Source organism: Columba livia, chromosome 2 (genome assembly GCF_036013475.1).
Source record: "Columba livia isolate bColLiv1 breed racing homer chromosome 2, bColLiv1.pat.W.v2, whole genome shotgun sequence".
In the NCBI taxonomy this organism is placed as follows: Eukaryota; Metazoa; Chordata; class Aves; order Columbiformes; family Columbidae; genus Columba; species Columba livia.
Window position 1 is genome coordinate 84550780 of NC_088603.1, and position 51570 is coordinate 84602349.

Consider the following 51570-nt stretch of genomic DNA (forward strand, 5'->3'; position numbering starts at 1 on the left):
ATACTTTTATTCATAGCAACCAAAACAACAATTATGAATGCATATAAAAGATATGGAAAGTACACAGTCTACCTGCAAGGTAAGTTCAAGAGGTCTCCATTTTCTTCATTCAGCTGGCTTACTGTGTCAGTTCCATAAAGGGGGAACTCAGTGTAACCAGCTTTTCTTATATCTTCTGCCTCATATCACATCTGCTTGGAAGGCATTAGCAGACAAGTCACCCATGGAAAAGGACATGTATTAGAGAGATTCCAACAGACAACCTTTTTGTGCAGCCCCTTGCAGATTTTTATCTCACATTCTTCCTACATCATTGGTGACAACATTAACCCTTGTAGCTGATCTCCCCTTCAGAATCCTGCAGGGCTTCAAGACAGGTTTTTATATTGAATGGTGCAGTTCAAGTTTTTGAACTTTCTGGTTTAAATTACAAGATAAATTTGGAGTATCTTAAGCTTTTTGTCTTCTCTCAGTCGCTTTTAATTTTTTTTTGCTCAATGATAACTGAAAAATATGTGAGAATTTTTATCTTTTAATACCACTTTGAGAATTTTTTATTTATGTGGTGTACTGCATTTCAGTTACAGGACCAGTTTGGCCTCTGGTGGAAGGACATGCTTGTGTTTACAGCAGACTTCTGGAGCTGAGCAAAGGATTATAGAGCAATTTTACACTTTACAACAATCGGGGGAGGTTGCTGGCGTTATACTGTATATGTGGATGGATTCAGTCCATCGGAATCTTTTGCAGTGAGGGGCTGATCTGAGATTTCTGGAGCACAAAAGGGTGACTGAGATATCCCCCATTCAGGTTTCCTTTGAAGCATGTTTTCAGGGAAGAGCTAGTGGCATAGAGCATGGCGGTACTGGAAACATTGTGCCCTTACCCAGTTCTCATCCACTTGGTGGCTGGATCTGAGGCTTAGTGGCCTGCTTGAATTTGGAGCTTTTATGATGGGAAAAGTCATTAAGTCTTCTCTCTCTCTGAACAGGGAGTCTATCTAAGAAATGAGTCTTCTGGAAACTCAGCACAGTAGGAGATGGGACATAAGGTTTATGTTTTCCTTTTCTGGAGCTGTTCATCCTCTCCTGATGAAGCTGATAAATTAATCTTAATGTTGTCTTTAAAGGGGGAATTTTCCTCTAATTCTGTTTTCAAAATATCAAGTGAGCAGAAGTGATCCAGTGTAAAGGACATGATACATCAATACCTTCAGGTCTTTTACATAAAGTATATTGCAGTTACTACATCCTGTTCTGCTTCGGTGGATCCGTGTAGTATCTGAACAAAGATTGTATTTACAGTCACAATTTTTTCTGAGCAGCGGAACTCACTTGTTCCTGATTTGATATTTTCTGCAGGCCTTACTATATTCTCCACACAAAACGAAAGCCTTTCATACTTACATCTCAAACATTAGTGCTTTTTGTGGATTTTTGCAATGACAAGGTTCTGGGCTCATCATTCTCACCTAGAAGGTAATGAATATTTGAGCATATATATCTACTTAGCAAATAGTTGTTGTACCCTCTCCCATCTCTTGCTTTAGGTTTAGAACTTGCTATGAACTGAATATTTTATGGGGAAAAGAAACACACCTACCATGCACAAATAGTAAGGAAACATTCCATACAGGACAGGTTTAATTTAAAACTGTTGGGTTACTGGGATAAAGTACATCAAACAAAAGAAATTAAACAGAAGGAAAAGATTTCACACAAGCAGAGAACAAGCCTCAAAGAAGCTGTGAGTCATTGCTTACAAAAGGCGTAAAGAGAATTCTGCTCCAGTCCAGCCAGCTGGCCCAGAGGACCCAAAGGTAGGACCAGCACATTCCGCACCTGTATTACTGTTCCGCAAGTACACCTCCATGAGGTCTTCACTTCAGGTGTGTGCACACCAACAGGTGAATATATGTGTAAAAGATCTCTCAAGGCAAAATATCATTACTACATGCAACCTATAGACCTAGTACATTCTGAAACAAATGTCTGAAGTCTGTAGAGGTAGAATAACTTTGTGTAAAATTGTTAAAGAAAGAAGCTTCAAGATGTTCCTGCCATTTGGTTTCTGATATCATCTGCAGATATTTGGAGCTGCTGGACTCAGATGCTCTTATCATCTGGTCATCCATTCTTGTGTCTTAACAACCTGACTCTTGGTGAACACCAGCTTACAAGGAGTTCAGTCTGGTTGCACAGATATACTCATGTCTTGTCTACAGTTTTCATTACTGACAAACTCCTCTGGAGCAAGACTTGCAAGGTCCCATAGAAAAACTTGGAAAACTTTCTTATCTGTACACTTGCTGAGAAGCTTTTCCAACTAAGGGATTTTTATTCCTTTGTGAAATCTCATGGGTCAATGTGAGGACTCTGCTTGTAATTAGAGGTTGATTCACAAGACTGAGCCTGAACAGTGTAGCGGTCCAGTAGCCCGTCAATATTCAAAATGTATGGAGTGCAAAGACATAAAAAGTGCTGGTAACTCTGTAGCATTGGAGCAAATCCTGTCCATTCCTCTTCAGGGCACAACATACATGCACAGGATGAGTGGTGCAGGAACAGCGGGCTTCTGTTTCTCGTTGCCTTTGGGAAAACTAGTCATCTGTGGTAATACTTCCTTCTGGCAATAGATAACTCATCTTTTTGTTGGTGGTGGTTTTGCATCCTTTTTCTGTTTTATTTTTTTTGTACTTCATTTGTCTGACTTTTATGGTATTTGTTTCTTGAACACCAGTGCCAGATCATTTTTCCATCTTAGGCATATTTGTACCTTTATTGGAATCAGTCAATCATAACCCAAACACAAGTCTTTGCTAAGATCATAGAACAAGCTGAACAACTTTTACGGTCCTAATTTGCGCTACCACGCCGAGGACTTGCAAGAACTTGTTTAGCTGACCTCAATTTTATGCAGTTGAAAGTTCTGCAGGTATTAATATGAAAGTCCTGTGGTGGCACACATCATCTGGAGACATAAAGCACACAAGCACATAAGCTATTATAGCTCTATATATACTGCTGCTATGCTTAGAGATAGCCACACTCCCAGCCCTAGGACCCACTAAATTCCCTCAGTCCCCAATGGTTTGCTACTGAACATGTGCAGAGAGGGGCAGCCATAGGCTTTGTGGGGTCCCAGACCTAAAATACTGTCACTGTTTGGTGCTCCACTACCCATCTTACCAGCCTCTCTGACAGCACTGGTTGGCAAGTCTATCTTCTGCATCTCAGACCATCCTTGCAGTTAGAGCTAGGTTCTGCCTCGGAGCATGGAAAATGCTTGGTTAAATTTCAGCTAAAAAAACAGGGCTTCAGGGAATAAACAGGTTGTTGCTGTTGTTGGATGTAGAGACAGAGGAATCCCAGGCAGAAATGGAGTTGTTCTGTTATTTCTTCTTTATACAGTGCTCACTCAAGACTGATTCAAATGCTAAACCCCAGGTTAGTATTTGGAACACAAGAAGAAGTTCATAATCACATCATGGCAGAGACTAAAAGATTGAACACAAACCTTAAAATGGATAGTATCTGTTCAGTTTATCCAGGAAAAAGTTAAGGGTGATTTGATCACATTCTGTTAGGAAAGTCGATACTTGCTGTTTGACCTTTCAGTCTAACAGAAAAAGGTGTATCAGAATTCAATGGCTGGTAGATGTAGCCAGACAGCTGAAAAAAATACATATGCTTTTAAAAGTAAAGATGATTCAGCTCACTGAATTATTTATGATTAAATATAATACCTTTTCTGAAAGACATGCTCTTCTTTGAACTAGAATGAAATTGTGCAAGTGCTAATAGCTCCAGCCCAATGTCTATACTTAACCTTTAAACCTCACAATTTAAACTCACTGCTCTTTGAACACAGTAAGAATGAACTGCCAGGAAAAGAACAGATTGAAACACTGGTATACTCTGAGCTAGGTGCTTTCCTGTCTACCAAAAGAGGCATTTCCTGATAGAAACCTGATTTTTCACCTGCATTGTATAATACTGACGTAATCCTGTAGCATTTTACCTTTTCTTTGCTAGGGTCTGTAGAAGGAGTTGAGCAGCTTTTGCTGTCTTGATGTGTGTTTTCCTCAGGGAATGGGCCTGAAACCAATGCCATGGATCCCCATCTGGTCCCAGGTTCTGGGATTGTGGTTCTCATCTGATCCTGGCCAGCAGAGTTCACCCAGACAAGTCATGTGGGTTGTTCACCAAGGTTGCCTCAAGAGACCAAGCACTGCTAAATCTGGAGATATACCACCTAGGAGATGATGACATACATGTGGAATATGTGCTGTAACTGAGATAATGGGACCAAACTCCTTTTCTTCCTTCCTGTTCAAGAACTGTTTTCTAACAAAAGGCCTCCAAATTACTTGGAATCTGTCTTCTAAACTGCCAAAAAATAGTGAAATATTAATCTACTAATTTAACCCCATAGCTAATAAACTTGCTGCTATGAAATATTCAGTTGCTTAGTTTTGTCTAAGAGTGTCAAGCAAGTTGGATACCTGAGATCCCAATTTCCAGCAGATAAACCACCTTCTATTCAGACACAATACAACTTCCGTGCAGGAAGAGAGACTGGATGCCAGTTAAACTGTGTTTTAAACTGTAGGTTTAAGTCTAAAATACATTAAGTCTAAAGTACATTAAACAGCCCAGGATGAAGAGATGAGACAGTGTTAAGTCCTAGTTTTATGTGCTTTCTATTAAAAACAAACAAACAAACAAACAGGACTCCCAGGTCATATGCCGAGATTGAAATGAAGCATCAGGAATTTTCTGTCCGATAGAGATGGAAAAAATACTTAGTATCCTCTCTCCTTCTGTTCATGCTCTTGGCATATGTTGGGCCCAGAGGATAATCACTGTATTGCCCTTTCCACTCCCTCAAAACTGAAAAAAAAAATAAAAAAGAAGTCAACTCTACAGTCTTAAGTGAATTTAGAAAAGTAGGAAGTGGCTCCACTTGAAGGCTGCAGTTTCTAATGCTTGGTAAGAAACTGGAAATTTCTAATTGCTGGCAGCATCTCAGATAAATCATTTGCTTTGTTAACTAAATTACATGCATCTGGAGCACTAAAATTATTTACAACTATCATTCTTTTTTTTTTTTTTTTTTTCAACAGTTTCAAAATATAGTTGTCCTGAAACTTCTCTGTTAACATCCGTCTATTTTTCTAATACTTCACATTTGGGGGTCACAAAGGAACAGTTAATATACTGATACTCACTTATAGAATCAAGCCACATTATTCCTCCTGAGCTCTGATTGCTGGCAGCAGCTCAGTTTCTCAAAGGAGGGAAGAGTGAAAGCAAATTACAGTCAGGCTGGCAAATTATGCTGTTTAAAAGCCTTCCCAGGACCATGCTGCTGCACTGCCTTATTTAGGCAGAAATACACAGATGGGATAACCTGAACTAGGGCTTTGCAGTCAGGGGTGTCTGAAGATGAATTTGGCAGTAACAAAGCACAGAGAGAAGACAGACACTTCCAGACAAACAGACGTGATTAGTAACAGAACTCACCAGCTACATTTTCAGAAAGATGGGAAGCCGTAATCCAGATTGCTTCTTCCCTTTTCCTGCTGCAGAAAGATCAGCTCTTGCAGAGTCAGGCTCCTTCTCACACACACATGGATTACCATTGAGTTTTGATGAAGTTGACCAGCATAATCTTCAATCTATGAGGATAAATATTAGCCTGGCAGATAGTTGGACTTTCCAGCACACCAAAGTGCTCATAACCCGTTGGAAAAGGTGGTGCCAAGAACACAACCTTGCAGCTGCCACATGGAGGCAGCCCCTACACACTGACATTTTGGAAGGGACCTGGAAGCTCTCAGTGAAGACAGAGGGTGAAGAATCTGGAAAGTGGTCTTAAAGGCATCAAGATGCCAGTAAATTGTCTGTAAATTTGTGTAAGTGCTCCTGTACAAAGAATTTGATCATGCTGTTTCTTGAGCTTATAGCTCTCTGTGAGAAATGATGTTAGGCAGCAGAGGGCATTGGAACTACAGGTTTAAAAGACAGAAAATGGATGATCATCAGTCAGATGAGAAAAAAACAGTGACCTTTCATTCTCCATTTGCTTTTCGATGAGGAAGGCCTTATGGAAAGCCGGTCATACAGGATCAAATGTCACTTACCACTGTATGATGGTATTTGTGCTGCTTACCTTATGCCTTGCTTTGCATGACTCAAGCCTAGTTCCACCCTGCACTGCCTAGCCTTGCTGTGCATCTTTATTCTCCTAGTCACTGTGCTTTCAAGAAGAGACAAAATAGAAGAGACTTTGTTTTTCCTTTACATTCCCTCACAGCCAGCAGCATCCCTCCCTCTACCCAGCAAATTTCCAGAGCAAAGCTGTCATGTGTGTGAAGTTAGCAGGAATTTCAGGATTACGATATGAAGAGATTTTAGTGATGCTTTCTCCCACACAATTCCAGCTATATTCCTTAAGAAAGGGAAAAAAAATCCCCACCACCACCACCAAACAAAAAACCCAAAGAAAGCAAACCACCACCAAATTTTGTCTACTATTTCTTGATTTACTTGATGTTATACAGGTGGGAGAGAAAAGAAAATGAGAATACCCTTCATCAAAACCTGTATTTTATGCACTTGTGCTGGAATTTGATTTGTCTTTTTTTTTTTTTTTTTAAGAAAGGGAAATAAAATATCCACCAATAAATAGGCTGGTGGCTTCCCTCTTCCTCTCCTTCTCTCTCTCCTCTCCCTCTCCCTCTCCCTCTCCCTCTCCCTCTTTCTCCCTCTCCCTCTTCCTCTTCTCTCCCTAACTTTTTTTCACCTGGCCTTGCTCTAATTTGATGCCTGAATGTATCATATTTATTCTGCTCAGTATTCTGTATCCCTAGATGAATTATACTTGGTGGACCAAACATTACAACCAGCTTTCCTATTGCTGCTTTGAAGGGGGAGAAGAGGAGTCTGTAGGGAAGCTGAGCCTGGGAAAGGAGGATGGGTGTTCTTTCCCCAAAGCATTCTGTTTGTCTTTTTTTTGTTGTTTCCCAATATCCAAACCAGTAATTAAATATTTATGTTAATTGGCAACAAATGAAGTTAAATTCCCCAAGCTGAGGCTGTTTTGTCCATTATGTTATGTGGTAAGTGATTTCCTTGCCTTTAGCCTGACCTAAAACTCCTGTTCTTCCCATTTTCTTCCCTGTCCCTCTGGGGTGTAAGGGGGTGAGCGAGAAGCTGTGTGGGTGCTTGGCTGTTGGCCAAGGCCACCACTATCATCTTGGCAAGTGTGACAATCAAAGAATTGCCAGAACTGAGCTTACTGAAATACTTTTTCTGATGCTTGGAAGCCACCTACTGGATAGGTAAAAAGAACACAAAATCCTTCATAGCTAAATGCTGTATTCAACATCTGAAACTCAAAGGCTGATTATTTTTGACATTTATAAGATGTCATGTATCACAATCTGGCTACTGCTATGGGGAAAACATTCAGCTGAACGTGAGAACGTGGATACTTCTTTTGTTTTCTACTTTTCCCTCCCACCCTCATGGACCAGCATGTGCAACCCTGTGGAACTGGACCCAGCAATGCACCAGACACCTTCCTTCACCCACCATTCCTGGTCGATACAAACCTGACACAAGGGTTCATGAAGAGATGCGTATCAGGCAAGCACCAGGGAGAGAGTTTTTGGCATTTATCTCATGTCACCACTAGGTACATCACCTCTTGTCTCTGGGGCCTGTAGATTTCCTTGGAAAGTTTCAGACAAATCTCTGCAAGGCTGCCTGCTCCACCCCTGGCCAAGATCAGGTTGGACTAATGCTGTGAAAGATGCTGTGAACAGGAACAAATGCCACTTGGTGAGGTAGTGGCTCCCCTCCAGCCCCGGCTGCCAGGCCAGGCTCCCCTCCCAAATAACTTGAAGGGACCCTCAAAGACCTGTATACTGCCCTCTCACAAAACCAGACACAAAATGAAAGGAGTTTCTCTCCTCCCAGTGAGGCTGTCAAGCAATCTGAAAGCATCTCAAGCCAAGAAGGAAGGACTAGGGCTTCTGTGGCACCAACATCTCAACTTCATTAATACCTCTGCTTCAGAATCAGGAGCTTTCCAGAAAAATGAAGACTCCAAAAAACATTAGAGCTGCAATAACAGTAACATAACAGGGTCACAGGTGGGGCTGCTGTAATACTATTGATGTAGGGAGGGAGAGGGAAATCCAGCCACTGCCAAAAAAACCTATGAAGGTATTTTCTGTGCTCTGAAGAAAATGGACATCTCTTTATGTATTTTGAGAAGTAGACTTATTTGAAATCAAACATATTCCTTAAATCCGTGCTTTAGGCAAATTACAGACTGCATTTGAAAGCTGTTTCTTAGACATTAAACTCAATACCCTGAGAACAAGCAGGTAGACTTACCAGTAACAAACAACTACACTGGGCGGTTTTCAATCTGCTTCAACTTGGGAGCCACAATCTAGTAAAGAAGCAATTTCAGTATTAGGGTAGAAGAACTGAGATTGCCAGTATTTTGCTTTGGAGTACAAAATGAAATATGGATCATGGTTTACACAGGTTTTTTGAGATGCAATTTTTAAAAAAGATTATATTCAAAACCAAAGTATTTTTTCTCCACTATAATATATAAATTTCTTCAGCTGCTCTGCTACATTGTTACCACACATTTTCAAGTTTGGGAAAAATCCAAACCCACTGCTGAGGTTTTAGTATTTCTTCTTTTTCTTGCTAGAATAGAAGCAAACAAATCCTGACTCGAAACTTTAGCTGCAAACAACACTGCATTTAAAAGAAGTCGGTAATGACTGCATGCCTCTGGATTTCTACAGCAAGCTTGACTGTGCTATTGACTGAAAAAGATGCTGCAGCACCTGTCACTTCCATAGTACCAGTTAGCTCCAGATGCACTTTATTCAGGATGATTTTCTTTTTTTTTTTTTTTTAAATACATATACACACATATATATATATATATATACATATATTTCTTTAAATGTAAAATTTTTTTTTTTTTGCTTTATACACATGTAAAATATATAAACGGAGAACCTGGTGGAAACGTAGTGCAGCCTCAAATCTGTCTCAGTGTTTGTTATGATCCTGCGTAGAGCTCTCTATGTGTTTATTTCTAAGACCTGCAGTTATCCTCCCATGAAGTTCCTACGAAGTTCCTCTTTCTTCACATCCCATTTCTGTTCCAGCCATGATTTAGCCAGAACCTCTGCTAAGCCGGCAGATCTGCTTAAACTTATCCTTTCTGGATTCTTGGGACAAAATTAATCTGGCCTAACTTAAGACATCTAGAGCAGAGAGATTTATGCTGATTGTGGCAGAATGCAACCCCCCCCCCCTCCTTCAGTATGGCACATCTCCCCCTTTCTCTGCTACTTGAGGCTAACAGCTTCTTTTGTTTGGCCCAGAGCACCCTGGCTCCTGGGACATTAGAAGAAGGGAGTGCCAAGGCACACCAAGCTGCTCCCAGTGTGGGGGATGTTTGGAGGCTTCAGGGGCACCCACAGACAGTGTGGGGTGTGCAGAGAAGCTTCTAGAGTGCCTACAGTCAGATCTGATCAGATAAAAACGGGACTCTCGTCGAGACTCTGCCCATTGTCGCGGGTCTCTCGGAGCACGAGCAAGATGCTGCCGCCGAGAGCCCCCCTCCCCGGGATGGGGACTCCGCTTGCCTTGCCGCCACGGGTGTAAAACTTCTCACAGGATTGCGAGTATATTTATACTTTTCATGCACATATGCACGTATAACTTTCCGCGCTCCATATGAGCACGTGTAAAATTAATCCTCACAGAATCACGGGTGTATTTTCTTTCCGTGCACATTTGCACAAGTACTTTATGTCCTCGCACAATCGCGAGTGGCCGCCGAGAGCCCCTCGCACAATCGCGAGTGTATTTTCCTCCCGTGCTTCCACATAAGCACGTGTAGGATTCCGTGCACATTTGCACGTGTAAGTAAATTAACTCTCGCAGGATTGTGGGTGTATTATAAATCTACCCTCGCACAATCGCGAGTGTACGCTTCCCGTACTCACTACGAGTGCGTGTATCTCTTTAAAAATAATCCCGCACCGTGTTCAGGCAAGTGTGTATTTCTCCGGGACACAGGGACGGCTCCGGCATTTTTGGGTGAAGCCACGTGCATGCACACTGTGGACCGCCTGTTGTATTAGTGGCTGCCCCTCTCAATAATTTTCCTCAGCTGATATCCGAACCTGTATTTAAGTCACTTGTGGAGTGCTAAAACCCTGTTTTTTCACCGGTTCAATAAAAGTTGTTTTTGGACCTTGTTGTCCCTTAAATTGACCTGTGGGATGCCTCCGTGACACTGATCGCTGCGAGCTCCCATGACAGTCGATGAGGAGAACCAGTGCCTTCCAGAGACCCGCTCTTCTGACCGACCACACACCACTGCCCTCCACCAACAAGGCAGAGAGCCCCAGGTGACCTAGTTCAGATCCAAACATCCAAACTGGTGAGATAAATTCCACTGGCTTTATTAAGCCCCTGCTATCAATATGCTCAAGATCACAAAAACATATATTTTTACAATTTAACACTTTCGGCTGCAAAGCTTTTGTTTTCCTATTCATAAATAATATGCAAACCATTAAAAAGCCCACTATAAAAAGACATCCTTTTTTGGCATATCTCCTTGTACCAAAATAAGAATAAAATATAGACAAGTTTATTGATAGCTGTAAGTGTTACTGTTGATACAAAGTAGATAGCAATATCCGAATCTCAGACATTATAACATTTCCCTATGCGGTGCAAAACCAAATCTAAAGTAGGCAAATTATTTCATTCAGTGAAAAAAAGTTTCTTTCAATAAATAAAGTATTTGATATGCAGGTTTTGATGAGATGACATTAGGACAGGTATCAAGCCTTCTTCATTAAAAGCTACAAATTACTGAACAAAACTGAACTCAGAAAAACTTTCCGGAAACAAAACTGTTATAATACAGAACTCAGGTGTTTGTGTTTATAAATATATGTACATATACATACAAATAAAAGGACTGTAAAGAATAAAACTGCATTCCTTTACATAGAGGAACAGAGTGGTCTCAGTGCACTCCAAACATTACCATCCAGTTACCTCCTGAAACTGCTTTAGCTCCTGCAGACCCTGTTCACATTTTTGTTACTGGCTGGTATTTTCCCCTGCAGAAGTTAAAAGCCAAACCTGACTGTTCCTGTATTTCTAGGATAAGGAAAGTAGAGGCTTTATTTCTTAATAAAACCTACTTTCTTCAATATAACTGTATGCCTATGGGACTGTAAGCTTTTCATAAATATTTTGCTAGTTCTGCTATATCATTTTAATATTTCTTCAAATTAAAGTCCCTTGTTTTTGAAATAATCAAAACACAATTGATTATTGCAGAGAATGGGCAAAATGTTCCATGTAATAAAGTAAGTATCATTTAGCTGTCCCAGACAGACTTCTTCAAACATTGAAGTCTAAACTAAAGATATCTTATGCAAAGAGAATTATATATATTCAGATGACAAAACATGTATACACACTGCTGAATTCACATAATGCATAGAAAATTAATTTTCTCTGAAAATGCAGTGTTTGTGAATTTATTCTGTGCGCAGCTTTCTCAGATGAATTGCAAAGGACATCTTGTTATCTCTTGGCAGGTAATGTTGAAATCAGCCCTCAAAGGATTGACAAGTTGACAAAATCCATAGGCAGCTACCAGGTCTAACTCTATTGCATGTTACTTATTAATTACTGTTGCCATTTTTAGGTTTGGGAAAGCTTGTGTACTTTCCTCAGTTATAAAGTAGATCCTCCATTCATCTGTCACAGTATTTGTGTGGGGGTGTTTTTTTTTCTCCCCCTGTGTAACATTCCTTCACCTTCGGGTATCAGCACTGAGCACAGGCAGCTTAATTTCACATGTCTGAAGGTAAGTACAGCCTGCAGCTGCTTGCTCTGACCATCCCTGGACATCCTGTGATTCTGTGTGAGATGGTCCAGCAATGGGAGAAGCCACCTGCAGCTCTGCAGAGGCCCCAGTTTGCATCCTCCTATCCTAGGTGGCCCCAGATCAGTGCAAGTTTGGAGTACAAAATATGGGACTAGCAATGGAAAACCCAGTAATACCTTTGCCTTCATCATGCAGTCCAATCTTTTTTGTCTGACAGCTCTCAAATATGACATTTGTTGCCCTCAGACCGTATAACAATATATGTTATGCTTTTTATGGCTGACTGATGATGAATTGAGCTGCAAAAGGAAAGTAAAACGTTTACACAATGAACTCATAAATCATTTTGTAATCATGAACGAGCATTCTCAAAATCTTACTGCTGCCAATTAGAAACCTAATTTACTGGAACCGGTCACTCACTATATTACACAAAGGAAAAAAAGTCACTGGTCCTTCACGTTCTGAGAAGGGGGATGTGATAGTAGCGGTCATCTTCAGTCAGGAGAGAAATCTCATTCCATTCCCTTCGGTATTCATCTGGATAGCTTACTTGAAATTCCTCGGTATTAAACCTATGCAGTCTGTAAACTCTTATCTTCACTTCAAGTAAGTATCCAAGAAGAAACAGTTCAACCTAAAGATGAAAGAAGTCTGTAAGACACTTATGCCTAGACTTAGAAAACTAAGGTGAAGATAATGCAAGTTAAGGCAAGTAATCTAGCTTCCAAACAGTAGACAAGGAATAAAAGGGGCCCTTTTGTAAGTGGAGTAAGAAAATCAAATATTCCAACAGTCCTTCCACTGCTCTTTTGCATGTAGAGGATATTCTGGTTAATGCTTGACACTTTGGAAACATCTCTCTTCCTCCTGACACAATACATAACCTGCTCCCAAAGCCAGCTCATACAGCTCAGTGGAGTGCAAATAGGGACTAGCTATTATTAAAAGACTGGTACCCCTAGAAAAATGGGAAGCCTGCCACCTTGTGATCACTTGCTACACGAGGGAAATATAACAGTGAAAGGAAAAAATTTCCTTGTGCTTCATGTATATGAATCCGACATCTTCACTGACACTTATTGCAAAGGATTGCTTCATCTGGAAAAATATTTTGGCAAAAGCATAGCTAGACAGAGCAGAACTTGCCCAGTTATAGCCAAACTGCTCTTGAATGCGACAGCAACATGTAACAATTGACTTGCTAACTGAAATTTATTATAAAAAATACACCCATTGGAAAGTGAAACTATTTGCAGAGTGTCAGTGTGGAGCTTAGATGTCAGTACTTAACTCCTCACTAAATATAAAATTAAAAAAACCCAAACCTTAATATACAGAGTTCTCATTTCCTACTCTTAACAGACATTAGACCTAAGGGAGCCAAAGAGAGGGGAAAAAAATAGAGTGCTGATAGAGGGTTTGGGATGGTGGAACAGATAAGAAAAGCGAAACAACAGGTCAAATCCGTGTAACTGAAAATTATTTTACATATCAAAGATATCATTGTTCTAAACTACATCTTGTTAATATCTTGCAGCATTTATTTCTGGCCCAGCAAGAAAACTGTCCACCCCATTTTACTCTACTACAGTTGTTTTCAGGGAAGGTACATTACTATCATCAGTCCACTTCCCCACATCCCAAAGAAAAAAAGGACCAGTTATCACAGATGCTGTATGATATATTCACCTAATGACATCAGAGATGAAATAAATTTTGTGATTTATTTTTCATTTATATAACTACCTGGTCTAGGCAAATAGAGTCACCTATGAAGTTCAGATGGTTCATCATGAAACTCAAAGGGTCGGATGAAGAATCACGAGCAAGGAGGCGGCTAAAAAGGTTGTGTACAGGTTCTTCTCTGTTCTTCATCTGCTCATAGGCTTCGACAACTTCATAGAGCATGATGAATTTTACGGCCTCATATAGTTTTTGCTCTTTGCTCTCATCAGAAAACAGTGTGTTACACATGTTTCCTCTTTCTTCATGATCTTTAGTAGCACTTATTTCAGTCCACTGGAAAGCACACAGAAGAGTATTAATCAAATTATTAAGAATTCTATTTAATATGAAAGATTCCAAAACAGGAACAATTGCAGGTCTGTACTATACCATCGTTGTGGCCAAATGGTGATGCAAATAAGCAGGTGGCTCTTTGGGATCCCCAATGAAATCTGAAGCATTTCACATTTCAGTTTTCATTTATTCAGCTGAACCTATTTACTACAGAGACCACCAAGCATCTGGGTGCTAATGACAGTCTATGAGAAAACAAATGTAATTCCCCTATGCAAAAGACACCCACCACCATGGTACAAAATCCAGGTATCGCTGTCAGTAGAGTCTGAAGGGAGTGTAACCACCAAAAAGACCTCAGAAAGTTAAAGGAAATCCCTCTAGGTGCATCAGACATACACACTAAGCCATAAGAAAAGGTTAGAGTAAGTGATGACTCCTCACCTCTTTTTAACTTGCAGCTTCCAAAACTCAGTGATTTTCCTCTATAATACCCTTTACATTAAAGTTGTCCTACCTTGAATTCTTTAGGTGCTGAGCCAATTCAGAGGTGTGTCAATTAAAAGGAACCTACACAAACTGGACAAGCCAGAGCAGCATTATGAACTGTACATATTTGTATCTCTTTACCTTGTTCTGCTTCTTGTGGTCAAGGTAAATTGGCCGCACAAGGTGGCACAAGATAAAGACATGCACGGGACATGAATGGGGTAAGAATTTCTCATTCTGCTCACAGCAGATAACGAAAGCTCCTGAGCTCTCTGTTGCTGTAGAGGGATCAAAAGCCAGTGCTCACACTTGGAAAATGGGCTATCCAGAAGACAATGTTGGACTGGCAACCAAATCAGAAAACTTAAAGTACCCAGTCCTGAACAGAGTGGCTAAAAAGAGTCATCTGGAACTGAGAGGCTTTTTGGGACCATAATAAAAGATGATGCTCAATGGCTGGGATTCAAATGAATTTCAGTTAATTCTGTGTTTGTATCATTTATATGTTGAAGTGGCCATAAACTGTGAATTGCAACTAGAAAAAAAAAAATCTAACCTATCCATGAATACTAAATGGAGAAACATCCCCTCCATGTCCTCATGCATTCCAGCAGACTCTCCTTACAGGTTAAAAATGAGACCATGTCGATAAACCGCTAATATCCCTTCACTAGAGGACCTCTATTACCTCAGTGAAAAGGCCGTCCTAAGTGTAAAGCACCTATTAACCAACATGGCCCAGGCACAACAGCATCTGCAGGCAGCAGCCCACAAGATGATGCTGGAGCTGGGAAAGGCAGCAGAGAACCCTGTTAGTGAAAATAGGAAAAAAATCCATCTCGCTGGCCAAACAGAATCTTTATAAAAACGAAATGAAGCTGGGAGCTAGACCTCATGTCCAACAACAGCATAATGCGTCATACAGCTGCTCTGCAATGATTTGTTAATTGTATGGATTTGTTCACCATGCTGACTTGAAAGCTTTTTCTGTACAAACATCCAGTTTAAATGCTTTGTTAAGGGACTAGTATAAATTTAAAAGAACCACAAGAAGTTAAAAGCTGAACAACCCAACTCCAGCAAACACAAAGAGTGACCAGAACAAAACGATAAGAGCACGCGAGAACCACCAGGCACATCTCAAGCAGGCAGGCAGCTGTCACTGTGGCACAGCAAGGTTGCAGGCAAGGGACAAGGACCAGATCTCCAATTCCCTCTTTTTATTACTAATGCTTTGTTTCTAGAGCTAAATAAATTCTATTTGTGGTCTGTTGTTTTTCTTTAAGTAACAAATACTATCACTGACAATAGGGCTTAAAACTACAGAGTTGTGGCTTGCATACATAGGGCCACACAAAAGGAACTAGCTTAAATGTGTACCAGTAAAATAAGCTGTTGTGGCTGTGGTAAACCATCCAGTACTATAAGGTGTACTGTAGAATTAAAAATTATGGTTTAAGACCTGATATACTGGATAATGGATAACCTTCAGAGAGCAGTTTCAACCTAATCTTGGCTAAAACCCTGGGGTCCAGCAAATAGCAGTATCCATTTGATGGCTACAACCCAGGAGGGTATACAAAACAACAGCTTGGCAGGAGGAAGATGTGGAGGAGAAGGTGGTGGTGTGCTAGGAACAGCTTGTGGCAAATAGGAACAGCTCAGAGCTCACGCAACTGCAGACACGCAGAAATCCCAGAGGAGCTTAAGGAAGGTGCAAGGTCTTGTCAGGCCAATTTTTTACCTCTGCATCAAAAGGCTTTGAGGCTACTATGGTTCTATGGAGCAGCTGAGGGAGCTGGGACTGTTTAGCCTGGAGAAAAGGAGGCTGAGGGGAGACCTTGTAACTGTCTGCAACCATCTGAAAGGAGGTTGTAGCATGGAGAGTGTTGGTCTCTTCTCCCAAGTAACAAGTGATAGGATGAGAGGAAATGGCCTCAAGTTGCACCAGGGGAGGTTTAGATTGGATACTAGGAAAAAATTTCTTTACAGAAAGGATTGTCAGGCATTGGAACAGGCTGCCCACGGAAGTGGTGGAGTCACCATCCTTGGAGGTGTTTAAAAGACGTGGAGATGAGGTTCTTAGGGACAAGGTTTAGTGCTGGAGTTAGGATAATGGTTGGACTTGATGATCTTGAGGGTCTCTTCCAACCAAAATGATTCTATGACTCTATACTAAAGCTCCTCAGTTTTTAGCTATGTAAATAAGAGTTGCATTCCTGGTTGGGAATGTCGGCAATCTGGATATGCTGAGCAGAGGGGGCAGTGGGGTGACAGCTCTTCATAATCAAGTGCTTCAAATTATAGTAAAACTGGGTAAATACAACATCCCATGGAGAGGGGAGCAAAGGAAAGACAACAGTTCAAGAAGAAAATGCACTGTTTGTTTGTTCCCTCCCATGTGGGGAAGTAATCCAGGAGGATCTCATACAGCATATTGTTATTTTTAATGAAAATGATGAGGTACTGCAGGTGCCACTTGATGGCAAGTGCAAGTAACCGTGCAGCAACTAACAGGTGTGGGGAGCATGGCCTTCCCAGCTGTCAGGGGGACCATGAGCACTTAGCTTAGTAGAATCCCCAAAACCAGATTCCTCTGTAGGGGAGACATTGGCATGCCTACCAGCTCAGCTCTCTGAACCTGGGAGGGAGGCTGACTGCCACAGAAAACATCTAACTAGGAGCAGTTCCCTAACTCTGTCTCAATCCACTTCTTTATTTCTCCCAAGCATCTCCTAAATACTCACATTGGTCTTTAATGTCTCCATACATTTGCGCAATTTACTGAAGACATTGGGACCTGTGTATCTTTCTGGCCCAAAACTGTATTGCTGAATCCAGTTGCAACCTTGGGAATACAAAAGCTTTTCAGGGAGCTGGGAAAAAAAACAAAGCAAAAAACTAACTAAGTAGAGATCATAACCATAACAAGAAGTAAAATATAAAGTTATATAAACTTGTCTACACACATTTTAATTTATGATGTTTCTATCCTCTGGTTGTGCAGTACAAACAAAAAAATATAAATGGGCTTCAGAACAACTCCAATGTTAAGAAGGAAGCTTCATTTGGCTGCCAGGTCCTTAAGGAACTTCTAAAACAGGGCCAGCCAAAATGGAAGAAAATATGCTTTCAGCAAAGTATATAACCCACGCTCTGGAAAAGCTGGAAACGTCCACACTCAGTGAGGATTTAGGATTCCAGACACCTTCCAGTTTGCACACATGTCCCCGCAGGCAGCAGGTACAGCTCCGCACCTCCTTCCCGCTCTCTCCCGCCAGAGCCCCTGGAGCCCTGGGCAGGACTCCCGCTGCTCCAGCAACACGCTCAGCAGCTCCCAAGTGAGCCACCAGACTTTGCAAAGATGTGGATGAGGAGGATTCAGATATCCTTCTGTGTTAAGGCAGTGACATCCAGCAGAGTGGCAGTAACATTTATCCATCCCCTTTTTTTTTTTTTACCATTTAGAGTCACATTGACTTCGGTACATTTAGATCGGGGATACTTTTTCAATTAAGCATATCTCAAAGAGTGTGAAAAACTTTTCATTCTGATAATGATTTTCCTCTACTTCCATATCAGACACAGCAGTTTTTACATTGAACATAACTTCCTTCTGCAGTATAAGGTCACCTGAATTATATTTCTTTAGGACATTAATTTTACCTTTAATATATCTCTCTCCTTCATCCATGATGGAAATGGAATGCCTTGGCTGAATATCTGAAAAAGCACTGCTCTTAGTACACAATAGTTGTCCCTCCTGACTTGTCGCAGATATTTGATGTGATAGCTCCGAAACAATTCTTCATAGGCCTAGAAAAAGACCCCAAAAAATTTAGCAATAAACACTTTAAATCTTGGACCAAACCCATGCTGAATTTGAGTCCAATTCCAGACTACTCATAAAAGGGAATTAAGGGAAAGAACGAGTGTATTTGTAATTTTATATATACAAAAATGTTCTAACTTAATGGTTCTTGTAAACACCTTACACTGCCACTGCCCCTTAAGAATGATTCTGTGCTCTCTCCAAACCCAGCAACTTCCTCCAGTCTCTGCACTGCTGCTTGTGTAAACATTCACAAGGCCAACTAAAGCAGAGCAGATCAGTGAAGACTTCTTTGCCATAATAGCTTTAACCCTGACCACTTCACAACTTGTGCCAACACGTGGGATGCAGCAGCAAAAGGGCTGGAACAGGCAGCTGGAGAAAACTCCTTGTGGCAGAAGCGTCTTCTTGCAGTGACCCGGATCCATCATGCAGTGGTGATCTAAGCAGATTTGCAGCTCTGTGCTGAAGTGAATAACCCTTCCTCCAGGGAGCTATACGCTCCCTGTATTTCCTCTGCATTACCTCTGGCTCTCACCTGAGCCCTTGGCAAGACAATTCAGACCAATAAACTGGCAGAGAATTAACTGAGAAAGAGGGTTCTACACTTCTGTAGGCTGCTGCAGCAGTCTCACAGTTTGCTTCTTGAAGGGGGAGCGAAGATGGTCTCAACTCCTGGTTCTCTTTCATCTCAGTTGCTTCCTCACCCCATCCCAAGACCTCAGCTGTATAGTCTCCCCTATTCTTACTTTGCATGGGCTGTGATAATCCAAGTCTACTGAATTCATCCAGGTGGGGGAGCTTCCTGCTGCTTCAGCAAGCTCAGGCGGCTCAGAGAAGGGTCCTTTGGGATGACCTGCTCTCTCAGCTCACCAACTCGGTGAACCACATCCAACAGAAGACAGAAGAGCCATCACAAAAGAGAGGGAGGGACTGCTTAGCTAGAATGAGGTAAGGAAAAGGCAGAGACAAGGCAAGGAAGGGAGTGTCCCTTTGGGGGACAGCAAGCAGGTAAGGCAGGTTCAGGATCTCAGGAGAGAGATCTCATCCTAAAATGTGCTCCTTACTGCAGTGACTTCTACATGATATAACAAGCCACCCACTGGCTGCTCTACAGAAAGGAATCTCCTTTTCAGCTCTTATCACTTAGAAGGCTCATGGATTTTATGAAAGGTTTGCTGCCCAATATGCTTTTGCAACTTAAAGTTCTGCTATCTTTTTCTACTTGTTCCTCCAAATCACTTCCAGCCTTGTTGTGTGTTGTTCTGGGCACTTTCGGCATTACTGTGTTCCTGCATTTAATCTGGCAAAGCTGGATCCTTTCTCTGTTCATCATTTGGACACAACTCCAGGCTTCTGAAAGGTATCTTCTTTCTTTCTCATTAAAAAAAAGAAAAAATACGAGGATGAAAAAAAAAAAACAAAAAAAACCAACCAAAAAACAACCAAAAAAACTTACACAGAAAGGAAAAAAAAATAAAAAAAATAAGATAACTGGAAAAAAGCAGCACCAAATAACCAAATATTAGCTGATGCCCACAATCAGCAGAGGATGCCACCTCCCCAGGTAGCCCAGGGCCGTCTCCAGCCGCCCCTCAGCAGCTTATCAGGGTGCTGAGGATGATGAGGACACTAACTGTGAGACCAGTAGCAGGTTAGTCCCCGCTATGTCTGGTATGAGGCAGCAGTAGTTGCTGTGTGTAGTTAGGGTGTAGTTAACCTGTGTGTGTCCTGATTGCTGGGCCTGGTGCAGGGAATCACAGAATCACAGAATATCAGGGATTGGAAGGGACCTCAAAAGATCATCTAGCCCAATCCCCCTGCCGGAGCAGGAACACCTAGATGAGGTTACACAGGAATGTGTCCAGGCGGGTTTTGAATGTCTCCAGAGAAGGAGACTCCACAACCTCCCTGGGCAGCCTGTTCCCTGTTCTCTGTTCCCTCACTGAGAAGTTTCTTCTCAAATTTAAATGGAACCTCATGTGTTCCAGTTTATACCCATTGCCCATTGTCTTATCATCGGCTGTCACTCTAACAGGTAATTCCCCAACCTATTCCGGAACCTGGGGTTGTTCCTGCCCAGATGCAAGACTCTACACTTTCCCCTGTTTTATTTCATTAAATTTTTCCCCACCCAGCTCTCCAGCCTGTCCAGGTCTCGCTGGATGGCAGCACAGCCTTCTGGCGTGTCAACCACTCCTCCCACCCTGGTGTCATCAGCAAACTTGCTGACAGTGCACTCTATTCCCCTGTCCAAGTCAATGAATATATTGAATAGTACTGGTCCCAGTACTGACCCTTGAGGCGCTCCGCTAGATACAGGCCTCAGCACAGCCATGCCAGGGCCAGGGAGCAGGGAGCACCTTGGCAGCACCGTGCGGCCAGGGGCCCGGAGCTGGAGCAGAGGGGCGCTAAGGGAAGGCAGGGGACAGCCACCACCCAGCACGCTGGTCCTCACCCACTGAGCACCCACATAGCCCAGCACAGGTTAGATGTGAACCCCTGGCCCAGCTGCAGCTGATGCAGACAGACAGTGATCCTCGGTGCCAGGTGCCAGCTGCTGTCACATGGACCTTCAGAGCTTGGAAAAGAGTTTTTACCTTAAGTTAGAGGCTGGCCAAGAGGCAGCACCTAAGACCAAGTTATTCGGGCTGTAGCACTGGGGATGACTTTTCCCCTTAAAAGCTGCTGCGTCATCAGTGACACAGGGAAGGACTCTGAGAAGATGCAAGACTAAAGCCTGGTCTACATTTTGACCCACTCTGCTGCAGTCTTTACTTAGACCCATGTTCAAGCTTTCCCTTTTGCTTTTCGTGTGACCAGCCAGTGCAACAGGCTGTGGGAGCTGCAGTAGCTGCTTGCACTGGCAGTGCTGTTCCTTCCCAGGTACCTCTTCTCCCCCGTACTCATGCAGAGATTAAAATTTAACTCTTACCTCCCTCATGTGTTTGGCCTGCTTTGTTTCTCCTTTCCATTCTCTCGCACTGTAACCAAGTAGATCGATTTCTGTCAGCACACTGAGATTCCCTAAATCGAGATTAATTCACAGATTAGTTACATTCTGCAGTTCTGCATCTAAAAGGTGGTTGTGAGGGAGTGGATTAATAAATATGGAATGACAACAAAAAGATTACTTATGAGTTTTCTCTGAAGGTAGTTGCTCCACCTAAAATCCAAATGATAAAACAGGTGTCAAAAAGGAGTTGTCAAAGATCAATATTTACTGAAATAAGCAACAGCATGGAAGATTAAAGTCTGCATAATAAAAGCCTACCGTTTCAGTAGCTGTGCTAAAAAGCTGTATAGCCTTCTGCAGTACCAAAAAACAGCAACGAGGAAAGACATGCTTAGCATTAGCTGCGCTTTCACTTTTTGCCACATAACACACAAGGATTGCTTGGTGGCTGTTGTCCAGGACCGCACCTCATGCCTTCCTAAAATAGCGATAAAAAGAGAGAGGAAAAAGTCTTGTCACTGTTTTGAAATACTTGTTTCTATTTGTTTTCTTACAAAAAGAAAAATAACCAAGTACGATACCATTCCAAGTGAAACACAAAACATGAAATGTATAAGGCGAGCATATTTTTATATCCTTAATATACATACTTCATATAGTTAGTTTTTCAAGTTTCTAGAGTTTTGAGTGCACGTGGTTCACGTTTCCAGGCTTTCCTCCATACAGTGAAGGCTCGATATATAGTTACAATGGAGTCACAGGAAGGCTGATATCAAAACAACTGTTCAATAACAACAACAAAAAGTGTTTGCTTCAGGATGCGCTGATCCAGAGACCTGTCCCATCATCATTTTGCCACTAAGTCAAGGTTTTAAAGACTGAGTTTTCTTGGGAGTTGTAGTGTACAAGCAGGCCATGTAAAGTAACATTAGCTGACTAAGCATCAGACGACTGGATGGGGAATTAAAGGAAAGTTCCTGCCTCAATTTGGGTAAGTTTAGGGTCAGTTTGAAACTCTGGAGCAAGCTCCTCCCCAGGGATTTGGTAGGCAGGTCAGAAGATCACAAAGTGGGTACGCTCTCACTGCTCTTCACAGACATAAACCAGGACACATTTCTGTCACTCTGTTGGCATTACAGGCAGTGTTATGGAAGGTTTTGCTTGTCTCTTGTTGATAACAAAAATCTAGAATTGAGAGAGAGGCTGCAGACTGAATAATTGACAAAGGCAATATCTGATCCCTAAGTGAGAAATTTATCCTCTAATTTAAATTTGAGTATAGGAAATTCCTGGAGTTTATGATTAACAGCTGCTCCACTATTAACTTATTTCTTGATTTAAACTTTAAGAGAACTCAACTTTTTACAAAGGCACCCCCAGGTCAGACTGAAAATATCCTTCCCCAGAGAGTCCACAAAGGGAATTACTCATTCAGCACAGTTTTACGTCAGCTGAGCTTCTGCCCCTCCTGGCTTTAACATGGAATTTAAGGGTGGCTTAAGTTTTCCAAGGAAGTTAAGCCTGTGAACTGTGGACAACTATCCAGTCAAAGAGTTAAATATGAATACCAACCTTGGCAATGAAATAAACAGCTACGCTTATATTTTTACAAGTACTGTTGCATATATACAGAGCACTGCTGATATCTGGCCTTTTCCAATATTCTGTTGTTTGAAGAAGTTTGATTACAGGCCATCATTATGCAAGTTGTCCAGAGGCAAGACCCAGACCTCATCTCTCCCATGAACAAAAGGCAGGTTAAGATCTGTAAATGGTGTTAATAAACTTTACAGAGGTAATCAGAGAAGCTTTTGGGTTGCTAGTTCCCATTTACACAAAACCCGTATGCTGTGAATGCAGAAGATGACGGAGAGGTCTTCTGTCAGCTTCTACTCGAGTGCTGCACCAACATGTGCGCAGCTGGCACAGCCAGGGATTACACCTGCACATGCTGAGTAGGAAAAAGTAAGACGTGCATTCTGGCCCATGTTGCCCAGAGAGGTGGTAGATGCCCCATCCCTGGAGACATTCCAGGCCAGGCTGGACGGGGCTCTGAGCAACCTGATCTAGTTGAAGGTGTCCCTGCTCATTGCAGGGGGTTGGACTAGATGGCATTTGGAAGTCCCTTCCAACCCAAACTATTCTATGATTCACAAGCAACCAAAAGAACCAAAAATCTGAAGCTGCAAGGAAAGTTTGTTACTGATGCCAAGTAGCAGACAGCAAAACATCAGCTGTACGGTTTGAAAACAGTAGAGCTCATGGAAACATGGGCACACTCCCACTCACAGCACACACTCTTACTGCTGATGGACACCAACAGGCACATTCTCAACAAGCACCCCAATTGCTGCCTAGAGAAAAACAACTGAGAATTACTAACAGACAACGGTCCTGGCTGAATCAAGGCACTGCAAATTCTTCTCTCTCTTCTTTAGAATAAAGGCATCAGCATTGGAAAAAAAAAAAAAACAAAATCAAAAACAAACACACAAAACTCTGTAGGGTGTAAATAACTGAACCTTCTGCTAACTGGAATGGAATCTGAAGGCTTATGAATGTTGTTGAGACAATGGTTGGTGGGTATTTTGGATTTACGTTGTCCCACTATAGTAGGAAAACCAATGATGATTCAAATGAAATTTGTTAACAGCAATTTAAACATACAATATCAAAAGGAAGACGGAGCAGACTTTTATTTCATTAGTTAAAATGACTGTATGGTCCCCTTTTGATTTTAAAAAAGTGAGAGCTGGTCCATCCATTAAAATGCCATACTTTGCTTTATGGAGTACCAGAAACATATTTGCCTGCAAAATTTCTTCCTTTACCCCTTTCACAGGCAAAAGATGAGAAGACTGCATCAGCTTTTAGGATGAATCAAGCAATTTGTTTAAAAAGCTTTAAATTATATTAATCCTGAAAAATCTACCGCAGGCCCCCTTTCAAGGGATACGGTTCATAGATGCATGAGCAACTGTTTTTCAAGGAGTACTGGGATGCACTGGCTTAGTGACTGCAATCAAAACCACAAATCAATATCAAAGAACATGAGATAACCAAATATTGTTAATCCATTATTATTTAATCTAAGTGATTTATAAGTAGTTATATCCCTAACAAAAAGCCTAATGGGAGACAGGAAAACCTGCAAACAAGTAATTTTGAGTATTTTTGCTACACTTGTCTTACAGCATACCCTGGACTTCATAAACTTTCCCTTCTGCCAAGGGAAAGCTGCTGTTCAAACAGCACTTTCAGTGCTTCTGTCACACTTAGAAATATAATTACTTTTTTTTATTCAAGTAAATGAGTTTTAGAAGTGGCAGGTGGATCACAAAGTGCTGCCGGTAAAAATACATCACGAACACAACATGAATTGAAGAAGAGCGTAGTTTAAAATAGATCTGTCCACCCACTCCCTGCCTCCTCCAAAATTCTTCAGAAACCAAAGAGCAATTAAATTAGTAACACACTGATGGGGGGAGTAAAGTAAACCCAAGGATTTTTAAACCAAACCATTCCCGGGGATACGGACACAATTCCTTCTGTCCCTCAGGAGACAGTGACAACCTGTCGGTGCTGTGACCACCTGCTGGGCTCACGCCTTTTTGAAGACTGACCGTGAGCATCTCTGTGAGGACAGGGAGGACCAACTCTTCTCCCACGCAGGGGAACAGAGCCCTGGGACTGCCAACACAGCTCCTAGCAGAAATTTGGATGAACAGAGGTTGCACAGTGCTGAAGCAGGAGATGATAGCAGTGTTTATCTTACAATGCAAGTAGGACGCGGTGTTTTTTCTTTTCATGCCACATCATCAACTTCCTGCAAGTGCCAAACCTTAAGGTTTTACCTCCCCACAAAGTCAGCAGGAGAGATGTGCAGAAGAAAGAAAGGGGAAAAAAAAACAACCCAGAAAAAATATGAATAAGAGACATCTGTAACATCTGCTGCTTTCACAAGTAACTCAAGAAGAGTCTCTAAAAGATTAGCTCCACATTTGACTCCCTCACAGCTTTTTTGGAGGCTGTCACCTTAAAATGCATAACTGCTAAAATGCAAAATTTAAGAGATCAGCTTGGGAACAGCAGGCAGCACTGTATGCAGCGCTAAAGCATGATCCAATATTCCAGTGTTTCTGATGGCATGTTCATCCTTTTACTTTTTTTTCCCCCTCTCTGTAACAAGGCCATCAGAAAGGTAACAGAATGTCTTCCAAAATTAAAAGCTGACTGTGTGACGTCTTTTCAAGACATTCCTCTTCACAGTCTTTTTGGTATTTAAAGCAGGACACAGCACTTGTTACCACAAAGTGGCCATGTTTCATACTCCCATCAGACAACACTACATTCCTAGTTCCCAAAAAAGCAGGTAACCCCCTCCTTCAAAGAGGGAAACAGGATTTGGGATCCCTCTGTTCCATTCCTTCTGCTACCCACCTGCACCCCTCCTTCTGCTTCCTCTCTTGGATCTAGAGCTTGGAAGAGAGACCTCTCAACCAAGAGATGCAAGCCTGCCTGCATTCAGTGTGTGCCTGCAGAGCTCTCTTCAAAGTTGCACATCATTTTTTTCCAGACCACGCAGTATCACTACTAAGGTATGTTATAAAATAGGCAAAGTCCCTCTTTAAAGGGAAAACAAGCAAACTTATAGAGTGGGCATCAGCGTCATGCACAGATGCACACCTGTGCACATACAGCTCAGCTGACTGAACCAGAGGGAGACACAGACAAAAAGCTATTAATCATACAAATTCAATACCTACAATAGATCACACCCCATAACAGCTTTGAAGAAAGAAACATGCCTTTTTAAGTAGTGCCAAGTGACTACAAAGCCTTTGATTTCCCAGTTTGTTATCAGCACCACACCAAAAAAATGAAAAACTACTGAAAACAGATCAAACACATACCAAGATATGTGGGAAGCACTGCTTAATTCAACAACTATTTAATTATGAAGCCCGTCCTTTACAGAGCAAAGCAATGTCAATTTGTTAAGCAAACCTTCTTCATCTAACATAACAACTAGAGATGAGGATCTCTTCTTAGTATAAGAAAAAGATAATAATTTACAGGCAAAGATAGTAATCATCAGTGACCTATCAAAAGGTCAACCATATCTGCTGATTAGACCTCAATTTCTACTCCAGAAAATAACAAAGCAGAATCTCAGCCCCAAACAACAACTAGAATAATGCAACTACCTAGAAAACTGAATAGTTTCGTTAGCACCAAGGCCTATTACTTGCAAGACAGGTTTTATTTACACAGCTGTCCTGCGTAGGAGTCCCAAGTGCTCTCTCGGCTCATGTCCCCTTTCTGTAAAGATCTTTCAGGGAAAACAAAAATAATAGAAAGGTCAGCAGCCTTCTTTGGACTTCCTGACTACCAAGAGGACCTGAACTGCGGTAATCATATCTACCCAGCTATGACACTTATTCCTTCTCTGTAGCAACAGGCATGATGTGTTCTTACCTATTGTGTGATTATCTAAAATATACCCTATTAAAATTACCTTTACAGAACTAGTTTCAGCTATTTAATCAAGATATTAACGCATGCCCTAGCCTGCCAACCCAAAGGAAGGGACTGGTGGACTCTGTGACTCCAGCAAAACCCGCAAACGTGGCCACGGTATCAGCACCGGAGAAGGGGTGCAAGCGGCAAGCAGAGGAGCCCCCCAGCTGCACACGAGGAGTGGGAAAGACATCTGGATCAGGGCAGAGGGAATGTCTTCAGAAATCTATGTGGGAAAGAACTCTATGTGAGCAGCAGAGGGAAAATAAGCTGCATGCTGGGCTCCACCAGCTGTGCTCCTGGGAGAAAACACCCCTTGGACAGTCCAGGTGAACCCTCCAGCCCCTCGGTGGTCACTACCTGGCTCATTCCTAAACTGTGATTTGACACCTTGAGGGGTCCTTTGCTGAAGTGATGTAGCCCAGAGGATAAAGCAGCAAGAAATGCTGCTCTACTCGATAGGCACACACTGCAGGACAGTCCAAGGAATTTTAAGTTTCTACCTGTCAGTAAACAACTAATCCAAGTGGTAGCCTGGAAAACATTAGCATGAAGTAACCTGGGACAAAAAAAAAATATCAACTCATCTGAGCTTGTTTACTGCATAAGCAATATCAGTCACAGCTGTTAACTCTTACATGTGGTGCATACATCTGCCATCAGGTGAAGACCCTGCTCTGAAAGCCTTTAACCAGGTTGCATCCATGCAGCTCGTCACTCTCATCTCCGCACAGAGACTGACTGCCATACCCTCGTGACAAAGATTTATGTCTGACTTCAGAGCACAGCCCTCTCCAAAAGTGTGCCAGATTCTGTGCACAGTGAAGCACTATGCAGAGTTGTGTATTCTTCATATGGATAAATAATCACGTAAAACTTATTATCAATAATCAGAAATCATTCGCATCTCAGATCACAAAGCCTGTGCTTTCCCAGTACATGTATGCAGAGGTTATTCCAGCTGTGTCACTTGTTTGTTTGGGAGTTTTACTTGTCCCTCTCCCTCTTTCCAAGACAGATTAGAAGGAGAAGGGAAAGGCAGCAGAAAACAACACTGAAGCCATCACTCTAAATGCAGAAGACAGAAACTGGTCCTGAATGTCTCTCCCCCTTCCTCTCAACATCCAGCCTGATGAAAGTCAAAACTTCATCTTTATTCTACAGAGTTAATGCTATTAGTATGCAAGCAGCTGGGGTGTTTAAATCCTGCTCTCTCCATCTTTTAAAGGGCAACAGTTTCAATCTGGCATTTTTTAATTAGCTCACACATGAATGAGTCCTCTGCCATTTATTGAGAATGCATTGCTGTGCACTTCTTGCCTAAACTCTTAAGGAAAAAAAGGTATGGTGAAAAGGTAAAGCATCAAGATAACTTAAATTTCAGCTACTATCACTCAATGTAATACCAAAGTTACAGCTAATACAAATATTTAATTAAAATGTGATGCAAGAACCCAGAATATTCTGTGTGGAAGTTCTCTGCTTGTAAAAACACATTATTATTATTATTATTATTATTATTATTAATGCACATTTGATATTGTTATAGACATTTGGAAGCCAAGAGAAGCCTCAAGGAAGTGCTCTGGACATTAGTGACAAAGACCAAGACACAACGGTTCCCTGACACCTCTGCATTTGCACGAATTGCCTAAAAAAATGGGTAGTTATGTGGCAAGGTCTACATAAAATACAAATTACGCAGCCCTGTAAAATATGGTTAAGTGTGACCCTGCATACCAAGCTCCTTTTGAGGGGCTGGCACTTGGCAGAGGCACAATTTACTTTCACTTGTAAACTAAGAAAACGAAATGCAGAGTACTGGACGGTTTCTAACATTGGAATCCAGCAGTGTCATTTTTAAAGATCTCCAATTATACGAAATCCCCTATTTTTAAGACCTCAGACTCTGGCAAGCATGTCACAGCTGAAATCTGTGCCCAGGAAGTGACATGAAATGAAACCAGAACTGAGGAACAGCAAACACATCCGCAGGTCGGTCCCAGACAAACGCAGCAGGCACACGCACAGCACAGAGCTGCACAACTTGGGGAAGCCAGTAGGACGTCTCTCTATCACACAGACGGACCTGAAACAAGTATTTAAGTTGGCAGAACGACTGACTTTGCACAAACTCACCAATTAACAACTTGCCTGCATTTCCCTGGTGGCAGCTGACCTGTGGGCAGAGCCAAGCACCTTGCCATGATGCTTCTTCACTGCACAAATGCTAGGGCAGACCTGGTGATAGTCAAAGCCCCACACACGCCACATCATATCAGGCACTAGGTCAATGCTAAGATACATGTTTCCCACTTTCATAGCACCATTCATCCAACATGACTACCTGTCATGGTTTAACCCCAGCCAGCAACAACGACTATGGTAGCTGCTCGCTCACCCTTACCCCTCCCTAAGTGGGAGGGAGAAGAGAATCAAATAGGAAGACAGAAACTCAGATTGAGATAAACACAGTTTAATAAAATAACAAAATACTAATACACTACTAGTAAATTCCTATATAAAACAGAAATATAATATCATATCATACTCAGGGCAATTCCTCATGAACTCTGTCCACACCAAGCAGGCAGTCCCAGGCAGCAGCACCTGGTCCTGACAGCTGATCCCAGAGAGAGAAGAGACAAAAATGCAGAAAGGCCCAGAGGCCTCTGCAAAATGGCAGGTTGGCAAAAGGTTGAACTAAAGAAACTCCTGAACAGAACTCCCCTGGCTGTGACAAACAGAGTGAAGAGAATGTGAGAGAGCACCAGAAGACCCCAACTCTCCTTAAATAATTAGCATGACTCTAAAGGGATGGAATACTCTTATTGATCAGTCTGGATGTCAGTCAAGCTCTGCCCCATCCATGGCCCCCTTCCTCAATGCCTCTCACCAGTGGGCAGAGCACTTGGAATGTCATTTGCTCTCAGACCAGAGCAATTAAAAACATTAACTCTGTCCCAGGGTGTTACCTGCTTGTTCTCAAACTAAGTCCAAACAATGACCATGCCAGCTATGAAAAAGAAAGGTTTCTAACTGCATTAATAGAATTAACTCATTTTCAGTCAAACCAGCACAGCTACTACAAGTACTATATAAATATCAAGTAAGTGATACTCAACACAATTGCTCATGAATTACTGGTCCCAGCTGATCATGGAAGAGCAGAGATCCAGACAGCAGTTTGTGCTTGAACAGCCAGTCCTGGAAAGGAGAGCAGCCTGGTCCCACACAGCTGATCCCAGACAGAGCAAAAGGCAGAAAAACCCAAGATCAACTGCAAAATGGCAGAACGGCAAAAGGCCAAACTAACACCAAACTCCAAACAGAACGGAACTACTGAACAGAACTAACCAAACTAACTGGTCAGAAGAGCCGGCTCCAGCTATATACCAAGCATGACACTAATGGTAGGGAATATTTCATTGAATAAGCTGGATGTCAATCTAGGTGCTGTCCCTCTTGTTCTCCCTCCCAGCTGCTATTTTGCTCCTGCAGCTACAAAGTTGAAAAGTCCTTCATCCCCTTGGCAACAGCCAAAATATCAGTGAGTTCTTACATTTTTCTCATACCAACTCCAAAACACAGCCTAGCTACTGAAAGAAAAGCACGGGAAGCTTGGTTTTTACCAAATTATTCCCATACTAAATCCAAAACAAAAGACCATACTAGCTACCAAGAAGAAAAGGTTCTAACTGCATAGAAAATTAACTCAATTTCAGCTAACTCAGTGCACCAGCCCAGCCTGGAAACATTAATGCTAAACACTCAAAAAATCTGGAAAATGTCAGCAACATACAGTGGACAAGTAATCCAAAATGGGGTTTTGCCAAGCACCACACACAGAACTAGCAACAGGACTACAGACTGAGCAATCAGACAACCACATCATTCTACATTTTTAGCCCTCCACCTTAAGATGATGTCGTTCAAATAACACAACACAACTCTTCTGCTCAGCCCACAGCCTTCTCCTCAGGGAAATGTCCGTTGAAAAAAAAGTTTGGGCAGTGCAAGTCGCCTTGCTAGCCACATCCCTCTGCATGGGTTCATGGTGTAAGTGGCATCTGTCCTCACTGGGGACGTGGGGACAGGAGCTAGAGACACACCACCTCTCTTGCTCAGGAGCTTCCAGCACCTCTGCACAGTCTACAGCAAAACCCCAAGCACTGGGGTCTGGGTCCTGAGCATGACAAAACTAAATGGTGTTGCTCCTCAGCAGCAAAAAAATGGGAAGAAACCACCAAGACAGAATAAGGCTGCAAAGAACCTAAAGCTGCTGGCACTAACATTTCTCTGAAAACCCATGAAGTAACTTGCAGCAGTTTTTGGAGCATTTTACATCATGTTTGGCTTCACTGAAGCCTTCTTAAGAAGTAGACAGTAACACCCTTATCTCCTTTTTTCTCATTTATGCTGGGGCAAAACTTTGACCTGATTTTATATGATAGGCAACAGATAGTCCAACCACAAGTTATACTGTTCATAGGGAAAACAAAACAAAACTTTCCATCAAACCAAATTTTAAAATATACAAACTAAACTCTCTCTAGCACCCCAGAAATGGTACAAGATCCCTAGCTACAAATTCCACTCTTTAAACTGCCATTGACCACTTTTACGTTGCTGCCGCTGGAGCACAACAGTCCTGACAGTTTTCTATCACTAAACACTGCCATTTAAAGTTAATACATAGCTATTTCTCTGTCTTTCTGGAAGGCACGACACTGTCATGTCTGATCCCCGGCACCACAACCACGCACAGAGGAAGCGGTGTTTACCATGCCAGGAATCCCAGCAGCAGAGCACACGGGCAAAGTTCCCTGTTGCTGCTTCGTGGTGGCACCACGTCATCTGCATCAACCCAGGACTGCAAGAAAGATGCTGTGTCCGTCGTGCTTTCCCAAATCCCCTCAAAGCAGAAAACAGATCCTGAAGCGATTCAGGGTCAAAAGTCAGAGAGCAACTCAGATTAGTGTTTGACTTTAAAGAGTAATGTAATTCTTTTAGAAGTCAGAATGGCCGAATAAAAATTTGATTAGAATACGGCTAATGTGGCCCAATGGTAATTTAAAAAAAAATAATGTTACAGCCTAAAACAAGAAAATTAAGATGCTCCTTGAGGTACAATTGATGCAATTCTAATCACACTGACAAATTTTGTTATGTAAGTGTGAAGAAAGCACTGTAATTATACAACCTTTTGACTTCTGAACACTGGTTATTCCCTTGTGTTTTCAAAACAACCAAATTACAACCATACTCATCTCCCCTAGTACAGTTTGGCACCGTGACTCCCACGGTTCAGCTGCACGGGGTCATGAGGTACAGCATAGAGGTATTTCTGAAATGACAAACTCATTTTCCTGGGTAATCATGCAAAGTCAATCATCTTCAGATATTAATGTTAAGAAAAATTGCAGACATTACTGAAAAACCCTTTAATGTTTGTTGTTATATCTTTCGTAGATAGGATGTGAGGATTTGACTTGGAAGCTGTATCTCAGAAACATGATAAAGTCCTGATGCTGAACGAGAAATCCACACCGTCTAGTCAGGGAACATGATTCATAAAGTTAAACAAAATGAAAAAAAACTTATATCCCAATGGCAAGAAGAAACTCAGAACTACGAAAATTAAACATTTTTTTCAGAAGTCCAAATCTGAATGCAGAAACTTTGCCATATAAGCACTCACTCCCAGCTACAAATTAGGATTTCAATGCTGCTTTTGCCTTTGAAAAATCGATTCTAACACCCTTCACCTGGTACTTGAACAACTTCATACCAGGGGCTGCCCTTCAAGTGCAGGAGGTTCACATGGGCCCACTCCTTGAATTTGTCCAGGTTCCTCTGAATGGCATCGCGTCCCTCAGGTGTGTCAACTGCATGCTGGTGTCCTCTTCAATTTCTAATTAAATTATTTGTCCAGCAGTAAAGAAACAAAATTCTTAGAGGAACAAACTTCAGTGACTAGAAAGAAGTTTTCTGAGCCTTAAAACCAAAATAGGTGATTTTTTTTTCTGTTTCACACACTTTACCTCTTTGTTTCATCACTTGCTGAAACTGGAGTGGGAATAACTGGACTTGCACATATTAGCAATAGAGCAGTTGGAACCATGCTAGCTTAAAACTTACTTACTAAATACCACAGAAATCTGGTTGTTCCTCCACTGCAGAAAGTGACAGTATAAGCTGAACACAATTTGTACGGCTCGTCCAAAAAGCAAACCAGTTGGTTACTATGAAAGGCAGTGAAAACGAGCGCTGGACCAGTAACCATCAAAGCAGAAACATATCCTAAAATGTACAGCAGAAAAGCAAACTGGTAGGACATGGTTTCTTCAGCCTAAAAGAACTCTTGGCAGTGGCTTAAGAGATGAGTAATACTGAGAGCTACAAGCAACTGGCAAACACATCAGAAGGGGTGCATGTCCATCTTCCCAAGCCTTCCCAAATCATGTCTTTATTTCCGATCCCCTTTTTCCTAAACCTCCACCTTTCTGATGGGAATAGAAGCCATTCTGCGGCACTTCATTTCAGATTGCACACAGTAAAAACAACCAACCAAACGAAACTAAACAAAAAAAAAACCCAAATAACCAAAACCCCAAATAACCAAAACCCCAAATACACACCTGTTGTAAAATCAGCACACGTTGCTGTTTTAAAACAAAACCCCAAATCTCAACATCTATAAAACTCCTGCAGGAAGACCCGTCAGCCTCTCTCTCCCCAAACATCCCCGTGCCCGGAGCCCCCACGGGGCGGGTCGTGGGGGAGCGAGGGGGTGTCACATTTGAGGCGGTTCTGCCACGGGGACCTTTGGAGCAGTTTTCCGAGTATTTGCACCTCGGGAAAACGTCCCCAAAAGAGTCAAGTGGACAATAACATTAAAAAACAAACAAAAACAACCCAAACCTTCGCCGAGACCGCAGGAAACCCAGCAGATCCCCCCCAGCCCCCGCCGCGCCTCACCCGCTCCGCCGCTCTCCCGACGCCGGCCCGGGGATCAAACCCCGACAGCGCCCGGAGCGGCCTCCGGGGCGGGGATCCCGCAGGGCCGCCCCCCGCCTCCGCGGCCCCCAGCGGCGCCCCGGCCCGCCCCGCTGCCGCACGGGGGTTGGTTTCGTTTCGGTGGGTGGTGAGGAGGCCCCGGGACCTCCTACCTTCGTGCAGAAAGCGAAGGGTAATGCCGGCAGCGTGGGGGTGTCGGACCCCGCTTGGAGGAGGAGAGAGAGCCCTTGCCACCCATCTGCCTAAGAAACGAGTGGAGTTCTCCATCTCCCCAGCAGCCCCTCCATCAGTTAGACAGAATTTGTGCTTCGTGTCACACCACACTATTGTGGATTTTATACCAGCATTTCCCCTAACGGAGACCAATGTCATCAGCATCTGTCTGAAATCTAGCCACGAAATGTAAACACAACTTAGTGACTTTAAAGTTGGTTTTGTTTGTTTGGTTGGTTTTCTGTCGTTAAATGTTAATTTCCTCACTAATTCAGTCATTTACAAGATTAAATACATTTGTCCACAAAGAAATTCACTCTTGCCACATACCTTCCCTTATACCAGTCTTCTAGGTGTAATCTGTCACAGCTGTATGTAGAGAATTTGCATAAAGCAGTGTAATTTCTTTTCTGGTTATGCATTGAAGAACAATTTTCTCCCATCTCCCTAGGGACTTTGCAGGAAAAACAGAGGGGAATTGTAATGGTCTGAACAAGTGACGTAGACTTAAATCTTTTACAGAGTTATAAGCAGTTTGCTCCAGTGCAGCGCTAGGACGAACTTAAAGGGTTGGTTGTTTTTGTTGGTTGTTTTTGTGAGTATTTTGTTTGTTTGTTTTCCTTTTTCTTTTCCAAAATATCATAAGATATTGAAATGGTTGGAGATAGAAAATAAACACTTTTCATGAAACAGTGAAGAGATTTATACTGTCTGGCATGACTATCAAATGTTTCTCCACCCATCTCAGCTAATCTGGGCAAAGAACAAAAAAGACAAAACCTGTTAAATATTGGTGTGTGCCAGGCACTCACTTCAGTACACTCACAGAAAGCCACAAACACACTTATCCAAATAAAAGAAAATCTAGGCTTAAAAAGCAGCTAAGAACAGCAGAAGTAAATAGCTGACTTCAGAGTCCTAAAGCTGTCAGCTGTGTAGCACTGCGTGCTGCTCCATCAAAAAATCCATTTTGGAAAAGAAAGAACACCCCACATTCCTAAGTGCCAGCTCTGTGCTCCTCCATCATCTAGTTGGTGCTTTCTGTTTGGACATGCAATTTGTGTTTTAATGTAGGTATAGCTCACATGGCATCCACCTGTGAAGGCTCCAAGTTACCTGGGATTTGTTTCTGAGCCATGTCTGGCCTGCAGTTTCCACATGCTTCAGCTTCCCTTTCCAGCCTCCTCCTCCCCTTGGCCAGGTCAGTGTTGGTGCTGCTTGACAGTTTAGCATTCCAGCCAAATCCACATTTGCCTCTCTCTGCCCTCCCTAATTGTGCTAAGGTCTTAGGATTTAAAAGGCGATTTCTTTGTGCAGACAGGCCTGAAAGTTAATGTTTATCTCATTGCTGACTCATTAAGGGAGATGAAACACACATAGTACAAACACTGAAGATCAACCCTGTATCACAGAGTCCTTTCCAATTCCCAGCTCTCTCATCTCGGGGCAGTTATTCAGCATTTCAGTGCAATATAGAGAGTAACCTATGCCCTTTACATGTGCTCCTGCTGGGAATAAGCCTTGGGGCAATCAATCAGAGATCACTCATTTGAACCCTCTTGAGGTATTTTCTTTTTTTAACTAACGCTGTCCATACACCTTTTCTTCCCCCTTAAGGTCTTTCTGGACCTCTTCCCTGAGACACTCACAGAGAGCTCTCTCTCTACTACCTTTTCCCATTCCTGGGCTTCAGCAGAAGAATATTGTCTCTCCTCCTTGCAAGTCACTGAGATGGGACAAGCCTCTACCCACTTCCCTCCTCTGCAAGCCTGTCCTCAGTCAGGGATGCAGACAACTCTGGTGAGACTAAGCCAAGGACCACAGAGGCCTCTTGCTCTCTGTGTTGGACTGGCCAGGGTGAGCTCATGCCATTTGTGTTAGCTGAAGAAGAGTTCGGGCAATCCTAAGGAGAGCAAGCAAGGTCTAGGTCTCAGCCAGGATCAACTGCAAAAAGCGGAATAGCAGATAAGTGGAAGGCAGTTTCTGTTACGGACTGTGCAGAAGGGGAAACACACTGCTACAAGGGTTCAGGAAGCTTCAGAAAGTGTGAACTTCCCCAAAATATCTTGGAAAACAATGCTAGGACCTAGAAAAGACTTTACTTAAAATATACATTCAACATTTTTCCGTAGAAGTAGTGCAGCCCCTGTTTCACTTCGGACAAGATAGCAGCTCCGTGGGGGTAAGGGGAGAGATCCAGGGAGCTCCAACTAGAATCAGCCTAAATTTGATTCTGTTCCTCCAGACTTTTTGGTCATGGCGTTTTGCACAGGTTTGCAATACTCGGACAAAGCTATACGCTGATGGCAAACTTCTGTCACTTAGAGATATTTATATTTCCCGCCTTTAGGGAAGCATTATGAACTTGCTCATATCATGAACCTCCAGCTATTTCTGCAGGTCCTGGCGTCTCCAAGTTGCAGGCATGACTGTGACTACCTCCCTACACTTGTACCCACACGAAACTGCACAGCAATTACAGCAAAAGCTTATGCTGCAAGCCACACTAAGCAGGTACGAAGCCATTTTAACCGTTTCTGTTTCAACCCACAAGTCAGCAGCAAAAACAAGTACCATGTTCTTGCTTCCATCTGCAGGTGAGTAGCAGGATTATAACCACAGCCACAGAATGTGAGTAATTCCAAAGAAGTGCAAAAAGGGTCTGCTGAGACAAATCAAACAGCATGCAACCCAGTAAAAGCAGGAAACCTAGGTGCAGAAACCTAGGTGCACTAAATCCAGTTTTTCAAGTCCATCATTAACAGTCAGGAACCACTTCCCTGTTCATCATCATTTATTACTACTACCAAGGTCGGGTATAGTTCAACTCCTAGGTAAAAGTAGTGCAGTATGATCTGCAGCACAAGAGCTTCCTGTAGCCGATCACCAGCTTGGTGAGATGCTATAATTTAGGGCACAGCTCTACAAACTTACCAACACTTCTCTTTGAGTGGTTAATTCTGCTCCATTTTTCTTGCTCAGTGAACTGGTCTCTGTTCTTACTTGCCTTTCCATCGTGTCGCCTCTGCATCTCCTCTCGAGAGGATCTCCCCAGCTGGATTTCTCTTCCCTGGCTTCTTTTGCTGGGGCTAGAAAATGAGACTCTACAGACTCGGCTCGTCTTCACAGATCAACAAGCTCTGAGAGGATCTGGCTTCCTGTTTCATTTCCGCTAAGGTTTTTGAAGTCACACAGGCAGCGCATGCTTCTCCATATGCAAGCCACAAGAAGAAAAAAAAAACAACCAAAAACAACAACAACAGAAAAAAACAGAACTGAATGTAACTCAGCTATTTATAAAGGTCACATTGCTACTTCCCTCCACATCTTCCAAGTTGTTTGGGTGCTGGAGATCGCAGCAGAGTGATTGTCAAACGGTGATATACTGCCCGTACATGGTCTCTGTCTCAGTGGCAGTCCTCCAAGAGTCACAATCCCTTCAATACCAAGGTCATGTTCGATTGCTAGGCATTTAATATCACTTATCATGCCATCAATGTGCTCTCTGTGACCATGAGGAGGAAACAGGTGGTCCACACAAACATCCCTTCTCTATTGAAGGTATGGACCGTGCTATGTGAAAGCAAAACTTACACAGTTATGATCTAGTCACTTCATAGATACAGGACTTCTAATAAGAGTAAGCAAAGGGCCTTTCAAGAGATTACTTCCTTTCCTCTCCTCACCCATCATTTTAAGTTAAATGAGACCAGTGGTTTCTCTACAGTCTAAGGCTGCTTATTTTTTCTTAATCACACTATAGGAAGAGATATCCCAATGCCATAGCTCACAAGTTCACTAAATCCAGTCTCCTGCTCTGAAAATACCCACAAGTTCTTGTTTCAGACAAGGAAGCAACCATTTGCCCCACCAGATTTCTGTTGACTGTTGTTCCACATTACAGATGGATTAAAAAAAAAAATGCTGGAACTTATACAGTTACTGACTCACATTTTCCCTTTTACTGCGATGTTGATTTCCCTTTCTACATCTTTTATTACAGTATTTTTGTTAAATTAGTTTTAAAAAGCTGTTTCTCCATTATAAACCTTGGATTAGGAGCATTTAGTAAAAGCAATTTCCTTTATTTGGAGAAGTGGAGTTCAGGGATAACTGTTACTTATGTTACTTTATTCTTTGTTTGTTGGCACCTCAGGAGATGAAGGTGAAATCCGTTTTCCCTTCTCCAGTCCAAGGCTTGGGCCCCATGACTGCAAGCCTGCAAACACTTCTCATTTCACTATTTACTGTGGAGGAAGGAGGAGAGGCACAATAAAGAATTCTCTGTCTTTTAACTGTTCCCTTTCTGCCTTTGAATGCTCTCATGCTATCCATGCTCCATTCCAGTGAGCAAGGGAACACTTAAAGACAGCATATATATACACACACACACGTGCACACACTTAGATATATATATATATATGTATTTCTTTGTCTGTGTTCAGTTTCCATCAGCAGAACAAGATAGTTCCAGAGGCGAAAAACTGTGGGTTGGCTACAGGACCAGTGTATCTCCAAGGGGAGATCTGGAAGGCAAACTAGTAAGAGAGAAGAAAGAAACATTGCACATGCCCTTTTTTGCTTTACTTGCTCAGCGCTGTTTTGTTGTTCTGATTTGTTTTGTGGCTTGTTTTATTCTTTTTGGGTTTGTTCTTTAATAAAGCAAAAAAAAAAAAAAAAGCAAGCTGTTTAGTTTAGAATATACTGTGAAAATTAACTGTCTTCACTGCACTGAATTCACTTTCATCTTCTTAAATTCCTCTGTTGTACTTTTTGAACGCGTTTTGTCTGGTCAGTTGCTTTGCTCCAGCCAGAAACAGTTGTGGAAGCTTAGCACTGCCTACTCATCCTCTTTTCTTGGAGTTTCCATTTTTTTAACGCATATACTATACTTCTTAACCAGGCATAGCTGGGTCACCTGGATAACCCTTTAGGCTTTATTGAAGCAGGAAAAGCATGGATTATCTCACATTCCTGCTGTACTGGGGCATGAAGGTTTCCCTGAGCTCTGCCTTTCTTCCATAGTCCTGTGAGCATTCTTAGAACGTGGTGAAAATGCTGAGAATTCTGAACACTGTGTGTGGCAGGGATCTGGAAACTTGGAGGAGTTTTGGGAAGTGATGTCTTTGCTCCAATAGGATCAGGCTACAGGCAACAAAGGGCTCCAAAAGGAGAAGAGGGCAGACCAGGACCTTCTGCACCCCCTTCTTGCAGGAAAGCCTCAGCTGAGCTTTGGTTCTGGACTAAGTTACCAAAAATACAGGATAAATTCCAAACACACACTCTGTGCCTTTTTTATTAGTGTTGTGGTTTAACCCAAGCTGGCAGTACAACCACAATAGCCACTTGCCCCTCCACACCCCAAATAGGGGAGAGAATCAAAAGGGAATGGGGAAACTTGGATTGAAATAAACACAGTTTAATAAAATAACAAAATACTAATACGCTACTAGTAAATATCTGTATGAAATAGAATATAAAGTAAAAGGTATTCAATGCAATACCTCATGAATTGTTTCCACACCGAGCAGGCAGTCCCAGGCAGCAGCACCTGGTCCTGACAGCTGACCCGGAGAGATAAGAGAGAAAAAGGCAGACAGGCCCAGTGGCCTCTGCAAAACTGCAGGATGGCAAAAGGCTGAGCTGAAGAAACTCCCAAAGAGAACTCCCCTGGCTGAAGAAGTGAGAGAAGGAGAGACCAGAAGATCTGAACTCTCCTTAAATATGAAGCGTGTTGTTAATGGGATGGAATACTCTTATTGCTCAGTCTGGATGTCAGTCAAGCTCTACCCCATCCATAACCCACTTTCCAGCTGCCTCACACCTGTGGGCAGAGCACTCAGAGTGTCCTTGTCTCTCAGAGCAAAGCAATTAAAAACATTTACTCTGTCACAGGATGTTATGTTCTGGTTCTCAAACTAAGTCCAAATAATGACCATGCTAGCTATAAAAAAGAAAGGTTTCTAACTACATGAAGAAAATCAACTCTTTTTCAGTTGAACCAGCACAATTGGAAAGAACTAAGAGGTTTATGCAAGGTCATGGAGAGAAGAGAAAGACGAACGTAAAATAGAAGATGAGAAGCCTGAGAAGTGGCTGGACGGCCCGGCCCAAAGAGTTGTGGTGAACGGAGCCAAATCCAGTTGGTGGCCGATCACAACTGGTGTTCCCCAGGGCTCAGTATTGGGGCCAGTTCTGTTTAATCTCTTTCTCAATGATCTGGATGAGGGGATTGAGTACATCCTCAGTAAATTTGCAGATGACACCAAATTGGGTGGGAGTGTTCATCTGCTGGAGGGTAGGAAGAACACACAGAGGGATCTGGACCAGCTGGATCATTGGCCTGAGGCCAACTGTATGAGGCTCAGTAAGGCCAAGAGCCAGGTCCTACACTTGGGTCACAATAACCCTGTGGAGTGCTACAGGCTCAGGGAAGAGTGGCTGGAAAGCTGCCTGGCAGAGAGGGCTGAACATGAGACAGCACTGTGCCCACATGGCCAAAAAGGCCAACAACATTCTGGCTTGTATCAGGAATAGTGTGGCCAGCAGGACTAGAGAAGTGATTGTCCCCTTGTACTCAGTGCTGGTGAGGTTGCACCACAAATACTGTGTGCAGTTTTGGGTCCCTCACTACAGGAAAGACAGTGAGGTGCTGGACAGAGTGCAGAGGAGGGCAATGAGGCTGGTGAGGGGTCTGGAGCACAAGTCTGATAAGGAGAGGCTGATGGAACTGGGGCTGTTTAGCCTAGAGAAAGGAGGCTGAGGGGAGAACTTATAGCTGTCTACAACTACCTGAAAGGAGGTTGTAGCAAGGAGAGTGTTGGTCTCTTCTCCCAAGTAGCAAGTGATAGGACAAGAGGAAATGGCCTCAAGGTGCATCAGTGGGGGTTTAGATTGGATTTTAGAAAAAAATTCTTCACGGAAAGGGTGGTGAAGCAGTGGAACAGGCTGCCCAGGGAAGTGGTTGAGTCACCATCCCTGGAGGTGTTTAAAAGATGTAGAGATGAGATTCTTAGGGATGTGGTTTAGTGCCAGTGTTGGGTTATGGCTGGACTCAATGATCTTGAGGGTCTCTTACAACAAAAATGATTCCATTATTCTATTCTATGTGCTAAAGGCAGCGACCACCTGGGCTAATATAATCCACAAACTAAGAATAGCTGGTTTTTACTCAATAGCCAGTGTTTGCATGGCTGCCTATTTTGTACTCTTTTATCATATGCACAAGCTGACAAGGAAGTTTCCTTTGTCCATCCCCACACTTCTGTGGTGGGTGTTATCAGACGGCCTCTCCTACCCGTGACATTCCCTTGTGGTTTTGTGAGATGTAGAAAATGAGGTCTGCATCTGACTTCACCACAGCTCAACATGCTCATTTCCCTGCTTGCAGATGATAGGAGAGCTCTTGTTGTTCAGCAGCCATTGGGAAACCCAAACATGATGTGGCACAACACCATCCAGCTCTCTGAAAGCTTTAAGCACAAATGCTTTGGAGATGCGATGACTGCCTGAGTTTGTCCCAGAGTTGCAGGTGGTTTCATCTCTATTACTGAGCTCTAGAGCAAACATCTTCCCTTCTTCTTGCTTTTTCCCTTTTCTATCAGAGGCAGACTAAAGCTGCAGATATCCCCAACCTCCAATTGCATGCATTCACTTTTGTTCTGCTCTAGCAAGTTGTTCTACTCTCTTGTCTGTTACCTGGAAGAAAATTGCCCTTTTAGGAACAATTGTCCATATCATTGGCAACTTCCTGCTGCAGCCAGAGAGGTTGGGGTCAGGAGATGTGCTGTCCTGGGCAGGTGTACAGTGGGTTACTCAGTTGGTCAACAGATTATCCTTTTCCTTCTGAAGACTAATAATGGGACTAGCATCAATACAATTTACTTTCTGGACAGATTAGTATTTTCGAAGTATCAAGCAAGGTGTCCATACAGAGTTACCTCCTAGTGCCTGGGCTTGGGCATAAGGATCAACAGCTTTGGGAAAAGGAATCTGTCTTAGAAAATCTGTGACAGGCCTTGCTTCCGGACAATTCTTTGTAAATGTGATACTTCATACTCCGAATAAGAGTCCATATTATGGCTTCTTTTTCTTTAGAAATAAACATGCAAAGACTCAGAATTCAGTTGTTTCTCCTCCAGGCTGTAAGACGTTACTGCCAGAAGAAACAAGACATGGCCTATTTGTAGGCACTTGCCTTTTTTTTTTTTTGTCTAGTGTCAGCGCTTGGCTTTGCAACAGTGACTAAATATTTATGTTTCACTGTCGAAAGTGCATAGCAGCAAATCAAAGTAAGACCTGGTTGCTATAAATTAGACTACAGAACCAAAGATCAGAGCATCGCCTTCCCTGGGCTTCTGTTCTGGAGGAGAAGGAGCAAGCCACTTTCTGCCACCTCTGCTGAGAACCGCATCAGTCGTCAGCAATGACTTGTTTTGCACTGAAATGGTAAAACAGGATCACTATGGGAAGAAAAGAGCTCTTTCTTTTTTGGAGGAAGGAGTCACCCCAACCCAAAACATCAAATGCCATCAGTGGAAAGAACAAACTTTCTTCAGAGGGAGACTTAGCAACAAGCAGGAAAATGCAACAGCTGTGAAAACCAGTGCCAGGAAGATAAAGCAGTAGCCTGCACACCAAGGAGCAACAGTACTGATGGAAAAGTCAGGGAGAGACAAGGGCTTGAGCATGTATGCGCTCCCTTTCATAATGCAGCTTATTGATCTAAATGACTTTTAGATTAATGGAAGCAGTAACAGAAGGTGTTCCTTTCTGAAAGATGCTTTGTGCAGCTGATGGTTTGCTTATTCTGAATTTAGAAGATAAACCTGGTTCTATTTGCCATGTTCTTTCCCACATCTCCTAACAGAATTACCATCCGTGCTGACACTTGAAATTAATATAAGTGCTTCTTCATTTAGCAGGTCAAAACAATCTACTGCTAAGCTAATATATACTATACTTGTCTATATATTTCACAACACAGAAGGAAGGATGACATTATTTTAATTACAGGATACAGGACAGGAATTCAGAGGATGAAAATCTATTTTTGCAGTTGCCAAAATCTTACGCATCTTCAGCAAATCCTTTTACCACCTGTTAAAAAAGGGGAAAGCAAAGCTTGATGATTAAAATTGAGAGGTGCTGAAAATACCATGGTGATGGAGACTCTTCAGCTGAATATACAGCCCCTGCTATGATGACAAGCGCACTCTCATCTTCCTTTGCAGTCAATGATAATAAAGGCAGAATTCTCCTGCTTGCAAGGGATGTCAGCATCTTCCTCACAAAGGACTCAATGATTTGCTTTTCTGTATTTTTTTAATGTATTCTACCCCTTTCAACATTCTACTGTTTCAACTCCATGTATTAGGATTTCTACTTTTCTGGCAAGTAAATGACATACGTCTTATTTTTAAAATAGTCCATGTTGAGAATGTAAAAATGAAACTTCCTAGTTGCCTCTATATGGCTTCTTCTCAAATACATACATACATACACATTTCCCTAGACCCACTGTCACGGAGTGCCACAGAGGCACACCAAACATGAGGCCAGACAGGCAATGAACTCAAAGCAAATTTATTCTAACCAAAATAATTCAGCAGAAACGGGCCTCATCCGAAACCATTCAACACTCCAACAACATTGTATACCACTGATTTGGGACACCAAAGGGAATTCAATTATTACACGCTCAACACAGGCTCAGGAGATCCCCAGAATTTGTAACGATGATCCAAAATGCCCACTCACTCATAAGATGAGGACTCTGTAAGAGTAACCCAGAATATGCAGTCACTCAGCAATGGTGTGATGGCCCTCAAGGGTAACCCAGAACATACAGTCACTCATGGACAGGTTGAGGAGACTCAGTCCTTGAGGAAGTTTCCTTGGTTAGTGTCTCAACCTAAGGGAGAGTCTCTAACTGCAGACCCGCTGCTCCAAGGAGGACCAATGCAAAATGGGGTCTCCAGCAGGGCTCCATTTATACCCTAGGTCGAATCTGATCTGTGGTCAAATATGGTCAGTGGTCTAGAAACTTCTCCTCGCAGAGGTGTTTCATTGGCTAAGGGCCCTGTCTGTCAACAAAGGACCATGTGCATGACCATAGTGGTCCACTGGTCTAGAAGTTTCTGGTGGCATTGAGGGGTGGGGAGGAAGTGCACCCATCTTCCACCACAGGAAATTTGTCTCAGTGGCTTTGCATGTTCATAGGATTTGCAGACATCGAGTGCCCCTGCAAGAATAGTTGTTCCCTTAGCGCATCAGCCCTGCAGAGATCCCAGGTGCCACCCATGGGCATGCACAAAGCAGCCTGGGCAGCACAGCACAGAAGGTCTGATCCACCCCCAGTGGCCTGGGCTGCAACCATGTTTGCTACAAGTTACAGGAGCCCAGGAGCTGGTGCTTCATTTCAGCTTCTTGCAGCCATTTCACAAGGCGTGGATTTTGAGTGGCAATAAAAGAACAAAGCAGAAGTTTTCCTCCTAAGTTTGTGAGAAGGAGGACTGTCTCTTGGATTCTGCCTTTATTTTCTCAAAATTATAGGTTTAATCATATCATCTGAACAGTTTGGATTTACATTACATCAGAATAATGTTACTTTCTGTGGTACTTCAGGATGACAGCTTTTTCTGGGGAGTTTTACATTTAAAAGGATCATTAACTATACAATCACATAATTGGATCCTTATGTCACAGTTTTTGTTTGAAAAGCTTAAATGGTTTCTGCATATGTTAATAAACTCGTTATAGCACTGAGAGCATAAATGCTTGACAGATTGTCTGGGAGGAGAAATGAAAGGGAGACCATCTCAACTTCCATTTTTGTGAGGGGAGGAATCTGGCACGCTGGAGACACAGCAGGAAACCAATGAGGAACAGAATGTACAACCATTGCTGCTGTTAAATATAGATCCTCAGCTCTGAGGCATTGAAGAGCCTTGCTCTTGGGGTCTCTTCTGCTAACAAGCATCTCATGTCCCCAAACCACCTCGCCTTCAGGACATTGCAGAAAGTCAAGTCAGATGAGGGTATTCCGTCTCCCCATCTACTGTAAGTTATTCCAGAAGGTGATGGAGCACTTTTTACAGCTCATGCAAGCATAATGTTTCTGGATTTAATTTTTTAAAAGTTTTTTATTAGGTCTAATTGTCAAATGTACCACTTTGGCATCTGCTAGTGAAGCTATTCTGCCATCGGTTGTGTATTACAAGTAAAAAAACCCAAGCATATTTTTTTATGCTTTGCTACATTTGTTTTTTTCCAAGTGAACATAGAAGCAGTGGTTTATCTACTGACCTTCAAGTGTTACTCTGATACAAAACATACGAGTATGACTCAAACAGCATGATTACAACAGCATCATGGTAAGGTAAATATAATTCAGTTATACTTCCTCCCGCTGCAATATTTCCAGGAGACAGACTTCATAAAGAGCTACACCCAATAGTAAAATAATTTTTGCTCAGTAAACAAATACAGAGAGCTGTTATAAAGTCCAACATGGAGCTCAGCCAGAAATACGCCGCTGCTTTTAAGTGGCAATATATCAGCTGCAAACGAGCAACTCAACATTTGTATAGTCAAACTACTAGGGAGCCTAAAATGCTGAAGTTGAGGGCACAGACTGCAGTAGGTTTTGCAGACTGAACACCCTGTGCCTCCATACATGGACCTGTAGATTTTGAAAGCTTCCCCACCCCCCCTCTAAATGTAACATTAGATTTGTCTTGCTTGTGGAACTAATCAAAATATTGTGTGGCTGAGGGAATGGCAAATACACACTAGCTGGCTGCCGTGCTCATCAGAAACAAGGACAGGATTTCACATTTCAACCGAAGGAGAGACCTCTGCTACCATCCTGCCTCCATCACTTAACCGCTGTGATAGAATTACCAAGCCAAACAACACTGCCATGAATAGTTAAAGGAGTTTTGGCCTTTTAAATAGGAGTTCCGTGGTGTGGGGTCAGCTGTCTTGCTGGAAACGGGAAGCTGAGATGTGCGTGCCCATGGCAATGATGGGTTTGGGATGTAATGCCTGCTCAGTTGCCTCCGAAGGAGTCTGGGACGTGCAGTGTGCTTTCAAACACAGTAAGGCAACAACATCAATACATACAGATTTTTATACACAATTTAAGCGCTGGATCTCCATGTGTATAGATTCTTCCCAACAAAACCACTCTCAACATTTGAGAACTCTGTTTCTAGGATGGGGTACTTTGGACACGAAGCAGTGTCCTTGTAGCAAGTGCATCTCTCCTGCCCATCTAATGTCCGTCACCGTAACGGAGGATAGGCAGGCAGCAGAAGAGCACGAATCGCCACACAGCTCTCATGATTTGCCATTTGTGCCTCTTCTTTTTGTCCCTTGACACAAGCATTTCCACACACCCCCTACCAAGAGCGGCTAGGAAAGACCTTTTTAACTGTTCCATAATTAGCAAGAGCCCTTCCCTCTCACAGAGCAGTGTAGGAGAGCCGTAAGTGTGCACAGAAAGGAAGAACCTGGAGAAATACAAGTAGACATCTTGGGACACCAGCTCCAGCAGAGCTCCCCAGAGTGGTACAATGAAAGCTCCAGGGATTGTGTCCTCCAGCAGGAAGATCAGAAGAGCAATCCCTGCTGGAGGTAACACCTTTCAGTACAACACTTCTCTACAATGAAGCAATGTCATTTTCACTTCCAGTAGCTGGAAAAACTCTGAAATGCTTAATAATAATAATAAAGGTCTGGATAACAAGAAATAGCTGCAATAAGGAATAAAGTAGGGTGGCAGATGCCCCATGACAGCACCATAGCATAAAAGAAAAATACAACAGCTGCTGATACTTAAGACAACCCACCCTTGCAATACTTTGTCATAGAAGACATCCAACATTTACATAGAGATGTATTCTTCATCTAATATCGCTTTATCCAATTGGAAAGCTTTTCTCTTGCACCTCTAAAATATAACACAGTGGAAGCTCAAGCAACATTGTAGAAATTGATACTTCTCTGCCTGACTTGGACAAAAAGTCAGTGTTTGACATGAAGCAAATTTATCCATGGAAAACAAAACCCTGCATTACATAGGATGGTAATGCCAAGGCTCTGAAAAAAAACGAAACCTTTAGAACTTTGGCTGCAACTTTCACACTATTAGGTTGCAAAGCATGCACATGTGGTTTCAAGACTTTTATTAAAAAAACCCCAAACACTTCAAATATATTATCACAATGGTTGCTTGGTAGTATGGGGTCTGATGCATGACAGAAATTATAAACTAGAAAAGCAAGATTGCTAGAAAAAATACTTGAGTTATCTGGGAATAGATTTGTAAAGCAAATAAAGACTTTCTGTGGAGCACTTAAGTACAGAACAGTTCACAACTGGGTTAATGGAAAAGAGCATTACCATTTCCTCTTTTTTTTTTTTTTAACTAACAGATGGTATTTAGGCCTTGTAAAAGGTTACCCCTCTAAACTCTTACAGTTGACTAACAGAGAAAAATATGTTTCTTGGTTATTTGTCAAACCAAACATTACAGACTCAAGAGGAAGCTTCAACTTCAGTCAAGTACTTGCACGATTTACCTAACGACGCACAACTGGAAAAGTCACAGCATGCAAACAGAAACAGATGTTCACTTTCACAAACAAATGCCATCCCTACCCATCCATAAATCCTTCAGAGGATGAAAAGGAATCATAGTCCTATCAGCCATGTACTGACTATCCCAGAACATTCTTACTCAAACGTACTTATAAAATCTTCATTAAATACCAAATAAAGATATATTCCTCTCTCTGAACTTTATCTCCGCAGTCTCTTTGGGATATCAGCTTCTAAGACGAGCAGTAGAAAGTTATAAAGGAATGCTTTGAACTTGCACAGTAATTATTTTGAAGGGATGTCATTTAATCAGTGTACTCTTATCTTGCCTCTATTAGACCTATTGGCTTACCAGAAATTACTGGAAATACTTTTTTAGTGTAAATATCTTGATTACTATTTCGTATACTATTACACGTTTCCAAGACAATCTTCCTCTTTCCCATCTCCAGAGGTTACCATCCTCTTCAGCTGCTCCAACGATGTTGAAAGTTGGCTGCAATGTCCTTCTCATGGATGAACTGCTGGACGGCAGTGCAGCCTCAAAAGCTAGTCATGACTTAGTAACAGACAACTTACAGCCAGTACAAAGAGGTAGCAAATAGCATTGCACCAGTGTGGAGAAAAAGACATTAAGTAAATTAGATATTTGTTGTAACGTTCCATACCGAAAAGCAGAACACACACAGGCAGCCATGCCGTGGTTTCTGTAGGTGCACCATTCTTCCCTTGGTCAGGCCCTGAGGTGGTGGCAGGGATCAGATGTGCAAAGTCCAGCGTTGTCCCTGTGGGCTCCTAAGGACTCTAACCTATCATTGGCATCCAATAAGACGTGTACAGTCACCTCCTTTATCTGTTTGCCTGCCATCTTTCACTTGTTTCTCTCTGTAGTCTTACTTTTCCTCAGTCTCCATCTGTCTTGGCTTCCCTGAGTACTTTGTGAACTGGTGACTGTCTGGAATTGGATGCAGCACCCTTAGCTTCTCCAAGACATCTGGTGGAACAAACTCATGCTGTCACCGTGTCACAAATAACTCAGATTTGGGGAAAGATTTAATTTCTTTCTGATGCACTACTGCATAATTCAACTCCGAGGCAAAGCCCTAGAAAACCAGGCTTCCTTTTTTTGTGTGTATAAATAATCGCCTGTGTCTCTCTTCACCACTGCTATATTTCAACTTACAGAGAAAGCAAAGGAAGGGAAAATACAATTTTATGCATGATATTAGATGGCAACCCCTGAATTCAGGAAAAAAAAAAATAAAAAAGAAAGAAGAAAACAACAACCCCAAAACCGTAAATCACCAAGAATTGTATGTGCAGTTAGTGTACCTTGAAGAAATCTATACACTTTTCCACATACATCTTTTTGCAGTATTTGCAGCATGCATGTTCTCCACTGCAGCTGCTGCCCTTTCTTACAGCATAATATCTGTACGTGCCAATGCAATTTAGCAGTATGGATATTATATCCTTCATTTCCCCACATTTCTCCACACAGTTGGAGAAACAGCAACATATGGAGAACATATATTAAAGCATGCAAGAGAATGACCAGCTTTTTCTTCTGTGAGTGCTTGTATACATACCCAACACTGAGTGATAAATCCAGGCAACAACATACACCTTCACAGAGTACCTGAATGTGTATCACAGGCTTTTACCGAGCAGCACCAGAAGTATCATTCGTGGAAACTGAAGAACAGTGTAGTGTCCCTGTGCAAATGCAACTCCCCAGCAATGACTTTGCAAATCACAAAGACATTTGTCACTGCTGTTGCCTGAGTTACAATGAGAATGTTCTCAGCAAAAGTAGTGGATCTACCTTGACAATCTTGCAGCAGGTGATGAAGGTGCCAGCTAACCAGTAAGACTATTTCCCCAGGGTCACACCATTAGATCGTTTAATTTTAGCAACCACCATGTATGAAGATTGCCCTGAAAGGTTTGATTTTCTGTAGAACGAAGGAAAACACTGAACTTTTGTGTGAGTTATGAAGTAACGCCTTGACCACAGAAATGTGCTAAATAGAAAAGAAAACTGTTACATGAATTTCTTGACTCCTGGCAGAAACAAAACACAGCTATTGGCCCAGTATAAGCTCTTAAACCCTCCTGATAAATTACCTCGAAGAAAACAAAATTAGAAGGAACAGTTATTAGACCTAAATCTCTCTCATGCTTATGGAACAAAAAACATTTGTCAAAAGGTGAAGCTGTCACAAGCTTAGATGATTGCCTTATCCATCTCATGACTACCAGTGTAATATGAACTCAGCTAAGATTTTCATACCTAAAAATTTCCTAGAGTGGGAACAGAGAACATCTTAGAGCAAGAAGATGACTTCCCTAGTAGAGATGCTGACCCCTATTGCAAAATTATACTTTATCATGTATCATATATGTGTATACTAGATCCATACTTCATCAAATAGAGAATATCATGTTTCCATTTTAAAGAGTAACAGACTATTAAGCAGGTGGAGGTCTTGAAAAGGAAATGAACAGCTAATCAATAAGTGAAAAAACAGACCCACTTAGAAAAATTAGTACACGATCCAAAAAGACAACTAAAGACTAGACTCACTTTAGATTTGAGAACCATTCAACACCCAAGCTGTGAGATGGAGTACAACAGAATGCTTTACGTTCTTTGCATGCAGGTCTGAAAAGTGAGGTAAGATCCTCAGTTGTCATCTACAACCAGTAACCAGGGTAGAAGCAGCAATCATCACTGTATTTACACCCTACCTTAATTTGTGAAAGATCCTTGGAAGAAATGAGTTTAGGCTTCCATCAAACTCCAAGAGCAGTGAGTCGTTTTGACATTCTGGCACTTCTCAGTGGTGATCATGTTACCCTCATGATACCCCATCCTAAATGCCTCCCATTAATACTTCATGGTATATCATGACATTCTTTTTCCACCAGTGTGAACCAGCCAAGGCTGTCCACTAGCATCTAAAGCTCCCAACAGCAGCAACAAAACCCGAACAAACCAGTGGATGCATTAATTCCTGTAACTAGGACTAGCACAGATTCCCAGCTTTGAGTTTTCCTGGCAAGCAAAGAGTTCAGAACCCTCCATCACCAAAGAAGGAAATACTCTCTCACCATCAGTCTTGAGATGGCAAATTAAATGACATCATTCTGCAAATAGTGGATCTTGGCATCACTGAAGGGAAAGTCTGAGAGCTTGAAGAACCATCCATCTCCAGGAATCACATGGCCTTCAACAACACACAGTCAAGATGTGTAAAAACAGGCAAGATATGTGATGTAAATTGTTACTCAACCAGAAGTGATTAGGCAGATTCCCAGTGGTACAACAGGGCAAACCTCCAGCTACTGCCACATCTTCCTCAGTATTTGGGAGTAACCATTGGGATATTAAACCCTCACAGAGACTGAATTCACAGTGTGCTAAGTGAATTCCTGGTACTGACGACTGCCAGGTGAATCTTCAGGAAGCTTATTGTGAAATTCCTCCAGGCAATCTTTGGAGATATTCGTAATCCCTGAGTTCATTGCAGAAACAAGCCTCCTGCTTAAGACCCAAGCAAATCCTTCTGTTGTAGCTCGGGTGCTAGCCTCACTAAAATCAGTGTGTGAAATTCAATTTGGAGGTGAAGAATTTCAGCTTAATCAAGTCCACGGCAGGTTACAATTTCCTCCCCCAGGATGAGAGGAAATGAGTTTGATGACTCCAGGAGCTGGCAAGAAAATTCCTGCAGAAAGAGTTATTGAAAAAGTCAGGGCAGCTAGGCTGACTGTCTGAGTAGTAAAATGAAGACCAGCAGTAGTTGGCTTCCATTTGTTTAATATAAGAGATAACCATGCTCAGTTCCATCAGAACAATCTCTCCCTAAGACAATCATAATTCCCCAGCTTCATCTGGAAAATAAAACAGCAGAGAAAATTCAGCCAGAGAAAATAAATGTTCATG

The 51570-nt window shown here is 42.3% G+C and overlaps 1 protein-coding gene across 4 annotated transcripts; it reads right to left on the reverse strand.

Annotated features, from left to right (window-relative positions):
• Nucleotides 1-10500: 10500 nt before the first annotated feature.
• Nucleotides 10501-37173, reverse strand: OTULINL (OTU deubiquitinase with linear linkage specificity like). 4 transcript variants are annotated; one of them, XM_021288226.2, is made up of 8 exons: nt 37027-37173; nt 21585-21744; nt 21445-21476; nt 21246-21337; nt 18145-18294; nt 17226-17354; nt 13717-13989; nt 10501-12604 (listed from the first exon to the last, which is right to left on the reverse strand). In XM_021288226.2, the coding sequence occupies exons 2-8, from the start codon at nt 21689-21691 to the stop codon at nt 12425-12427; spliced, it is 963 nt and encodes a 320-aa protein (XP_021143901.1). In that variant the 5' UTR covers nt 21692-21744; nt 37027-37173; the 3' UTR covers nt 10501-12424. The 4 variants fall into 4 exon arrangements, with proteins under 4 accessions (XP_021143901.1, XP_005502988.1, XP_064908707.1 ...); XM_005502931.4 differs by having other exon boundaries at nt 36954-37167; XM_065052635.1 differs by lacking the exon at nt 37027-37173 and adding an exon at nt 33768-33922.
• Nucleotides 37174-51570: the final 14397 nt, after the last annotated feature.

What these genes read in the sequence shown, in the direction of transcription:
- OTULINL (XM_005502931.4), bottom strand. Translation starts at nt 37,050, where the DNA reads ATGCAGAGGCGACACGATGGAAAGGCAAGTAAGAACAGAGACCAGTTC. An exon ending in TTAGCACAGCTACTGAAACG is followed by an intron (nt 21,477 to 21,584) that starts GTAGGCTTTTAT and finishes TTTGGATTTTAG; the next exon opens with GTGGAGCAACTACCTTCAGA. An exon ending in CCTTCAGAGAAAACTCATAA is followed by an intron (nt 21,338 to 21,444) that starts GTAATCTTTTTG and finishes ATCTCGATTTAG; the next exon opens with GGAATCTCAGTGTGCTGACA.